Source organism: Loxodonta africana, chromosome 13 (genome assembly GCF_030014295.1).
Source record: "Loxodonta africana isolate mLoxAfr1 chromosome 13, mLoxAfr1.hap2, whole genome shotgun sequence".
NCBI lineage: Eukaryota > Metazoa > Chordata > Mammalia > Proboscidea > Elephantidae > Loxodonta > Loxodonta africana.
This window is the reverse complement of record NC_087354.1, coordinates 88324399-88396487: the sequence shown is the minus strand read 5'-3', so window position 1 is coordinate 88396487 and position 72089 is coordinate 88324399. Positions and strand designations below refer to the sequence as shown.

Below are 72089 nucleotides of genomic sequence, written 5' to 3'. Positions count from 1 at the left end.
GCCCGGTCCTGCACCATCCTCACAATTGTTGCTATGCTTAAGTGTATTATTGCAGCCACTGTGTCAATCCAGCTCACTGAAGACCTTCCTCTTTTTTACTGACCCTCTACTTTACCGATGGCACTGGGGTGGTTGGGTACTTTACCAAACATGATGTCCTTCTCCAGGGACTGATCCCTCTTGATAACGTGTTCAAAGTACATGAGACTAAGCCTCACTATCCTCGATTCTAAGGAGCACTCTGGCTGTACATTTTCTAAAACATATTTGTTCATTCTTCTGGCAGTCCATGGTATATTTAATATTCTTCACCAACAGCATAATTCAAAGGCTTCTATTCTTCGGTCTTCCTTATTCATTGTCCAACTTTCACATGCATATGAAGCAATACCATGGATTGGGTCAGGTGCACTTCAGACCTCAAAGGGATATCTATGCTTTTTAACACCTTAAAGAGGTCTTTTGCAGCAGATTTACCCATGCAATACGTCTTGATTTCTTGACTGTGGCTTCCATGGGTGTTGATTGTGGATTCAAGTAAAATGAAATCCTTGACAATTTCGATCTTTTCTCTGTTTATCATAAAGTTGCTTATTGGTACAGTTGTGAGGATTTTTTTTTTTTTTTATGTTGAGCTGTAACCATACTGATGGCTGCAGTCTTTGATTTTCATCAGTAAGCACTTCAAGTCTTTTTCATTTTTAGCAGTTAAGATTGTGTCATCTGAATATCACAGTTTGTTAATGAGTCTTCCTCCAATCCTCATGCTGCATTCTTCTTCATCTAGTCCAGTTTCTGGGATTATTTGCTCAGCATAGAGATTGAATAAAGTATGGTGAAAGGATACACCCTGACACACACCTTTCCTGTTACTGCCAACTGTAAATATCACTTATATCATTCATATACAGAACCAAAAATTAATACACAAATATAATGAAAAGGAATACATGTCTATAGTGTTGTAGAGTGTTTTTATGTTGGTATTAAGAAAACAAAACATAATGTATTAACAAAAGAAATTTTCTGACTTTTTGAAAACTGTATGTTTAGTAGTACATCAGTTATCTGTTGTGTAGCACATCACTGTATAATGTAGTAGTTTAAAAAATAAACATTTGCTTAGCTCATGAGTTTTTGAGTCACCTTGGGCCTAGCATGTCTAGAATGGCCTTTGCCATGAATCTGCTGTGGTTAGCTCAGGGTTGGCTGAAAGATTAGATAATCCAGCTGACCAGTTGTGCTCCATTTGGTATCTTGTCTTCCAGGAGGCTAGTCTGGTCTTCTTTACATGGAGGCTGCAAGAGGTGAAAATGTGAGCAGAAGCATGTAAATTCTCTTGAAGCTGAGGCAAGCAAGAGGCACTACTTCACTTCTGCCGCTTTCTATTGGCCAAACCAAAATCACCAGACCAGCTCAGATCCAAGAAGTGAGGAAAGAACCCCTGCCTCTTAAAGAAAGGAGCTGTAAAGTCATTCCACTAAGGGCATGAATATAAGAAAACATGGGTAATTGTGGTCACTTTTCCAAACTACCATAAGTGGTCTTATATATTTGCAGAGAAACTTTTACTACCTTGCTCCAATAACTTGCTACTCTGAGATTTTCCTTCAAGAATCAAGAGCTTTTCGTCTATATCATATTAAAAATGGTTCTATTAGTTGAAGTTTCAAGTTGCAGGCATGTAATTCTATTCCTCTCTCTCTATCTCTGTGACATCCTTAACAACTTGCACCCTAGGGCCTTATCTACTCTGGATGTTACTAACCTGCAATAAAGTGTGTTCATTACCACTATACTCTAATGCAGCAGCTAATTGAATTTCAGTACTATTCAGTTTCAGCCAAGGTCATCTTAAGTCTGCTTCTATTTTGACAGGAATCTATGAGTATGGGGAAACACCAAGCAGTTAATAGCTATATTTTAACGAGTTTGGTTATTTTCATTTTTTCTCTCCTTACATCTTAATAAATGGAAACATATATCAAACATTACAGTTATGAATTATAACGTCTTTCCAAGTAAATGACTTATTGATGCTGAAGTGATTAAACTTTCATTAAAATTTGATATAAAATTCTTCCCTCCATATATATATATATGTTTATTACTCAAACTTCAAAGGGAAATACATCAAAAATAGGACAGCTTGTTTTTTAAAAACACTTTTGCAACTCAGGTACTCATAAATTCTGAGATTTTTACATTTCTCCTCCACTCCATTTCAGGATAGAAAAGGCGTGGTATACAAGGGAATAGTTTGCACACAAAAAAAGCAAATTCACACTTGCTGGAAATATATCTTATTATATGCCTTCAGGATTATTATGTAAACGTAACTAAGATGCTGTTCTGTCATTTCCACATAATGTCTGAATTGTTGTTTTTAGTTGCTGTTGAGTCAATTCTGACTCATGGTGACCCCATGTGTGTAGAGTAAAACAGTTTCATAGGATTTCCAAGGCAGTGACCTTTCTGAAGCAGATGACGTGGCCTATCTCCTGAAGAGCCTCTGGGTGGCCTATCTCCTGAAGAGCCTCTGGGTGGGTTCAAACCACCAACAGTTTGGCTAGTAGTCAAGCAGTTAACCATTTGTACCACCAGGGACTCCCTGTGTCTGAATAGGGAGATATGAACAAATCTTATATTTTTGCGGAAATTTTGCACCGTTCAAATCAACGTAACTCTATTTTCCTCTTTACAACAACCCTGTGCTATAGTTGACTTGTATTGCATAAGGAATCAAGTTTTTAAAGACATAAAAGTAGTGTCACCATTTCTGCAACTGAGAGAGGATTCTTTCAAAGCATCTGTCCTATTTATTCCTTCAGATCCACAGAGATTGTGGTAGTATGATCACAACATAGCTGTCAGCTAACAGAGAGATCACCTTTCACCTTGTCTTCTATTTTGACTCTGCTTCTCTTTGATAAGATATACCTGCCCAGGCCTCTAAAGGCCAGCAAATTCTCAGGCTAATATTGCATTGGCTGAAGATGCACAAAGCTGCCTACCTGTCCTGCTATACTGTACCTGTATCTAGAGCCAGTGCAATGCAGGTGACCACTGACAATGCCTACTGAAGTTGTAACCAAACAAGGGTTCTTGTCTTGTCCTATTAGTATATGGAAATAAGACGGATGCCACACCACCAATTACAAGGGAAAGAGAAAGTGGAAATTTATCGTTTGCCCAAACAAGGGGCAATGTGGGGCCTAGCAGCCTAGGACCACACACTCTCCGCCCTGGGAGCAGGGCCTTTTATGTTCTCCAGTCCCCAGGGGGTAAGAATTAGTGCCTAAAATCTGAAGCCCAGATCCCTTCCATGCCCATATTTGGAGATCCAGGTGCTGAGTCATGTTGCAAAGGAAAGGAGTTCCTGCTTTATAAATGGGCTCCAGCACGACAGTGTGCTGAAGAACATCTTCCTCTCCAGCCATGTTCAGCTCTGGGGTCAAGTTCAGGGCCACTGCACCTCAGGTCCTGCGCATGCACCAAGATTCTGGTTTGTGCATGTGCAGGATTCCAGAGCCAACTTGAAACCATGGTTGCGGGCGGGGGCGGGGGTGGTAGGACTGTGGCAGAGCGGGGGAGGCCACGGTGAAGGCTTCAAAGTCAATCAGGTCAAATGAGGCTGTTCTGACATTGTTTCACTGATAGGACACAATCCCTTCCCCTGTGCCAGAATCTGTTAAATTAGCAAACGTGAAGATGTTTATGTGATTTGCCAAACTTCAGAGAGTTTTCACATCAGTTCTTTAAGAAAACAAACAAAGAGAATCTTACCTCTGGTCATCTCTGCCCCGCCTTGGGCTGGGAACAAGCTAGGTTTGGGGCACTAGCTATACGCAGAATCTGATGACTGGTGATCACAGTTACCTGAAGAAACATAGGTGCACTTTTTTCTTTCCTGGATGATTTACTAGATTTTTCCAGTTATTAAATCTAAATAAGTCAAGACAATTTATATGAGTTTTGGGAATGCATTACTTTTTTGAGGGAATACATTACTCAGATTCTTTGATACGGAACATTCTTTGATTAGTTTGACTGTAGTAACTATTGAGACGAAATTCCGTTAGTAATTTTTTACACTGCTGCTGCATTTACCAAGAGATTCCCTCTGAGCTGCAAAATGAAGAATTAGGCTAAAGGCACACATTGTCATTATTTTGAAAAGAAAAGAAGCAGTAGAGGAGTAGTTGAGTAAAGTGTATTAGAGCAACTTATAATTCTCAACTATGGAGTGTATTTGATAAAGCATAATAACATTGAGTGAATTTTTAGTAGGAACTAAGACTTACAATTAATTTATCATTAATAATTGAAGATCAGTTAAGAGCAAGAAAATGTACCAGGCAGTGGGGACACCATAAAAGGCCACAATGACACAGTACCTGCCCTTTGCACATTTGCATATTGATAGCACAGACAGATAGATACTAATGAAAATATCATGAATGTGCTAAATGTATTGTGCAGGCACAACGAATGTATGTAATAGGGATTAAGAGTAATCCATAAAGTTGGGGACAGTGTAGAGGGAATATATTGTTTAGGTTTATCTATCACTACTTTCTTCATTTGGGAACATATTTTACCCCCTAAACACACACACACAAAAAAACACAGTAGATGGTCAAATAATGCAACTTGAAATGGGCTGTTTCAAACTATTCTGCAATTTTTCAAATACGGTTACAGTGATATTAAAGCAATGCTTTTCTTTCATAGGTCATCTCTATGTATACAAGCCCAGAAAATCAGTGCTGCTGTCCCTTGAAACGTGACTAAAGACAATATACCCTAGAAGAAAATATCATTGACCTGAAGAGAGATGTCAGCACTGAAGGCCAGCAAAATGGGTTTTGGTGATCCTGAACTCATTTTTCCAAATTATGAGCCAATAATTTCATGAGTCAATACTTTCCTTCATCAGAGGTCAAGCCAATTTTCTGCAACTGACAACAAAAAAAAGTCCCATTTAATACAAAATTGATAACTACTAAGTACTGAAAGTGACAGATCCTAAAATGTGACAGTGATTGTGAAAAGTGGAGTACAGCCTATGCATGTTCCTTCAACAACACCATGAGAAGCTGCTGCTGATTTTTCCTTTCATATGATAAAGAGGATGCTTAAAATATATACCTTATGATAACATATCTTGGGATAAATTCATTTGTCTATTGAAGAGGGTTTTTTAGGTGTGACTGATAAAAATATGTCAAGGTATGATTTCATTAGCTAATTATGCAAATTGCTAAGGTAAAATGAAATTGAAGCAAGAATCGGCCCAGAGTAACTGGTCTGAGTAATGATTTGAAAGAAGGAGAGAGAACATTCTTTCTGTGTTGTCAAGCAATTTCCGACAAGGGTGTCTGATAATTGTCCTTTCCCCATTTTCCCGAGTCTGTCCATTTAGAATGCATTTCCTCCATCTCTTACACTTCCACCTATCCCTCCCCTTTATTCACTCAGGGAAGAAGGAGTTACTTCTTCCTTTGATGCACTTGGAAAAGGAAGTGCTGCAAAATAATAATAATAATCTCAATAATCCTCTCTTAAGGCTCTGTTTTTGGATCTACTAACAACTTTTTTCCATCTGACAAATCTGATTTTTAGTATTAAAGGGCATAGAGATGTTTATAGCTGCCTTCCAAGCAGTTGGTGTCCAATTCTTGGGTGATATAATAATAAAAGTAATGGCTAATGCATGCAGAATACTCTAGGCCCCAGACACTTCTAAAAATGTTTACTTACATAAACTTATTATAAAAAAGCCTATTTGGTAAACCATTAGCATTTATATTTTTCAGATGAGCCAACTGAGGTCAAAAAGTTTAAAGAGTTGCAAAAAGAAAGAGCCAATATTTGGTATAAATGGAAAATTCCAGAATGGAAGCTCATGTCAAGACTTAAAAATGGTTCTGTTGGTCAGGATGAAAACAATTTTTCTCCTTGGGAAGAATGTATTTATGGCTCCAATCATGTATAACTGAACTGCCGGGCGCTATTCCCCCAGGGAGTATCTTCACTCCCCCCTAGGCAAATGGCTGACCTTTAACTATCAAAGGACTTCAAAGCTGAAGCTGCTTTTATCTATAATCAACCATTAACCCCCTAACTTTCCTCTGTTCTCTATATATAAAACCCCTTCACTCTGTACACATTTTGGAGAGCTTTCTATTTTTACTTAGTGTTGCCCAGCTCTAGCTGTATTTTTCCACAATAAAACTCCTTTTTCTTTAATTCCTAATAAGGAGCAATTTCTTCTTTGACAATGGTGAGACCAGAATTCACACTCAGGAGGTCTGACTTTATAGGACACACTTATAACCACTAGCTTACGTGACAATCCAACACATAAATACATGTGATAGGGTCTAAAATTGTGAATTCATTACCCCTCTCCCCTCCAAGTTTTTAATCAATAGAGAAGTAAACATAGAAATCTTTGCTAGACACCAAAATACCTATTTTGTTGTTGAGAAATCTCTTCAGGCTATTTCAATTTGATCAAAATATGAATGGTCAGTTTATTTCATTCCCCCTTGAACTGAGCCTACCTACCCAGTCATAGAGAGCAGATGGTCAGCTGAAGTGTCTCCTGTGCACAAGGAGGAAGGGCTTAACAAAAACTTGTTATTATTATTCATTTCTTGAAACTTCCTAGGATAGTTAATGCTTCCTCATTGTTTTGAAAATTGTGAGGATATTGAGGAGTCCTGCTCCTGGCAAAACATACCTGTGAGTTTTTAAACCTGACCATAGGCAGTTACAAAGATTTTACCCGGCAGGTGTCAGGGGAAAACCTTCCTCAGGCACCTCTGCTGAAGCCTCCTTATCAGGGTGAAGGGCAAGGGTGTGTGAAGACAGTTTTCCCCACTCTGCTGCAGTAGTCAGTACTTGTCCACTCCTAGTCCTTCCTACTCACCCTTCCCCCAGCCCAATGTCCATACATCTACAGGAGCCTTTTGTTCAAGGATCCTTTGTTCAAGGGCTTCATACGTGTACTGGTCTGTTGACTTTTAATCAGACTCTGTTCTAGGGAAAAAAGGAATGGGGGGAGGGGGGGATTGGTGCTTTCTCTGAGTTTCTCAGAATAAGTGATTAAAGGCTTTTGTCTTAGTTTCTTAGTGCTGCTGTACCAGAAATACTACAAACAGGAAGCTTTAACAAAGGGAAATTTTATTTTCTCATCGTTCAGAAGGCTAAAAGTGCAAATTCAGGGCACCAGCTCTAGGAGAAGGCTCTCTGTTCATTGGCTCTGGTGGAAAATCTTTGTCTCTTTCAACTTCTGACACTCACTTCCTTGGCATTCTCTACATGTCATCTATCTTTCACCCACTTGTGCTTGCATACATCTGTGCATGGTTCAAAATGAGAAGAAACAGCTACAAGCATCCATTAATAATCAGAATGTGGAATGTATGAAGTATGAATCTAGGAAAATTAGAAATCATCAAAAATTAAGTGGAACACATAAATATCGATATCTTAGGCATTAATGAGCTGACATGGACTGGTATTGGCCACTTTGAATTGAGTAAATCATATGGTCTTGGCCATTTTGAATTGGATAAATCAAATGGTCTACTATGCCGGGAATGACAAATTGAAGAGGAAGGTACCTTCAGAGTCAAAAACAAAATTTCAAGACCTATCCTGAAGTACAATGCTGTCAGTGATAAGATAATATCCATATGCCCACAAGGAAGACAAGTTGATATGACTATTTTTCAAATTTATGCACCAACCACTAAGGCCAAAGGCAATGAAATTGAAGATTTTACCAGCTTCTGCAGTCTAAAATTGATCAAATATGCGATCAAGAGGCATTGATAATTACTGGTGATTGAAATGCTAAAGTTGGCAACAAAGAAGAAGGCTTGGTAGCTGGGAAATACGGCTTTGGCGATTGAAATGACGCCTGAGATCGCATGATAGAATTTTGCAAGACCAACAACTTCTTCATTGCAAATACCTTTTTTCAACAACATAAATGATAACTATAAAGGTGGACTTGGTGAGATGAAATACACAGGAACGCACACATATGTTTGTGTTTTCCTCAAAAAGTGTAAACTGAAATCCTCAAAGAGGGTAAAGAGACATTCACAGACCTCTTAAGAATTTGATCCCAGGCACTTTCATTTCGGATTCTATGCTTTCAACCACTCTCCTAAGAAGCATTTCCATAAGGACAAATGTCTCTGTTTATTTCAAAATAAAGTATGTCTTTAATTTATTTTTCAAAAAAAAATTTTTTTTTTACTTTGATAGATAGGACTTTATCAACGAGTTGAATGAAACTACTAAGAACTAGTTTATTTGTTTTTTATTCTTAAACCAAAGGAAAAGGTGTCAATATCACAACATTAAAAATCAAAATTGTTATGGGTTATGTATACACAATTTTATCAGGTTTAAGTCATTCCATTCCTAGTTTGTTAACAGTTTTTTTTTTAAATAAAAAATGGATGTTTAATTTTATCAAATAATTTTTAATGCAGATAATTTACATGATTTCTCTTTTAATCTGTTAACATGTTAAGCTACACTGATTGAGTTTCTAATATTAAACAAACTTTCACTCCCAGGAAAATCAAACTTGCCCTCAATTTTTCTCTTTTTTATATTACTGATTTACTTTGCTCATTTTTCTCTTGGAATATCTAACCTATTTTCATTAGTGAAATTCATTGTAATTTGCCTTTTTAATATTGTTCTGTTTGGTCTTGCTTTCAAGGTTATACTGGCTTTGCAAAATTAATTGAAAGGGTACTTTTTTTTTTTTATTCTCAAAAACAATGTAAAATCAGAGTTATTTCCTTCTGGATTTTTGGTAGAAATTATCGGTGAAGCCCTGCAAATCTAGGGCATCTTTTAGAGAAGCAATTAATTATTGTTCATTAAATTTCTTCACAAACTATAATGTAGTAAAGTTTTCTCTTCTTCAATAAAGTTTTACTATATTTTTATAGCAATCTTTTTTCTTGGATTGAAGTTGGAAAACTTTTATCATAAGATTTCTTTATTTGATATGCTTTTTTTATTTTTTAATGTCTGCATTAACTACGTGTGTTTTCAAGGGCATGGAGCCCCCTTACAGAAAACAATTTGGCCTCGCTCCTTGTTTCTGACAGCTGACTAGAACAAAAGTGATATCACCTGGGGTCGATGCTGATGAAGTCTCAGGAGGCATGGTGTAAGCTGTTATGGCCAGGTGGTGAGGCCTATAAAGCCCACAGAAGACAGAGGCTCAGTGGAGTTTTCTAGGTGTTGAGAGTGAGCATCTATCTGCTCTTCAAAGTAAGTATGACCCTTGGGAACATGGAAGCTCTGTTCGGAGACCCCTCCAGGACTTACCCTATATGTTTGTATAATGTTTTCTGCTAGATTAAAGACAGTTCTGTAACTGGAGTTTGTGAGTTGTTGCAATGAATTCTTGGACCTAAGAAACAGAAGCGGCTGCTACCCGTTGACCTAGTCCCAGATGAATGGGGACATGAGAGAGAAGGGGTCAGTACCCACTGACCTAGCCCAGGTGGATGGAGATAACAGAGATGGTGCTGTGCTGGCAGCTGGGGTCTGAACTGTCCAGGGGAGGGAAGCTGAGATTTCTACAGGACTCTGCTGACGTGTGGAGTGGGATTCATTATCCACCATTCATTTGGCATCAGGTGTGAGTAATCAGTCTTCCTGTACTGATTGTGCGCACTTAGCACAGCGACCAGGGTTAGCTACACAGAACCTGTAGGCTCAGATGTCACTCTTCTATGTTCCTGAAGTTTATTCTCTGTGTTTTCTTTATTTTTAATTCTTTCTCGTCAGATGTTCATGAATTTGGTAACTTATATTAAAAAAATTACACATCCTTAGATATTATTTGTCTGTTTATTCCATGCATTAATGAGAAAACTTGGTGAAAATTTTTTGTTCTAAATGCAGTTTCTTTTTTTCTATTTGTATATCAGTCAACTTTTATTTATGTATATTGAAGCCAAGTAATAGTTTGAATATAAATTTGTAAGGTTCATAATAGACTTTTTTTATTTATAAAGTGATGAACTTTGTAGTAATGATTTTTACCTTAAAGTCTATTGGGTTAAATTAGCAAAAAATTGTTTTGTTGTGAATCTATCGTCAAAATTTTTCTAAAACTCTAAGTGTTTCTGTGTAAACAGCATACAGTTGAGTTTGTTTTTATATTCAGCCTAGCCAAATTTTTCTTTTATTTGGAAAATTTACCGTAGTTACATTTTAAATATTTACATATATGTTTGAGTTTAAAACTGAAATCTCTTTTTGAGATTACTATTTACCCTAATTGTAGTATTTTTTTCTTTATTTTATTATGTCATGTATTATTTGGTTATTTTATTATATCATGTTGTATTATTTGGTTATTTTTAATCAATTTTTTATTTTCCTTATATTAACTTGGAAGTTATACATGGGTTCCACATTTTATGTATTACTGTAGCAATTTCGTTACACAAATTATTTTACTCACATAAATACCACTTGTTTACTTCTTCAGTCTTTGTAGCATCTATGAAATTTTGGTATCTCTCCCTATCTCCTCCCTCTGTCTCTTTCTGAAAGGTATTTCATAATGATAAAAAGTACACCTGATCAGGAGTTAATAAGGATACTGTATGTGCAGTAGACAAAGCACAATCCTGGTCGCAGCAACTGATAGAAGTAGTCAAAGGAGGAAGGCTCAGCATGACAACTTCACCTATTAGCGTTTACATGCCGCTCCATTCAACAGCTTCAGAACACACATCCTTTTACATGCACATTAATATTTAGGAAGGTAGACAATATAAAAATCTGTCATTGTCGAGTCGATTCCAACTCATAGTAACTCTATAGGACAAAGTAGAACTGCCCCATAGAGTTTCCAAGGAGCAGCTGGTGGATTCAAACTGCCGGCCTTTTGGTTAGCAGCCCTAGCTCTTAACCACTATGTCACCGGGGTTTCCAAGAGACAATATGTAAATCCATAATATAAGTCTCATAAATGAAAAAAAAAATGAAAGCAAGCAGGAGTATTTTTCTGACTAAAATGTAATTAGATTATAATAACAAGAAGATATTTAAAGAAATCCCAAAGAGGTAGAAACTAAATTATACATTTCTAAGTAGCCATGGATAAAACGGAAATCACAAAATATTTGGAACATATTTTGAAAGAAATTATAGTCACAAAAGTAAAAAAAAAATTGTGAGATGAATTGAAAGCATTGTTAGAGGGTAATTTGTAGCTCTAAGTACTTACACTGGAAAAGAAGCAGCTTTAAAACAATGATTTTTGTTTCACATTATGAAGCCATAAATATAAGAACAAATTAAAGTAAGGAGAAAGAATAAAAGCAAATAGATGTGACAGAAATTGATAAAAACTAAAAAGACAAAGAGGACAATTAAAACCAATTATATAAAAAGATATGTTAGCTTAAGAACCCCAAATATAACTAATTAAGAACAAAGGAGAGTACAACAACAACAAAACAATATCAGAAAGGAAAGATATCACCATAGATTCTACAGGTATTCAAAGAATAGTAGCGAAATATCATGAACTAGTTCATACCAATAAATTCAACAGCTTAGATGAAGTGGAAAATTCCTCAGTAAGAAATAGCTTCTAAAACTGACACAAGCATAAATTGAAAGTTAAACATGCAAATATATTAAATAAATTGAATTTGTACTAATATACATTCTACCAAAAAAAAAATAAAATAAAATCCTTAAGACCTAGCTGCTTTCACTGGTGAATTTTATCAGGAATAATATTAATCTTAGCACCATCACAAAATAGAGGGCAAAAGGACACTCCCAAATAATTTCATGAGGCCAGTATAACGCTGACACTAAAGCCAGACAGAAAAATTGCAAGGAAAAAATTACAGAGTAACATTCCTCATGAGCTAAGATGTAAAAGTCCTGAAAATATTGGTGCATAGAACTCAGAAATATATTTCTGATAAAAGACAAATAGAATTTTATCCCAGAATTAGGAGATCAGTTTGCTAAATATATTTAATACACCACATTAACACAATAAATTTTCATACTATGATTTTAATAAATGTAAAAAAAAAGTATTTGACTAAAGTCAACACAGTCTCATCATCAAAATACTTAGAAAGTTAAAGATATAAAGGAATTTCCTTGAACTGTTAAAAAGCATTTACATAAAACTTTAACAATATACTTGATGAAATATTGACAATAAGATTGGGAACAAGACAAGGATGGTATCTCATACCACTTCTCTTCAATACAGTATTTGAACTCCAAGCCTGTGCAATAAAGCAAATAATTAAATTCAGAAATAAGACTGAAAAAAGGACACAAATCTTTGTTTTTGCAGGATATGTGATGATCTATGTAGAAAATACCAAGAAATTTATTTTTAAAGATAGAAAAAATAAACAATTTTTTTCAGCTTAAGAATAACCAAAAACCAAACCAATGTCAATTCCCACTCATAGCAACCCCATGTGTTACAAAGTAGAACTAGCTCCACAGGTAGGATTGTCTCTACTGTAATCTTTACAGAAGCAGGTCATCAGGCCTTTCTTCTTCAGCGTCTCTGGGTGGGTTTGAACTACCAACCTTTTGCTTAGTAGTCAAGCACAAACCGCTTGTGCCACACAGGCACCTAGTTTTCAAGGGACAGTGTTAAAGTTTTTTAAAAATCTGTGTCTCTATATACAGGCAGTTGCAGGGTTAGGAAAATTTGACTTAGAGACAACTCCCACTTGCCCTTTAATGTTATAAAAATTTGCCCTCCCTTTGAAATGATTGAACCAAACCTATCCAATGAACCAGTTCTGACTCATAGCGGCCCTTGCACTAAAGTAAGGCTAAACAAGAACCATATACACCTGTTCCAATTTACCTGCAAGTTCTTAAAGACACAGTTAGGAGCAGATACCATTCCTACCCGGGACTGCCATACTTGGAAAAATAATTGGAAAAATTAAGAAAACAATACCATTTTCAATAGCCTAATGTCATAAAAATATTAAGGATGAAATTAATGAAAGATGTTTATGACTTTTATACTAAAAAGTACAAAATACTCCTGAGAGAAAGCAGACAATATCCAACTTAATAGAGAGATAACACCATGCTTATAAATTGGAAGATTAACATTTGTAAAATTCCAAATAAATCTGATAGATTTTTCTAGAAATTTAAAAGCTGATTCTAATATTTGTATGAAAATATGAAGATTCTAAAAGATCCAAAACAACTTGATGAAGAATAGCACAATTGAAAGACTTACGTTATCTTATTTTAAGGTATACCATTAAGTTAGTTAAGGCAGTGTGATAGTAGCCCAAGGATAGACAGAGTCTAGGAATATTCCTACTCATAAAGAAGGTCAATATATTTTTAGTGAAAGTGCTCAGGAATTTTAGTGGGAAAATAATAAACTTTTCATTTTACTTGAGTTAGAAAAATTGGGAAATAAATAAATGTGTCTCTCACCATGCAATAGATTACTTTAAATTGGATTACAGATTTAAATGTAAAATGTAAAGCTATAAAACTTCTGTGTATAAACATAGAGGAAAGTCATTATCATCTTGAAGTGGCAAGGATATCCAAAGAACATAAATTTAAATTTTTAAATATTATAAACCTCTGTTCTGAAAAAAGACCTCACTGAGAAAATTTAAGGAATGTTCAAAAACTAGGAGAAAATATTCGTAATAAACTAAATTAAAAAAGGGTGAAAAATTTGAACAAATACAAAATAATATATGAATGGCCGTAAGCATAGGAAAAGATATTCAATAACATTATCCATCAGGAAATTGAAAATTAAAACCACAATGTGATAACACATCACACCAAATATGATGGCTACAGTTTAAAAAAACAGGAACACCAACACCAATGCTTGGTGTAGCTGTGGACCCTAGAACTCATATATTGATGAAGTATAAAATGTTACAATTTCTTTGGAAAACAGTTTTGGCATTTTCTTGTAGAAGACTGGTGTTCAAAATGCGATGCTCAAATGAAGAAAACTAAAGACATAAGGGAAATATTAGTCCAAAGGACTAATGGGCCACAACTACCACGGCCTCTACCAGGCTGAGACCAGCACAACCAGATGGTGCCCGGCTACCATCACTGACTCTTCTGACAGGGATCTCAAAAGAGGGTCCCGGACAGAGCTGGAGAAAAATGTAGAACAAAATTCTAACTCACAAAAAAAAAGACCAGACTTACTGGTCTGGCAGAGACTAGAGAAACCCCAAGAGTATCACCACCTGGACACCCTTTTAACTCAGTACTGAAGTCACCCCTGAGGTTCACCTTTCAGCCAAAGATGAGAAAGGCACATAAAACGATATTAAATGGGCACACCAGCCCAGGGACAAGGACGAGAAGGCAGGAGGGGATAGGAAAGCTGGTAATGGGGAATCCAAGGTTGTGGAGGGGAGCGTGTTGAAATGTTGTAGGGTTGGCAACGAATGTCACAAAACAATATGTGCATCAATTGTTTCATGAGAAACTAATTTGCTCTGTAAACCTTCATCTAAAGTAAACTAAAAAAGAAAAAAGATAAGAAAATTGAGATAAAGGGGGGAAAAAATGCAACGCTCAGACCTGCAGCTTCAGCATCAGCTGGGGACTTTAAAAAATTGCAAATCGTTTTGATAAAGTTTGAGACCAACGTTAAAAAATTAAGTGTACAGTAATCATGTGACTCTGAAATTTTACTCCTAAGTATTGACCTAAGGAAAACAAAAGCATATGCAAACAAAAGATTTATCTGTGAATGCTCAGAGCAGCCATATCTAAAATAGCCACACACAGGAAAAAATCAAATTAAACAAAGTAGTGAAATATACAGTAATCTGCAATCACAAAAACATACTGGTGAAAGTAGCCAGATGCACTGGTATAATATACAGTGCTACTTACGTAAAGTTGTAGAAAAGACTAATCTATAATCATGGTAATCAGATTAGTGATAATTTGGGGTATGGTAGATTGACTCCAGGGCATGAGAAAACTTTTTGGAGTGATGAAAATATTATGTAACTTAATTTGCCAAAACTTATTGATCTGTACACTTAAAATGATTCCTTAATGAATTTTATTTAAAATATGCAGTATGATTTCAATTGTGCACCTACAAATTTTGAAGCTAAAATTATCATCACCAATACAATTAAAAATAATATCTGAACCAGAGCCACTGTAAAATATATTTATATTATATTGTTTATAACCTATATATTAATGTACATGACTTAAACTAATTTAAATTTTATTGCTTGAAAATACTTTAAAGCTTCACATGCAGCAATTTTCTTTGATACATAAATTATTTCCATAGATTATATGACTAGCCATAAGTCCACAAATTTACATAATATATGCTGAAATTCAGTGAATGTTTATCAGTTACCTTTGCTATAATAATAAGCCACACAGCAGTATAAAGCATATTTCTTCATAATACAAAACTGCCTTTATACATATTTTTATTGACTTCTAAGGGAAATGTATGTCAGTGTTACATACCTTCATAATTCTCAATTGTTAGGCTTTAAATACATAGAAATCCTTTCGTTTGTTTTCTAATTGTCTCTCAAGTATATCATGAACGTAACATTATGATTTTAAGTAAATAAAAAAATCTAATTTCATGCCTTCTTACATTAAATCAGTATGATTTTCTTGAACACTATGTATTACATGTTCATATAACCAATATATACTCTATTTAAAATACTTTATCCAATCTGTAGTCATTCTACATTGGTCAAAAATATATGCCTTTATAATCAACCAATCTCAATAACCCCAACTTTTATATACTCAACTAACTGAATTCAATATGCATTATGTATCAACTTTGAAAGCAGTATAACATAGCACATATTCAATGTTTTATTTATCATATGATACAACAGGATGCAAGTCTATTCTTTTTTGTTTACCTGTGTAGAATTTAGTTGAAAGATATTTAAAATATTAGCTCCTTCAGTTGTTGATTAATGTAACTGTCAAATTTTTTCCGTTATTGTTAGATGCCGTTGAGTAAGTTCCAAATGACAGCAACCCTATGTACAACAGAACGAAACACTGCCTGATTCTGTGTGATCTTCACAATTGTTACGCTTAAGCCCATTGTTGCAGCCGCTGTGCTAATCTACCACGTTGAGGATCTTCCTCTTTTTCACTGACCCTCTACTTTACCAAGTATGATGTCCTTCTCCAGGGACTGGTCACTCCTGCTAACATGCCCAAAGTATGTTAGACGAAGCCTCACCATTCTTCCTTCTAATGAGCATTCTGCTATACTTCTTCCAAGATAGATTTTTCATTCTTCTGGCAGTCTGTGGTATATTCAATAGCCATTGCCAACATCATAATTCAAAGGTATCATTTCTTTTTCAGCTTTCCTTATGCATTGTCCAGCTTTCACATGTATATGAGGGGATTGAAAACACCATGGCTTGGGTCAAGTAGCACCTTAGTCCTTAAAGTGACGCCTTTGCTTTTTAACACTTTAAAGAGGTCTTTTGCAGCAGATTTGCCTAACTCAATACATCCTTCTGTTTCTTGACTGCTGCTTCCATGACTGTTGTTTTAGTTAGGGTATGTTTTATCTTCCCATTTTATACTATATAAGAACCTTTTCATAATTCTACTAAAGTATTATGTAACTGCAAAGAATATACAATTCCTAGAGCAAAATTAAATATGTCAGTGGAAAGTAAATGGAATAACAGAAAATTCAATTTATGAATTTTATGTTTGTCAAATTTTCAAAGAAAACATCTTTCATATCCCTTGTGTATATTTAGGTCAAATAATTAAAGCACAAGAATGTGCTAAAGGTTTCCTAATATTTATACTTTGCTGAGAGAGAAAAAAAAGGTATATAATGCTGCCATGATGAGAAAAATGAGCAGAGGAGACAATTATCTAAGAACATAAACAATCTTCTATTTGCCATAGTCACATCGAGACCGTGCCATAACATCTAACTTGGAATTCTTACAAATAATAATCTACAAGTAATATGAATAATAAGGAAATTTCTTAAATAAACATTAATCATCTCTCTAGTCCTAGTCTTCATGAGTTTTAGAAGTTCGCTACTTGAGTGAATTCACATTTTATAAGACATTATTGGAACAAATGAGTCAGATGGACCAGGATTGTTATAATTTAGTTTTAAAAAAAATCACTCTAGTCAAAGTGTATATGTGTGTGTTTTTGCTTGTGTATCCACCAAAGTAAGTCATAAATATGACGCACTGAATAAAGGAAGGATGAATAATACTTTCTTTCATTAGTTACAAAAGGGAAACTTCAGATGTCTATTCTAAGTTTCTTTGAAATGCTTGTAGATTATTTGCATTTCTCTGCATAAGGCTTGTAAATAATAAACATTTTATACTTTGTTAACCCTCAGTTGAAATAGCTATTTAAAAGATAAGTATAGAAATTACAAATCACATTTGAAAATAGTTTGCACTTGTTGAAAAACATAAATCTGTATACCAATTTCTCATAATGATGGCTAGAAGTTGGAGAAGGACACTGTGCTGCTAAATGTGCACAAATATGCTAATCGATAAAGTGGTATTGTCAAAAATATAACCTATGGCTAATATCATGAAGCTACTTAATTCTTACTTATCTACTCTCACAAAGATGGGGTGAGTAGTCAATCTTCTGAAATAGGTTTATGTTGATCTGAAATTATAAAGTGACCAAAGAATTATGTAGGTCAGGGAGGCTGGCTGTAAGAAAGCCATTGGGAGTATAATGTAGTACAGATTGCAGTAAAACAAGTAAGTATTCTTTGAATTTGAAGTGGTCTTCCAGTACAAGACCCCACCATTTCTGCCTTATACTACTCCTGCTGTTCTAAACAAAAAAATGTTAATTAAAAAATATATATTAACAAAGTATCTGTGTCCCAAGCAAAATAAATATGCCTGTGGATAAAAGGTATAGAGTGGTATGTAGGGAGTAAAACTGTGAGCCTACCTATCTCTAGGGGCAGGAAAAGGAGAGAAAGATTTTGAATCCAGTATATTAATTGAACCCAAAACTCCCCACATGTGTTGGGTGACTGGAGTTGAGTTCAATGCATGAATCTATTGTGATACTTCTCTATAATAAATCAAAGCACTCTCCCTCAAAAAAAAAAAAAAAAAAAAAAACCTGGTCCACTGGTTAGGTATGTAATATGCTGCATGAAACCATAGAACAATCTCAGTGATGCCTGTTCTGAGACTAGCGGTACCAGAAAGGGATGAAAAACCAGACTTGCTGGAGTAGGCAGCAAGTCCAGAGGGAAAGAGAAAAAAAGTTCTTCTACCAATAAACTTGAAAAACAAAGTTCCCAAATACATGGGGGGAAATAATGAAGGAGCTATCAAAAATTATTCAACATTCAGAAGATAAATTCAAATATGATAAAAAGATACAGAGCCTTGTTATATAAAAATCAACTAGAAATAGTAGAATTTTCTGCAAAAATATACAGCCCATTTCTGGAACTTAAAAGTTAATGGAAGAATGGTAGATAGAAGCAAATCACAGAATAGTATAATTTTGGTTTTCAGTATAAGTAATGATCATGTATATCAACAGACCAACTGTGGGGGTGAAGCCAACATGGCACTATAGACAGAAGCACCACACCATCCCTTCACCAAAGACCTGAAAAAACTAAGTAAAACAGAAACAAACATCAATTCTGAAATCTTAAGTGTCAAATGAAGAGATAGAGAACTCAATAAAGCACTGAATGGAATAAGAAACTGACAGAGAACAGAGGGCAAGGAGATATGAGCTGAGGTTCCCTATCAGCTAAGGGAGCACAGATTCACCATCTTGGGCTCCTGTTGAGGATCGGTGGACAGAAAGTACAGGAAAGCAGCTTCATGGAGCTCCAAGCAGGAGACAGAGCCCTGGTTATCAGTAATATATGTTTTCCCATCTCCCACCCTTCTTGCCCCTGTTCAGCCTCTGCCACTTCCCAGTGGGCTGAGTGACCACAGCTCGGGAGATGCCTGCTCCTGTGTGGATTTGCCCTACCCACACTGGCTGGATCCTTCTGTGCCATATCATCGTTGTTGGTGTTAGTTTTTTGACTTCTTCTCATTTCTTCCCTCCCATTCACCTCCTCCCCCTCCTTTCTGTGGAACACCAGGCTCCACGCGCCGTCTTTACTTCTTCTTAACAGACTGTGAAGCACTGCTTAGCTGAGGAACTGCTTCCCCAGGCCTTGCTGCCATGCTGGTGGGATCCCTGGGCCTTTTTTTTTTTTTCCTGTTTGTTTTGTTTTCTTTTTCTATCTGAGGCTTGGGAGCCCTGTCCAGCTGGGCTGTACTGTGTGCAAGGCATAGAAGCCACTTCCTCAGTCTGCACAACCACACTGGTGGGAACCCAGGGGGCTTTTCTTTCTTTCTTTTTATTATTATTTTTCTTTTTTTTTCCATTTCCTCTTTCTTCATTTTTCAGTTTCTTGTCTCTCTCTACTTACCTTCTTTTCCTGTCTCCTAAATGCCTGGCACTATACACCATCTCTGCCCCTTATAGGCAGGCTGTACTGCCTGTCTTGGGAGCCACTTTGTCAGTCTGTGGAGCCACACCAGTGGGATTCTTGGGGCCTTTCTTATTTATTTATTTATTTTCTCTGCTCTTTTTTCCACTTTGTTTTTCTTCATTTATCAGTTTCTAATCTCTCTCTGCTTTCCTTCTTTTCCTGTCTCCTGAATACCTGGTGCTGTCTGCCATCTCTGCCCCTTCCAGACGGCCTGTACCCCAAGCTCTGGAAGTCATTTCCCTGGCTGCTGTTGGTATCCCTGGGAGAATTTTCATTTATTTATTTATTATTTTTCTCTTTTTCCTTTTTGCCTTTCTTCATTTCTAGATTTCTCATCCCTACACTCCAACAGCAAGCTCCCTCAGCACTTTTTATTGTTTGTTTCTTTTTTGGTTCCTCTGTCCTCTCTCTCTTCTATCCCGTACCCATCTTACCTCCATACATCACAACCTCCCCTCTCCCTGAGGTCTACATGCACTGTTCACTGAAGATCACTCCCTGGAGCGGCACAGGCAAAGCATACTGGAACCTTCCCTTCACTGACCGTGGCCCACCCTCTCAGTGCCAGTATGTGCCACAAACAACCCATCCTGGCACCTCCCCTTCAGCTGGACCTGCCCTGCTGCAACATAGCTGAGCAATTGGCCTTGCCTTTTGAACAAGGAGTTGAAAGTATCGTACCCACAAAAGAACAAACACCAAAGATTGCACAGCCCGCCAGCTCAGACAACCAAATTAAACAAAAAAGCAGGACAAAACAAACAAATCTACAATCAATAAATGAAGAAAATAACTGACTGTCCTGAAGACAGCAGACAATATCAAAACATATAAAAAAAAAAAAAAAAAAAAAAGGACAGGATGGTTCCAATAGGCATGTAAAATAAAACAACACATGGCTTTCCAGTAGAAGAAATGGCACTAGAACTACCCAATAGGGAATTCAAATGTCTAATATTCAGAGGTATCCAAGAGTTGAAGAAAAAAGCAGACAAAAATGAGGAAAAAAATAGAAAAATTCATGGAAAATACAGACAAAAAATGGAAGAAATCAGGAAAATAATACAGGAACAAAATGTCAAAATAAATTCACTACTACAAATCATACAAAAAAATACAGTCAGAAATCCAAAAGATAAACAAGATTTTCAGAAACAGTGTTATAGAAGAGCTGAGAAGCAGGTTTGAAACAATGGAAGACAGGATGAGTGAAACTGAAGACAAATACTTGGCTACAACTTTAAGGAAAAATCAGAAAAAGGAATGAAGAAAAATGAAGAAACCCTGAAAATGATGAGGGATACAATCAAAAGCAAAAATGTGTGAGTTTTCAGAGTTCACGTATGCTCAAATATGATGGTGAAATTAGGACATTTCCAGATAAACAGAAATTAAGGGAATATGTAAAAGCCAAACCAAACTTACAAGAATTACTAAAGAGTCCTTCGGTTTGAGTACAAACAACATCAGACCACGGTCTGAATCAAGGACACAAGATCACACCAGCCAGATACCAACCTCGGAAATGAACTCTAAGGATTATTCAGAGCTAAAAGATTTACAACAGGGAACCAGAGAGGTTCATCTGTAAATGACAGCAGCATCAGAACAAAATAGAAGATGGAATAAACAGTGTACGTACACAACTTTTTACTGGAGAAGAAGGCAAGGCAATACCAAGTAATAATAGACTAATTCAAACCTAGGAAACCTAGGAAGATAAGGGTAAATTTCAAGGTAAGCACAAAGAAAGTTAACAAACTTACTAATCAAAATAAAGAAGAAAATACAAAGTCTCAGTAAAAAAACAAAATCTACAACAGCAAGAGAAATGAACAAACAAAAAAAAAACATGAAAAAAAGAGATTCAGCACAGGAGAGTAAGAATAACAAAGAAAATGTCAGCATCATGACAGGAAGAAAGGAAGAGAGAAAGAAAGACAGACAGATGGAAAGACAGAAAGAGCACTACAAAATGATAACAATAAACTCACATCTATCAGTAATTACACTGAATGCAAATGGCCTAAATGGACCCATAAAGAGAGAGTGACTGAATGGGTTAAAAAAACAAAATCCACCAACATGCCATCTACAAGAGACTCACCTTAGAAACAAAGATGTAAATTTATTAAAAATCAAAGGATAAAAAAATATATATATCAAGCAAGCAGCTACCAAAAAAGAGAAGGAGTAGTAATACTAATCTCAGGTAAAAGAAATCTTAAAACAAAATCCAGCATAAAAGGGCACTATATAATGATTAAAGGGATGATCGTTCCTGAAGACATAATCATAATAAATATCTATGCACCCAATGACAGGACACCATAAAACATAAAACAAACTAAAACAGCACTGAAAAGAGAAATTGAGAGTTCCACAATAACAGTAGGAGACTTCAACACACAGCTCTCAGTAAAGGACCAAAAAAACCCAAACCAAACCCGCTGCCGTCAAGTCAATTCTGACTCGTAGCAACCCTATAGGGCAGACTAGAACTGCCCCGTAGAGTTTCCAAGGAGTGCCTGGTGGATTCAAACTGGTGACCTTTTAGTTAGCAGCTGTAGCACTTAACCACCACACCACCAGGGTTTCCCAGTAAAGGACAAAACATCTTAAAAAAAAAAAAACTCAACAAAGATACAGAAGATCTAAAGGACAAAATCAGCCAGCTTGATCTCCTAGGCATATATAGAACACTGCCCAATAGCTACAAAGTACACTTTTTTTTCCAGTGCACAGGGAACGTTCTCCAGAATAGGCCACTTCTTAGACCACAGAACATACCTCAACAAAATCTAAAACACTGAGATGATAATTCAAGTACTTTCTCTGACCACAGCACCATCAAAGTAGAAATTAACAACAAAAAGAGTAAGGAAAAAAAAAAATCAATTACATGGAAACTGAATAACACCCTCCTTAAAAACCACTGAGTTATAGAAGAAATCAGAGCTGGAATCAAAAATTCCTAGAATCAATAAGAATGAAAACACATTGTATGAAAACTTTTGGGACTCAGCAAAGGCAGTCCTCAGAGGTCAATTTATAGCACTAGCTGCGCACATCAAAAAAGAAGAAAAGGGCAAAATCAAGACATTAGCTACAGAACTCAAACAATTAGAAAAAGAGCAGCAAAAGCAGCCCCCAGCCAAAGGAAGAAAGGAAAAAATAAAGATCAGAGCAGAAATAAATGAAATAGCAAATAGAAAAACAACAGAAAGAATCAACAAAACCAAAAGCTAGTTCTTCGACAGGATCAACAAAATTGACAAACCACTGGACAAACTGACAAAAGAAACACATGAGAGGACACAAATAACCCAAATAAGAAATGAAATGGGGGACATTACAACAGACCCAACTGAAATAAAAGGGGTCATAACAGAGTATTATGAAGAACTATACTCAAACAAATTTAAAGCCTAGAGGAAATGGAAAATTGCTAGAAACATACTACCTACCCAAACTAACACAAAATGATGTTGAAAATCTGAACAGATCCATAACAAGAGAAGAGATTGAAAAGGTAATTAAAAAAAACTCCCAACAAAAAAAGCCCTGGCCCAGACTTAATGGTCTGACTGAGACTGGAGGGACCCTGGAGGTCATGGTCCCCAGATCTTCTGTTAGCTCAAGACTGGAACCATTCCCAAAGCCAACTTTTCAGATGGGAATTGGACTGGAGTATAAGACAGAAACTGACACTGGTGAGGAGTGAGCTTCTTGGCTCAAGTAGACACATGAGACTATGTGGGCAGCTCCTGTCTGGAGGGGAGATGAGAAGGCAGAGAGGGACTGAAGCTGGTTGAATGGATGCGGGGAATACAGGGTAGAAAGAAGGAGTGTACTGTCTCATTAGGGGGAGAGCAGCTAGGAGTACATAAACCCATAGCAAGGTGTATATAAGTTTTTGTACGAGAAATTGACTTTATTTGTAAAAAGCACTATATAATATATGTGTATATATATATATATATATATGAGAATAATGAGTATGAAGAAACAAAAAAGAAAAAAAAAGCCCTGGCCCAAATGGCTGTACTGGAGAATTCTACCAAACATTCTGAGAAAAGATTACACTAGCACTACTCAAACTATTTCAGAACATAGAAAAGGAACTTGTACTTCCGAATTCATTCTATGAAGCCAGCATAACCCTGATACCAAAACCAGGCAAAGACACTACAAAAAAGGAAAATCACAAACCAATATCTCTCATGAATGTAGATGCAAAAATTCTAGCCAATAGTATTCAGCATCAAATAAAAAAAAAAAAAATACACCACGACCAAGTAGGATTCATACCAGGTATGAAAAGATGGTTCAACATTTAAAAATCAATCAAGATAATCCACCACATAAATAAATTAAAAGAAAAGAATTGCACGGTCATCTCAATAGACACAGAAAAGGCATTAGACAAACTCCAACACTCCTTCCTGATTAAAAAAAACTCTCAATAAAATAGGTGTAGATGGGAAATTCCTCAATGTAATAAATGTAATAAACAACGTTAAGAATGAATTTGGCTCTTGGTTCCCACAGACCTCAGCCCAGCAATACAGTCCCTCAGGGAGTTTGGATATGTCTATGGAATTTCGATGACTTTGCCTTGTACAAGTTGTGCTTTGGGAACCATGGGCTAAAACTTCTACAGCCTCTACCAGGATGAGTCCAGCACAACTAAACGGTGCTCGGCTACCACCACTGACCGCTCTGACAGGGAGCAAAATAGAGGGTCATGGACAGAGCTGGAGAAAAATGTAGAACAAAATTCTAACTCGCAATAAAAGACCAGGCTTATTGACCTGACAGAGACTGGAGAAACCCGGAGAATATGGCCCCCAAACACCATTTTAGCTCAGTAATGAAGTCACTCCTGAGCTTCACCCTTCAGCCAAAGATTAGACAGGTCCATAAAACAAAATGAGACTAAAGGGGAACACCAGCCCAGGTGCAGAGAATAGAAGGCAGGAGAGGAAAAGACACCTGGTAATAGGGAACCAAGGCAGAGAAATGAAATCCATGTTAAGAGATGCTTAGAGGATTCATCATTGTTCTTTATCTTTGCTTAGCATTCCATTGTGTGAATATACTGTAATTTGTTTATCCATTCGTCTGTTGATGGGCACCTAGGTTGTTTCCATCTTTTTGCTATTGTGAACAGTGCTACAATGATAGGTGTGCATATACCTATTCCTGTGACAGCACTTATTTCTCCCGGATATATTCCAAGGAGTGAGACTGCTGGACCCTATGGTACTTTGATTTCGAGCTTTCTAAGGAAGTGCTAAATCGATTTCCAAAGTGGTTGTACCATTTTACATTCCCACCAGCAGTGTATATGTGTTCCAGCCTCTCCACAACCTCTCCAACATTTATGATTTTGTGTTTTGGGGGCTTAATGCTAGCCTTGTTGGGATGAGATGGCATTTCATTGTAGTTTGATTTGCATTTCTGTAATGGCTAATGTTCCACTGCTATTCGTAAAGTTTTCACTGGCTAATGTTTTTCGGAAGTAGACTGCCAGGTCCTTCTTCCTATTCTGTCTTAGTGTGGAAGCTCAGCTGAAACCTGTCCTCCATGGGTGACCCTGCAGGTATCTGAATACCGGTGGCATAGCTTCCAGCATCACGGCAACAGGCAAGGCCCCACAGTATGACAAACTGACAGACGTAGAACTACCAGAAATTCGGGCTGGTTTCAGAAAAGGATGTAGAACCAGGGATATCATTGCTGATGTCAGATGGATCCTGGCTGAAAGCAGAGAATACCAGAAGGAAGTTTACCTGTGTTTTATTGACTATGCAAAGGCATTTGACCGTGTGGATCATAAAAAACTATGGATAACACTGCGAAGAATGGGAATTCCAGAACACTTAATTGTGCTCATGAGGCACCTTTACATGGATCAAGAGGCAGTTGTTCGGACAGAACACGGGGATACTAATTGGTTTAAAGTCAGGAAAGGTGTGTGTCAGGGTTGTATCTTTTCACCATACCTATTCAATCTGTATGCTGAGAAATAATGCATGAAGCTGTACTATATGAAGAAAAATGGGACATCAGGATTGGAGTAAGACTCATTAACAACCTGCATTACGCTGATGACACAACCTTGCTTGCTGAAAGTGAAGAGGACTTGAAGCACTTACTAATGAAAATCAAGGACCACAGTGTTCAGTATGGATAGCACATCGACATAAAGAAGACAAAAATCCTCACACCTGGACCAATGAGCAACATCATGATAAACAGAGAAAAGGTTGAAGTTGTCAAGGATTTCATTTTACTTGGATCCACAACCAACAGCCATGGAAGCAGCAGTCAAGAAATCAAACGACACTTTGCATTGGGTAAATCTGCTGCAAAGGACCTCTTTAAAGTGTTGAAGAGCAAAGATGTCACCCTGAAGACTAAGGTGCACCTGACCTAAGCCATGGTATTTTCAATCACATCATATGCATGTGAAGGCTGGACATTGAATAAGGAAGACCAACTAAGAATTGACACCTTTGAATTGTGGTGTTGGCGAAGAATATTGAATATACCATGGACTGCCAAAAGAACAAACAAATCTGACTTGGAAGAAGTACAGCCTGAATGCTCCTTAGAAGCAAGGATGGCAAGACTGTGTCTTACATACTTTGGGCATGTTCTCAGGAGGGATCAGTGCCTAGAGAAGGACATCATGCTTGGCAGAGTACAGGGCCAACGGAAAAAAGGGAGACCCTCAACGAGGTGGATTGACACAGTGGCTGCAATAATGAGCTCAAGTATAGCAAGGATTGTGAGGATGGTGCAGGACCAGGCAGTGTTTCGTTCTGTTGTTCATAGGGTCTGTGTTAGTTTAGGTAGGTAGTTTCTAGAAATTTTCAATTTCCTCTAGGTTTTCAAATTTGTTAGAGTACCATTTTTCATAGTATTGTGTTATGGTTCTTTTAATTTCCATTGGGTCTCTTGTAATAGCACCCATCTCATTTCTTATTCATGCCTTTTGCTTCCACTCCTGTTTTTCTTTTGTCAGTTTGGCCAATGGTTTATCAATTTTGTTGATCTTTTCAAGGAGCCGGCTTTTGATCTTAACTTTCTCAGTTGTTTTTCTGTTTTGTATTTCATTTAATTCTGCTCCAATTCTTATTATTTGCTTTCTTCAGGTGCCTGAGGCCTTCTTTTGCTGCCCTTTTTCTATTTGGTCAAGTTGTCAGGTTAATGTTTTGATTTTGGCCCTTTCTTCTGCTTCTTTTTTTTTTACTTTTTTATTGTACTTTAGATGAAGGTTTATATAACAAATTAATTTCTCCTTAAACAGTCAGTACACACATTGTTCTATGACATTTGTAAACAACCCCATAAAATGTCAGTGCTCTACCTTCTCAACCTTGAGTTCCCTATTACCAGTTTTCTTATTCCCTCCTGCCTCCTAGTCCATGCCCCTGGGCTGGTGTTCCCCTTTAGTCTCATTCTGTTCTATTGGCCTGTCCAATCTTTGACTGAAGGGTCAACCTCAGGAGTGACTTCATTACTGAGGTGAAAGGGTATCTGGGGACCACACTCTCAGGGTTTCTCCATTCCCTGTCAGGCCAGCAATTCTGGTCTTTCTTTCTGAGTTAGAATCTTGTTCTACATTTTTATCCAGCTCTGTCCAGGACCCACTGTTGTAATCCTTGTCAAAGCAGTCATTGGTGTTAGCCAGGCACCATCCAGTGGTACTAGACTCAGTCTGGTTAGGGCCATGGTGGTTGTGGCCCATTAATCCTTTGGACTAATCTTTTCCTTGTATCTTAGTTTTCTTCATTTTTCTTCCTCCTGAAGGGGTGAGACCAGTGGAGTATCCAAAATGGCAGCTCACAGGCTTTTAAGAGCCCAGATGCTGCTCACCAAAGTAGAGTATAGAATGTTTTCTTAATAAACTGTGTTATGCCAGTTGAGCTAGATGTTCCCTGAGACCGTGGTGCCCATAGCCCTCAGCCCAGTAATGCAGTCCCTTAAGGAATTTGGATGTGTCTGTGGAGCTTCCATGACCTTGTGCTGACTTCCCCAGTATTGTTCACTATCTTACCCTTCACCAAAGTTACCACTTATCTATTGTCTAGTGTTTTTCTATTCCCACCTCTCCCCTCCCTTGTAACCATCAAAGATTGTTTTTTTGTGTATGTAAACCTTCTCATGAGGTTTTACAGTAATGGTCTCATACAATATTTGTCCTTTTGTCATTGACTTATTTCACTCAGCATAATGCCCCCCAGGTTCATCTATGTTTTATGAGATGCTTCACAGATTCATCGTTGTTCTTTATCATTGCAAAATACTCCATTGTGTGTATGTACCACAGTTTGATTGTCCATTCATCTCTTGATGGGTATCTAGGTTGTTTCCATCTATTTGCTATTGTGAACAATGCTGCAACGACCATGGGTATACATATGTCTATTCGTGTGATGACTTTTATTTCTCTAGGATATTTTCCTAGGAGTGGGATTGCTGGATCATTTGGTATTCTAGCTCTACCTTTCTAAGGAAATGCCATATCATTTTCCAAAATGGTTGTATCATTTTGCATTCCCACCAGCAGTGAATAAGAGTTCGAATCTCCCTGCAGCCTCTCCAACATTTGTTATTTCCTGATTTTTGATTCATGTCAGTAATGCCAGGGTGAGATGATACCTCGTTGTGGTTTTGATTTGCAACTTTAATGGCTAGTGATCTCCGGTATTTCTTCATGTGTCTGTTTGCAGCTCGAATGTCTTGTTTGGTGAAGTGTCTCTTCGTTTCCTTTGCCCATTTTTTAATTGGATTATTTGTCTTTTTGTTGTAAAGGTGTTGAATTTTCTTGTAGATTATAGAGATTAGACCTTTGTTGGATTCGTATTAGCCAAAATTTTTTCCCCAGTCTGTAGGTTCTGTTTTTATTCTTTTGGTGTTTAGTTTTCAGAAGATCCTAGTTATCTAGCTTATCCTCTGGAGCTTGTGTGTTTTTGATTGTGGTTTGTATCTTGTTAACGCTGTGTATTAAGGCCTCTAGTATTGATTCTATTTTTTCTTCTATGAATTTCACACTTTTTGGCTTTATATTTAGGTCTTTGATCCATTATGAGTTATTTTCTGTATATGGTGTGAGGTATGTGTCCTGTTTCATTTTTTGCAGATGGACATCCAGTTTTGCCAGCATCATTTGTTAAAAAGACTGTTTTTTCCACTTTTGATGGACTTTGGGCCCTTGTCGAAGATCAGGTGACCATAGGTTGATACAGTTGCATTTGGGTTCTCAATTTTCTTCCTTTGGTCAATATATCTGTTGTACCAGCATCAGGCTGTTTTGACTACCGTAGCTGTATGGTATGTTCTGAGGTTAAGTAGTGCGAGTCCTCCTGCATTATTCCTCTTCTTCGTTAGTGCTTTACTTATCCAGGACGTCTTCCCTTTTCCTATAAAGTTAGTGATAAGTTTTTCCATAGCTTTAAAGAATGTTGTTGGTATTTGGGTTGGGTTTGCATTGTATTTGTAAATTGCTTTGGGTAGAATTGTCATTTTCACAATGTTGAGTCTACCTATTCGTGAGCATGATATGTTTTTCCATTTATGTAGATCTCTTTTGGCTTCTTTCAGTAGTGTTTTGTAGTTTTCTTTGTAAAGGTTTTTTATATCCCTGGTTAGATTTATTCCCAAGTGTGTTATTTTTTTTAGGGGCTATTATAAATGGTATTGTTTTCCTGATTGACTTTTCATCATTCTCTTTATTGGTGTATAGGAAACCAGCTGATTTTTGTATGTTTGTATTGTATCCTGCTACTCTGGTGAATCTTTCTATTAATTCCAGTAGTTTTCTCATGGAATCTTTTGAGTTTTCTAGGTATAATATCATATTATCCACAAATGGGACAGTTTTACTTCTTCATTACCAATTTCGATGCCATTCATTTCTTTTTCTTGCCTTATTGCTCTAGCTAGAACTTCCAGCACAATGTTGAATAAGATTAGTGATAAAGGGCATCCTTGTCTTTCTTCTGTTCTCAAGGGGAATGTTTTCAGCCTCTCTCCATTAAGAATGATGTTGGCCGTTAGTTTTGCATAGGTTCCCTTTATTATGTTGAGAAACTTCTCTTATATACCTATTTTATTGAGAGATTTTATCAGGAATGTGTGTTGAACTTTGTGGAATGCCTTCATGTGTCAATTGAGATGATCAGGTGATTCACTTATTTCCTTTTATTTGTGGTGGATTACGTTGATTGATCTTCTAATGTTGAACCATCCTTGTGTACCTGGTATGAATTCTACTTGGTTGTGGTATATTATTTTTTTATTAGATGCTGAATCCTATTGGCTAGAATTTTGTTGAGAATTTTTGGATCTATATTCTTGAGAGATATTGGTCTGTAATTTTCTTTTTCTGTGGTGTCTTTGCCTGGTTTTGGTATCAGGGCTATGGTGGCTTTATAGAATTAATTGCTCAGTCTTGCTTCCTTTTCTGTGTTCTGAAATAGTTTGAGTAGTACTGTCATAAGCTCTTCTCTGAATGTTTGATAGAATTCTCCAGTGAAGCCATCTGAGCCAGAGCTTTTTTTTTTTTTTTTTTTGCTAGTTTATTATTATTATTATTACCTTTTCAATCTCTTCTCTTCTGGGTCTGTTGAGATTTTCAACATTATTTTGTGTTGGTTTGGGTAGGTAGTGTGTTTACAGAAATTTGTCCATTTTGTCTAGGGTTTCAAATTTGTTGGAGTATAGTTTTTCATAATAATCTGTTATGATCCTTTTTATTTCAGTTGGGTCTGTTGTAGTGTCCCCCATTTCATTCCTTATTTGGGTTATTTGTGTCCTCTCCTGTTTTTCTTTTGTTAGTTTGTCCAGTGACTTGTCAATTGTATTGATTCTTTCAAATAACTAGCTTTTGTTTTTGTTATTTCTATTGTTTTTCTATTCCCTATTTCATTTATTTCTGCTCTGATCTTTATTATTTCTTCTGGTGGTTGTGGTCTACTTTTGCTGTTCTCTTTCTATTTGTTCAACTTGTGTAGCTAACGTTTTGATTTTGTACCTTTCTTGTTTTTGGATGTGTGCATTTATTGTTATAAGTTGACCTCTGAGCACTGCTTTTGCTGTGACCCAAAGGTTCTAGAAGGATAAGTTTTCATTCTCATTTGATTCTGTGAATTTCTTTATTTTGTCCTTAATATCTTCTATAACCAAGTAGTTTTTGAGCAAGGTGTTGTTTATTTCCACGTGCTTGATTTTTTTCCTTGCCTTTTCTGTTATTGATTTCTACTTTTATGGCTTTATGGTCAGAAAAGATGCATAGTAATTTTTCATTGCTTTGGATTCTGTGAAGGCTTGCTTTATGGCCTAATATGTGGTCTATTCTGGAAAATGTTCCATATACATTAGAAAAGAAAGTATACTTGGCTGTTGTTAAGTGGAGTGTTCTGTAAATGTCTATGAGGTCAGGTTGGTTCATTGTGGCATTTAGATCTCCCGTGTCTTTATTGAGTTTCTCTCTGGATGTTCTGTCCTTCACTGAAAAGGGAGTGTTGAAAACTCCTTCTATTATTGTAAAGTTGTCTATCTCTCTATTCAATGCTGTTAGAGTTTATTCTATGTATTTTGGAGCCCTGTACTTGGGTGAGTAAATATTTAATATGGTTATGTTCTTCTGGTGTAGTGACCCTTTAATCATTATATAGTGTCCTTCCTTATTCTTTGTGGTGGATTTTATTTTAAAGTCTAGTATGTCAGAAATTAATATTGCCGCTCCTACTCTTTTTTATTTTTATTTTTTGCTTGATATATTTTCTTCCATCCTTTTGAGTTTTAGTTTGTTTGTGTCTTTAAGTCTAAGGTTCGTCTCTTGTAGGCAGCATATAGAAGGATTGTGTTTTTTTTTTTTTTTAATCCATTGTGCCCCTCTCTGTCTCTTTATTGGTGCATTTAATCATTTACATTCTGTGTAATTTTTGATAGGCATGAGTTTAGTGGTGTCATTTTGATGTCTTTTTTTGTGTTGCTGCCAGTTCCTTTGTTTCACTTAATTTTCTATGCTGAGCCATTTTTCTTTATGTATTTTCTTTTCATCTTTTTCATTGTTGTTGGTTATGTATTGGCTGAGACTTTATGTTTTCTTGTTTTTTTTATCTTGATGTGTAGGATTGTTAGTTTCCCTTGTTGTTACCTTAATATTTATCCCCATTTTTCTAAGTTTAAACCAATCTTTTATTTCCTTATATCGCCTTTTCTTCCTCCCCATATAAAGATCTATGACTACAATTTTTAGTCCCTCTTTTTTGTTTTAATGTTGTCATCTTTTACATAGTGATGTCTCTGTTTCCCTACTTTCAGTGTTTTAGCTCTGATTTGTTTTTGTGATTTCTCTAGCTGGGTTGACGTCTGGTTGCTCTGTCCTGTGTTCTAATCTTGGGTTGTCTTTTGATGTTATTGATTTCCAAAGCTGATGACTCCCTTTAGTATTTCTCATAATTTTGTGGTGGTTTTTGAAAATTCCCTAAACTTCTGTATATCTGGAAATGTCCTAATTTTGCTATCATATATGAAAGACAGTTTTACTGCATATATAATTCTTGGCTAGCAATTTTTTTTTTTTTTCACCTCAAGGATTTATGTGTCTTCCCATTGCCTTCTTGCCTGCATGGTTCCTGCTGAATAGTCAGAGTTTAGTCTTATTAACTCTCCTTTATAGATGACTTTTCATTTATCCCTATCCACTCTTAAAATTCTCTCTTTATCTTTGGTTTTGGCAAGTTTGATTATAATATATCTTGGTGATTTTCTTCTGGGATCTACCTTGTGTGGCATTCATTGAGCATCTTGGATAGATATCTTCTCATCTTTCATGATATCAGGGAAGTTTTCTGCCAGCAAATCTTCAACAATTCTTTCTGTATTTCCTGTTACCTCACCCTGTTCTGGTACTCTAGCCACTCATAGGTTATTGCTCTTGAGAGAGTTCCACATAATTCTTAAGTTTTCTTTTTTTAAATTCTCTTATCTGATTTTTCTTCAAATATGTTGGTGTCAACTTCTTTATCTTCAGTCTTACTAATTCTAACTTCCATTGCCTCAATTCTACTCCTGTGACTTTCCATGAAGTTATTTAATTCTGAAATTTTATAGTTAATCTGGATTTTCTTTTTGCGTGTTTCTGCATGGGTTCTTGTAACCTGTTAAATTCATTATTATGCTCTTCTCTAATCTTCTTAACTCCCTCTATTGCTTTTTCTGTGTGGCCCTTGGCTTGTTCTGCATTTTTTCTGATCTTCTTCTTGATCTCTTGAAGAGTTCTGTGTATTAATCTTTTATATTCTACCTCTGGGAAACCCTGGTGGCATAGTGGTTAAGTGCTACGGCTGCTTACCAAAGGGTTGAGCAGTTCAAATCCACCAGGCACTCCTTGGAAACTCTATGGGGCAGTTCTACTCTGTCATATAGGGTCGCTATGAGTTGGAATCAACTCGACAGCACTGGGTTTGATTCTACCTCCAGTAGTTCCAGGAAATTCTCTTCATCCAGAAGATTTCTTGAGTCTTTGTTTTGGGAGCTTGTTGAATCCATGGTGAGTGCTTCTTTACATGATTTGATATTGACTGTTTTCTCTGAGCAATCAATAAGTTATTGTATTTATTTTATGTTTACTAACTGTGTCCTAGCTTCTTGTTTTGATATGCCCAAATGCACTGCTCAAGTTATCTAGTTTTATTACTGGCACCTTTGATGCTTTAATGTCTTGTCACTAGGCGTTGAGAGCTTTTAATAGGTATGTGAGACCAGGAGGCAGTTTATTTTTCTTGTGTGGATTCAGCTCTGGTATCCAGGTAGCTGGTGACCAAGTGTTTTTTACCAGCTCTCACCTACAGCCCTATATGGGCAGGGGTGATTAGTATAGGCACAGGTATCTGGCTGCAGTAGGGGGTAATGTGCTAAGCAAGGCAGGGGGCTGACAGCTGCCCCTGAGTGTCTGAGAGGAAAGCATGTCCCCATTCCCTAGAGCGTATAGGTGGGTGGGCTTTGCAGCCGGACTATGGGCACCCAATGCTGTTGGTTGTAAGGACTGGGAGGCACACTTATTTAACTTGGACCACTTTTGTGAGTGGGTAGGTGGCGTGGGTGGAGCCACCAGTCCTCAGGCCTCTGATGTGAGTAGTTGAGGACCCTGCTTAATAGACAGAGCAATGTTAAGTGTCACGGACTTGCCACAGCTGTTGAAATTGGCCCACCAGGTCTCTGCAGGGGTGAAAGGCATTCAAAGTCCATTGACACCTTATGCCTGTACCTAAGCAAAGAGCTGTACCTGCCCAGAGTTCCCAGCTTAGAGGATCCAGCAGATTATTTTTTCCCTGTTTGTTAATTTGTTCCCTCTCCAAGGCTGGGAGAATGGCTCAAGGTGCATGGCAGGTCCTACTGTCAGCCCAGGGGACACGGTAATCTCTGAAGCTGGCTCAGACTCAGTTCAGAGTGGGAAAGGAGCAGGTAAATGGGAAAGGGGTTTTCTCAAAGGGGTGTTTTTGACCCACGTGGTAGGTTAGAAGCATGTACTTATCTTTTGCCGATTGAACACCACTTTTCACTGGTTCTGGAGGCAAGAATGGACCCTCTGCCACTTGGTCTCTGCTGATGTGGAAAATGCATCCCAAGCACCACTGCCTACCTCATCACTTGTCCCAGATAATCTGGCCTGTGGGGTGCCAGTTCCAGCTGGGTCAGGTCTGGCAGCTCCTTGTTGCTTCTGAACCATCTCTCCCTCCCCCATCACTCAATCTGATTCCTCAACTTTGCCTTTGATGTTCAGGGCTCTGAAATTGTCATATATAATCAATTCACTTTTTTTTTCAGGTCTTTGTTGTAAGAGGGACCACAGGAAGTGTCTGACTACTCTGCCATCTTTACCCTACCTCCTGAGTCATATTTTTAAAGCCCCCTTTTATTTCATAAATTCAATCATTTATATATTTAGTCTGTAATATTTACAGAGCATCACCACAAGTATCATACGGTGAAAACTGTAAAAAGCAAGTTAAATAGCCTTCCTTTTAGAGAAGGATTGTCTTTCCATGTTCCTAATGGCTCCTTTCATGTACAGGAAGCTCAAATAATGGACCATTACTGGTGTAATTGTTAGCTGACATTGAGTTGGCTCCAAATCATGGTGACCCCATGTATAATAGAATGAAATTGTTGCCCAGTTCTGTACCATCTTCATGATTGCTGGTATGTTTGAGTCCATTGTGGTGGCCATTGTGTCAATTCATTTTATTGAGCTTTTCCCTTGGCTTTACTGGCCCTCCACTATACCAAACATGATTGGTCCTGCCTCATGATGCATCCAAAGTAAGCAAGCAAGGTCTCACACAATATTCTGTGATCCATATGGTTTTCATTGGCTAATTTTTGAAAATATATCTACAGGCTTTTCTTCCTAATCTGTCTTAGTCTGAAAGCTCCACTGAAACCTGTCCATCAATGGTGACCCTGCTGATATTTGAAATACTGATGGCACATCTTTCAACATCATAGCAACACACAAGCCACCACAGTATGATGCACGGACAGATGTATGGTAAATACCATTGTTAGCATTCAATTATTTTATTCACTAAAAAATTGAGGAGGGTGATAGACCTGAGCAGTATTAACCTGGCTTCTCAGTGGTTGCCAAGGAGTAGTGTGGAAAAAGGTTGCAGACTGTGAAGGGCCCCAAGGAAATTTTGGGGGGCAATGGAAATGTTCTATATCATAACCTGAGTAATGGTGGCACTAAGGTATACATTTGTCAAAATTCACCTAATTATACACTCAAAAGAAGTGAATTTCATTGTCTGTAAACTATGTTTCTATAAAGATTATGAAAATAAATATACATTTTCTTAGCCATCAGATTTACAAAAATTAAAAAATAATATATCAATACCAAGTGTAGCTTGGCAATATAAATTGTATTATTACACTTTGTGAGGGTATAAATTGATAACACTTTGATGGCAACTGCAATACTTAGCAAGATGTGGATAACTTAAAACTCAGTAATTTTATATGTACAAGAATACATGTATAAGCAAATTCAATGAAAAGTTATTTTTCATATCCGTATCCACTGCCATCCAGTCAATTCCAACTCATAAAGAACCTGCAGGCCAGAGTAGAACAGTCCCATAGAGTTTCCAAGGAGCACCTAGTGGATTTGAACTGCCAACATTTTGGTTGGCAGATGTAGCTCATAACCACTACGCCACCAGGGTTTCCTTTTTTTTAAATAAAAAAGTGAAAATAACATAGTTCCCTCTCAGGAAAAAAAGTGGATAAATTCAATTGTATGTATGGAATATATATTAGAGTTGAGATCAATAGACTAACAAATATGAATAACAACAAATTTCAAAAATATGTAACAATGGACTAAAAAATCCTATTTCAAAAAAGAATCTAAAGACCAAACATCAATATATGGTACATATGGGCACATAGTATACAGTAAATGTAGAAAAATATATATGAGATGGCCACAAACAATTTCATGAGGGTGATTACACAGAGGAAGTAAGAGGAACTAAGTGACTCGAGGCTTTAGCAGTGATAGTAATATAACCCATTAGAAATAGTCATGTGAAATACATATAAAAAATATTAACATTCAGGTGGATATATGTGTTTCTGCTACACTATTTCATGTAATTTTCTAAGTGCTTCAAATATTCTAAGATTATATTAACCTTATGTCAAAAATAAATAAATTGATATGTCTATAATATGAGTTTTGCTGTGAGCAGTGAGGAGTTTAGGGGAAGAGTTCAGATCTTAAAGAATAAAATAAATGTATATGGAAGAGTAAAGGAAGTATATTTATAAGTAATTGCACTCCAATATGGAAGGGAGGGAAACTGGGTGCTCAGGAATTTGAGGGTGGATAAGTGAGAGAAATGAAGAGTTCCAAAGTGTTTGAATAGAGAGAAAAGTGAAAAATCTCACATTGTAAACTGGAATGATTCTCCAAAAGACTTCCCTGAAAGGAAATTTTTGCACATGTTTTTGTCTTAAATGTGATAAAAAAATAAAGATAAAGTAAAAATAAAAATATTTCCTCTGCCTACTACCTTGTCCTTCTCTTTTCTAATTAGGAAACAACACTAGTTGCAAAATATCAGGTCAGACATACTGAGAGAAGACTGAAATTCTCAACATAAAAAACTTCCTGTGATATTAGAAAAGTTGAAAATACAAACACTTGATGTTTATGGTGAAACAGGTGATACCTGTACCTCGAGGGAAATTTATGGATTTAGGAGAATAAGGCATGTCTCAGTGAAGATGAAACTTACTTTGGGGAAGGAAGGCAGAACAACAATAGATTGATTCTATGCAGGAGACAGATATTAAATAGATAAATGATACCTCTCGGGTGGAATTATCCAACCTGGTAGAGAGGCTAGAAAAGATTTGTTTGAAAAATTGATGTTTTTTATCAAAGCCAGAATTTGTAGCATGCATAGGTCTTGCTGTGAGGGATGCCCAATAACAAATATGGAGAAAGGTGTTAACAAAATGAATGGGTAAGCCTGAAACCATAGAAAGAAATTGAATAAAGGCCCACAGATTTAGAAAACGTAAGACAAAATCTTAACACTTACAATATTAATAACAAAAAGACATTTTCTTAAAGAAATGGGTAAAAAATGAATGGGAAATAGAAAATAAGTAGTGTATTCTACTGCTGAATTACAATAAAGGGCAGAAATGGGTGTCTCTGCATATTTTGAAGCAGCACAAGTTGTTCGAGGTCTGGTAAATTCCGTAACTGAAGTAGGGCAATGTCTGGAGAACAACACTTGGCAAAGCAATTGACTCCTAAGCATAAGCACAAGGAGTGTTGAGAACAATTTCAGCTCAAAATTAGCTATGGCACATAGGAACACAAAGGGGTAAAATATGTTTTTCTTGAAGGGAGAGTGTCTTAGACTGGATTCTCTAGAGGAGCAAAAACAGTGACGCGTATGTGCATACATATATATATGGGGGAGGAGAGAGAGATTTATTTCAAGGAAGTCATTCATGCAGTTGTAGAGGCATGCAAATTCCAAATCCATGGGTGGGGCATTAGGCTGGGGACATCTTCTGACTCATGAGGTTGCAAGGGCTGACGAACCCATGGCAGGCTGCTGACTATGGCTCTGCGGGAACTGGCAAGTGTCAAAATCTGCCAGTCAGGGGGCAGGATGCTTGCTTACATTCCAAGAATGGGAGATCAGGGGATGAAGAATGGGTTGCAGGACTGAGAGAGAGAGAACTTTACCAGATCATTCATATACATTGTATGCAGAGCACACCCCCAAGGAAGCTTCTTTTTCAACTAATTGGCTGCTCAAATCAGATCACAAAATGGAGGATGATTATATATTTGCCAAACCACTGAGAATCATGACCTAGCCAAGTTGACACATAACCTTAACCATCATAATTCACCCCTTATCAACTTGGCACCTGTACACATCTCCTTCAACCATAGATAATCTGTAAATAAAGATGATTACCAAGTTATACTTACACCTAACATGATGCAAGTAACATGCATACAACCAAAAATGCACTAGCCTTGTTTACGTAATGCAAAAAGGCAGGGAAGAAAACAAAGATATTTGCACTCTCTCTCCACACACACACATGTATGTGTGTGTATATATATGTATATATATATACCCACTCATCACTTCCCAATATGGTTAGGTTTCAAAGACCAGGTCGTTACGTAAAAATCAGTGTTACAAAAAATGGAGGATGACTACATCAGATTACAAAATGGTGGATGACTACATCATTACATAACTGCCAAATTATATCATTATATACTATTAGACCACTGGGAATCATGGCTCAGCCAAGAAGATGACACAACTTTAACCATCACATCCAGCATAACATTCACCTTGCACCCCAGAGTTTGCTACTACCAGACTTATGTTGTCAAAGTGCAAAATAGTTGGATAGTAGATTTTTTTAGTATTGTTGTAAATGTTAAATGTTGGATAATGAAATAGTCATGAAGTGAGTACAGGTGTGTGTGTGGAAATATATATACATATATATATATTATATATATATATTATATATATATATATATACACACACACCCCAGTGCCGTCGAGTCAATTCCAACTCATTACGACCCTATAGGACAGAATAGAACTGCCCCATAGGGTTTCCAAGGAGTGCCTGGCGGATTTGAACTGCTAACCCTTTGGTTTGCAGCCATAGCACTTAACCACTACGCCACCAAGGATACCGTATATGTATATACATATATATATATGGAGCCCTAGTGGGGCAGTTCTACTCTGTCCTATAGGGCTGTTATGGGTTGGAATCAACCTGACAGCAAAGGGTTTAGTGGCACAGTGGTTAAAAATTCAACTGCTAACAAAAAGGTTGGCAGTTTGAATCCACCAGCTGCTCCTTGGAAAACCCTATGGGGGAGTACTACTCTGTCATTTAGGGTCATTATGAGTCGGAATCGACTCGGTGGCAACGGTTTTTAAATATATACACACACACACACACTAAATGTCTTGAAAGGCATATGCACTAAGCTGTGCCTCAGGCAAGGCCTCAGGCAATGCTGCAGATGCTGCCCTAGGCTGTATCTCAGACAGACTCTTCAGGCACAGCTGGGTTAATTTTATCAGATGAGGGTGGAAGGGATAATAGTTTTACTGGAGAGGGTGGCTTAACAGACAAAGACAGTAATCTCTTCACATGTGAAGAGGAGTGACTGGAACTCCTGGTTGGAAGGAGTGATTCAATGGAATTTAGGGGCTCAATTCCCTAGCTTTCTGATTATCTCCCCACGTGTCCCCAATCCAAATTTCAGGATCCCATTTCTTCCCAATAAATGCCCTCATTTTAACTTCAGACACCATTCAAGTTTGGGATCTCAACTGACATTGTGAATTTGGCCACTCTTACAAGAATGACACTTAGTTTGGAATTCTACAACATCAACTCTGTCACTGCAAGAAATAAGGCTTTCTTTCAGGGCACAAGTGGCAACTTTCAGGTCTTGTATATGACGGTTGAGCTGTGATTCTGGAGTTTTGAGCTTATCCCTTTCTTTTGCCACTTTGTCTAGTGAAAGTAGGACCAGCCAGCCAGCTTCCTTATTATATTTCTCATTCTGACAAAATTGTAGAAAAGTATCAAATATGTAATCACCCAGAACCTTGTCTCTCACAAATGTTTGATCCTGTAGTGGTGACATTTTGTGTATTTCTATTGTCACCTCACTCCATGGATTAGCAGTGTCCTCTTCTCAACAGTGGCAGAGTCATCAGTGCATTTAAGACTAGCCAATTGAGAGCCAATTCAGAAAGCTCATCATTGCGATTTTTTTTCCTCTAGAACCAATCTCTGTTAGTTCGTCGGTACTGTGGTGGCTTGTGTGTTATTGTGATCTTGGAAGTTTGCCACTGGTATTACCAGTCAAATACTAGCAGGGTCACCCATGGTGGGCAGGTTTCAGAGGAGCTTCCAGATTAACACTGACTAGGCAGAAGGACCCGGCAGTCTACTTCTGAAAATTGATCAGTAGAAACCTCATGAAAAGCAGCAGACCATTGTGTGATATAATGTCTGAAGATGAGCCCCTCAAATTGGAAGGCATTCAAAAGATAACTCAGGAAGAGCTGCCTCCTCAAAGTAGAGTCAACCTTAATGTCATGGATGGTGTAAAATTTTTGGACCTTCATTTGCTGATGTGGTACAATTCAAAATGAGAAGAAGGAGCTGCAAATATTTATTAAAAATCAAAATATGGAATACAAGAAGTATGAATCTAGGAAAATTGGAAATTATCAAAATTGAAATGGAATGCAAGAATATCGATGTCCTAGGTATTAGTGAGCTGAAATGGACTAGTATTAGACATTTTAGATCAGACAATCATATGGTCCACTATGCCAAGAGTGACAAAGAAGAACTATGTTGCAGTCATCATCAAAAAGAACACCTCAAGATCTATCCTCAATCACAATGATGTCAGTGATAGGACAATATCCATATGCTGATAAGGAAGCCCAGTTACTACAGCTATCATTAAAATTTACACACCAACCACTAATAACAAAGATAAGGAAACCAAAGATTTTTACAAACTTCTGCAGTCTGAAATTGATCAAACATTCAATCAAGATGCACTGATAATTACTAGTGATAGAAATGCAAAAGTTGGAAACAAAGAAGAGTGGTAGTTGGAAAACATAGTTGGTGATAAAAATGACCAGAAATAGCAAGATAGAATTTTGCAAGACCAACGACTTATTCATTGCAAATACCTTTTTTCACCATTGTAAAAGGTGACTACACATGTGGATCTCCTCAGAAGGAATAAAAAAAAAAAAAAATGAATACACAGGAATTAAATTGACTGCATTGTGGGAAGAGACAATGGAAAAGCTCAATACATCAGTCAGAACATGGCCAGGAACCAAGTGCAGAACAGATGACTATCAATTGTTCATATGTAAGTTCAAATTGAAACTGAAAAAAATTGAAACCAGTCAAGGAGAGCCAAAATATGATTTTGAGGGTATCTCACCTCAATCTGGAGACCATCTCAAGAATAGATTTGATGCATTAAATACTAATGACTGAAGATCAGATGAGCGGTGGGAATACATCAAGGACATCATACATGAAGAAAGCAAAAGGTCAGTGAAAAGAAAGAAAAGGCAAAAATGGATTTCAGAAGAGACTCTGAAATTTGCTCTTGAATATAGAGATGCTAAAGTGAGTGGAAGATATGATGAAGCAAAAGAGATGAACAGACTTCAAACTGCAGCTCGAGAAGACAAAGTAAGTTATAGTAATGAAATCCACAAAGACCTAGAGTTAGAAAACCGAAAGGGAAGGGCGTGTTTGGCATTTCTCAAGCTGAAAGAACTGAAGGAAAAAATTCAAAACTCAAGTTGCAATTTAAAAAGACTCTGTGGGCAAAATAGGAGCCCTGGTGGCACACTGGTTAAGAGCTAGACTGTTAACCAAAAGGTCAGCAGTTTGAACCCACCAGCTGCTCCTTGGAAACTCTCTTGGGCAGCGTACTCTGTCCTACAGGGTTGCTATGAGTTGGAATTGATTCGATGACAATGGTTTTGGTTGTTTTAGTTCATGGGCAAAATATAGAACAAAGTAGGAAACAACAAAAGAAGATGTAAGGAATTCACAGAGTCACTGCACCAAAAAAAAAAAAAAAATGTTCATTGTTCAATCATTTCAGGAGGTAGCATACGCTCAAGAACTGATGGTATTGAAGGAAGACGTCCAAGCTGCACTGAAGCATTGAGAAAAACAAAGAATTGATTGAATACCAATTGGGATGTTTCAAAAAACGGATACAGTGCTGGAAGTGCTCACTCACCTATGTCAAGAAATTTGGAGATAACTACCTGGCCAACCAACTGGAAGAGATCCTAATTGTGTGCATTCCAAAGAAAGGTGACCAACAGAATGTGGAAATTATTGAACATTATCACTAATGTCACACGCAAGTAAAATTTTGCGGATCATTCAAAAACAGTTGCAGCAGTACATCGACAGGGAACTGCCAGAAATTCAAGTGGAATTCAGAAGTGGAGGTGGAATGAGGGCTATCATTGCTTATGTCAGATGGACCTTTGCTGAAAGCAGACTACCAGAAAGCTCTTTACCTGTGTTTTATTGACAATGCAAAGGCATTCGACTGTGCGGATTATAACAAATTACAGATAACATTGCAAAGAATGGGAATTCCAGAAACTTAATTGTGCTCACATGAAACCTGTACATAGATCAGGAGGCAGTCACTAGAACAGGACAAGGGAATGCTGAGTGGTTTAAACTCAGGAAAGGTGTGAGTCAAGGTGGTATCCTTTCACCTTACTTATTTAATCTCTATGCTGAGCAAATAATCGCAGAAGGTGGACTATATGAAAAAAGAGGCATCGGGATTGGAGGAAGACTCATTAACAACCTGCGATATGCAGATGACACAACCTTGCTTGCTGAAAGTGAAGAGGACTTAAAGCACTTATTAAGATCAAAGACTACAGCCTTCAGCATGGATTTCACCTCAACAAAAAGAAAACAAATATCCTCACAACTGGACAAATAAGCAACATCATGACAAATGGAGAAAAGACTGACATTGTCAAGGATTTCATTTTACTTGGATCCACAATCAGCCCGTGGAAGCAGCAGTCAAGAAATCAAAGGACCCTTTCTCCCTGGCTGTTAGTGCTGAGTGTATGCTCCGTGCTTGGAACACACATTTATTTTTAAGAAATTTTTTTAAAAGAATCTGAAAAAAAAAAAACCTTTTAAAAAAATTTACCAAAAATCTGCATCTCCCCCGCCGGAGGCTTTTTTCTCCTCCTCTTATATAAAATAACCAGGTGAAGCAGCTGACTGACCTGCCCGCCCGGGGCCCTGCAGCAGCTACAAGAAGAACCCACAGACCGAGGACTTCTTGCTGCCCTGACGACCCTGCCACCTTTGTTCCGAGCCAGCAGCCAGCAGCCAGCAGCCAGCAGCCAGCAGCCAGCAGCCAGCAGCCAGCAGCCAGCAGCCAGCAGCCAGCAGCCAGTCGCAGCGGATCCACCCTGTTCCGCCGCCACTGAGGAGGTCCTTTTGATTCTCCCACCTCCCCAGCATTCCTCTCCTCTCACAGAAGAGTCGCAGCCTGTGGCCCTGCAGGCAGCCCTGCGGAGATGACCCCCACTGTCCCCAGCTGCTCCGGGGCCCTGCTTTATGTGTGGGACCTTCACCCTGAGGTGAAATAGGCGGTGGTTTAGGAGAAGTTCAGCCCCGCTGGGGCCATCCTCTCCCTCCAGGTCTGCAAGGACGTGACCAGACGCCGCTCTCTGGGCTACACTGTGTGAGCTTCCAGCAGCTGGTGGATGGGAGGGGCTGTGGTTACCATCAATTGTGTTGTTATAAAGGGCAAGCCAGTATGCATCATGTGGTCTCAGCGTGATCCATCACTTCAAAAAATTGGAGTGGACAACATATTCATAAAAATTTGGACAGATCCATTGATAATAAAACCCTGTATGATACATTTTCTGCTGCTGGCAGCATCCTCTCATGTAACCTGGTGTGTGATGAAAATGATTCCAAGGGGTATGGTTTTGTACATTTTGAGACCCAAGAAGCAGCTGAACAAGCTATTGAAAAAATGAATGAGTTGCTTCTAAACGATGGTAAAGTATTTACTGGACAATTTACAGCCCCTAAAGAAGTGAAGCAGAACTCAGAGCTCGAGCAAAAGAGTTCACCAATGCTTTCATCAAGAATTTTAGAGAAGACATGGATGGTGAGCACCTTAAGGATCTCTTTGGCAAGTTCGGACCTGCCCTAACTGTGTGAAAGCAAGGACTGATGAAAGTGGAAAACCCAAAGGTTTTGGATATGTGAGCTTTGACAGGCAGAAACCTGTGCATGAGATGAGTGGAAAGTAACTCAGTAGGAAACAAATTTATGTTGGTCGAGCTCAGAGAAAAAGTGGAATGGCAGACGGAACTTTAGTGCAGATTTGAATAGAGGAAGCAAGAAGATCACCAGATACCAGGGTGTTAACTTACATGTGAAAAACCTTGATGATAGTATTGATGATGAACGTCCCCGCAAAGAGCTTTCTCCTTTGGCACAATCACTAGTGCGGAGGTTATGATGGAGCGGTGGTTGCCGCAAAGGGTGTGGTTTTGTATGTTTCTCTTAACCAGAAGAAGCCTCTAAAGCATTTACAGAAATGAACAGTAAAACTGTGGCCGCCAAACCACTGTATGTAGCTTTAGGTCAGCTCAAAGAAGAGCACCAGGCTCACCTCTCGACAAGTATATGCAGAGAATGGCAAGTGTACGAGGTATGCTCAACCCCGTAGTCAACCCCTACCAGCAAGCACCTCCTTCAGGTTACTTCATGGCAGCTATTCCACAGCCTCAGAACCATGCAGCATACTATCCTCTTAGCCAAATTGCTCAATTAACACCAAGCCTTTGATGGACTGCCTAGGATGCCAGACCTAATCCATTCCAGAATGTGCCTGGAACTAGCTGCACAGCTGGTCCTAGACCACCATTTACTACTGTGAGACCAGATTCTTCACAGGTTCCACAAGTCATGTCAACACAACGTGTTGTAGCACATCAACACAGGCCATGGGTCCCTGCCCTGCAGCTGCTGCAGCTACTCCTGCTGTCTGCACCATTCCCCAGTATAAACATGCTGCAGGAGTTCACAATGCTCAAGAACATCTTAACACACAGCCACAAGTCATCACGCAGAGCCTGCAGTACACATACAAAGTCAGGAACATTTGACTGCTTCCATGCTGGCATCTGTCCCTCCTTAAGAGCCAAAAGCAAACATTGGGTGAACGGGTGCCTCCTTTTATTCAAGCCATGCACCCTACACTTGCTGGTGAAATCACTGGCATCTTGTTGGAGACTGATAATTCAGAACTTCTTCATATGCTTGAGTCTCCAGCATCGCTTCGTTCTAAGGCTGATGAAGCTGTAGCTGTATTACAAGCCCACCAAGCTAAAGAGGCTGCCCAGAAATCAGTTAACTGTGCCACTGGTGTTCTGACTGTTTAAAATGATCAGGGACCACGAAAAGAAACTCATGCTTCACTGAGAAAAATACCTAAGCATCAAAAAACTTAAATATTGTGAGGAAAAAGATTAACATTGCCAAATATAAAATAAATTAAAAAAGAAAGGAAACTTTGAACCTTATGTACCAAGCAAATGACAAGTCTAGCACACAATACTAGTCTTAGATTACTTATTCATTTAAAAACAACAAAAAACAAAACAAAAAAAACCCAAAATCGTAAAATATAAAAACAAAGTAATGTTTTATAGACCCTGGGAAAAATAATTTTCAACCAAGCACAAAAATTTAAAGCATTCCTTTCTTCAATTTTGTAATTCTTTACTGTGGAATAGCTCAGACTGTCACTTCTCTTTTAGATGATAGAATTGATAACTGAGCAAGGAAACACAATTTGGATTATAAAATTCTTGCTTTAAGAAAAAATCCTTAAGCCATGAAAAAATAAAATAAGACCAAGTATTGCATTTGTCAAAGCTGTTGCAAAACACCACTTTAAAGTGTTGAAAAGCAAGGATGTCACTTTGAAGACTAAGGTGAGCCTGCCCCAATCCATGGTATTTTCTTCCCCCTCATATGTATGCTAAAGTGACAATGAATAAGAAAAACCAAAGGAGAATTGACGCCTTTGATGTTGGTAAAGATGCCTTATGGTGTTGGTAAAGAATATCGAATATACCGTGGACTGCCAGAAGAATGAACAAGTGTATCTTGGAAGAAGTACAACCATAGTGCTCTGTGAAAGGGAAGGTGGAAAGACTTTCACTCACATACTTTGGACATATTATTAGGAAGGACCAGTCCCTGGAGAAGTACATCATGCTTGGTAAGGAAGAGGGTCAGGGAGAAAGATGAAGACCCTCGATGAGAAGGATTGACACAGTGGCTGCAACAATGGGCTCAAACATAGCAATGATTATGAGGACAGCACATAGGGTTGCACATAGGGTCACCATGAATTGGAACTGGCTAAATGGCACCTAGCAACAGCAACAACAGAACCAATCTTGATACCAAATATCGTAGGCTGGGTTTGCCTGAAGAACAAAACCAGTGAAGCTCCCATATATACATAGGAGCCCTGGTGGCACAGTAGTTAAGAGCTATGGCTGCTAACCAAAAGATTAGCAGCTCGAATCCACCAGCCACTCCTTGGAAACCCTATGGCGGCTGTTCTGCTCTGTCCTACAGGGCTGCTATGAGTCGGGATCCATTCAAAGGCAATGGGTTAGTATATGTAGATAAAAAAAAGAGAGAGCAAGAATTCAAGAAAGAGGTTCACGTGGTTTTGGAGGCTGGCAAGTCCCAAATCCATGAGTCAGGTGTCAGGCTGCAGGCTACTCCTGACTCATGTGTTTGCAGGGTTAGTGAACCCAAAACCGGCAGGTAAGATGGAAGGCTGCTGATTCACCGGTTTACAGGAGCTGGCACATCCCAAATTCTTCAGAGGAGGTGACAGGCTGCTGGTTTACAGCCAAGAACTGGAGGTCAGAGGATGACAAGTTGGATGCAGGATTGAGAGAGAGAGAGCTTTGCCAGACAATCCACATATATTGGATGCAGACCACACTCCCAAGGAAACTCCCCTTTCAACTGATTGACTGCTCACATCAGATCCCAAAATGAAGGATTATTACATAATATCTGCCAAACCACTGAGAATCATGGCCTAGTCTTGATGCATAACCTCATACATCACAGAGGGTCATATATAAAAAAAAAAAAAAAGCAAAGCAAGAATCTCTGTAGTACAGGATTAAAAATTGTCTAATGACACCTGTGAATAGAGTAATCCTGAGATAATAGAAAATCAATCAGAAAAGAAAGTATGAACTGTATTTTGAAATTTTCCTGCTAAAAGGTAGGGTGCATTGTTCACAGTGAAGCAGAGACTATGATCCTGTATAGTGTTCAACTTCTATTCAGCACTGACTAGCTGGGCACACAAGAGAAATATTCATTGTTATTGTTGCTGTTATTGTTATGTGCCATTGATTTGGCTCTGAGTCATGGAAATTGTTTGTATAACAGAATGGAATGTTTCCCAGTTCTGTTCCGTCTTAGCGATAGTATGTTTGAGTCCATTCTTGTGGCTATTGTGTCAATCCAGCTCAGTAAGGGTATCCCTCATTTTCACTGACTCTCTGCTTTAAAAACCGTGATGTCCTTATCTAGTGATTGGTCTTTCCTGACAACGTGACCAAAGTAAGAGAGGCAAAGTTTCACCGTCCTTGCTTTTAGGGAGCATGCTGGTTGTATTTCTCCTAAGATTGATTTGTTGATTTTTCTGGATGTCCACGGTATATTCAATATTTTTTGCCAAGATCACGGTTCAAATTCCGTTGATAATCCAGATTAACTGCCCAATAGCCATTTACTAATATTCCTGCTTTCATCTTCTTCCTCCTTCCCTCCTTCCCTTCCTTCCTTCCTTTGTGTCTTCCTCTGTCTTTCCTCTTTGATTTCTAAACAAAGCTTTATTCATCTCTTGATGAACATGAGTTTCTGGGGGAGAATCATTGCTCTAAGTCAACCATGACACTGCAATTTCTAGGTCTTGATGAGGTATACCTGCGAACCACAACTGGCCCGTGAGACATCAACAAGAGCTCTTGGACAAAATTTCTTCAGTCTCAGGGTTTCATGGCATGCTCATAAATCCTAACAGTTTGTGCCACCTCCTTAATGAGATATTTATAATTCCCCAAAGAAAACCAACTGCTACCTATTATGGGAAAGAATGTTTACATCTATCTGGTGCCTACTGTGCGACAGTTTCCTATCCATCTCACATGTGTTTTTCTCATTTAATCTACATGTTCTCAGGACCAAATCTACATATATGCTTGAGGAAATTTTCCTTCTTGCAGAGTCTGCTAGACAGAGGGAGAAAATCAGACACCTGGAATTTAAGGTAGAATAAAAATGGATGTAAAGATATTTAAAGTAATTTTTTTTTAGGAGGATCTCTTACATAGCATAGTCGTGAGTTGGAATCAACTCTACAGCATTTTTTTTTTTTTTAATGTGCATTCAGGGGAGAAGTGAGGTGTAATTTGAAATCTTTATATATTTTTTTAAGACTTAAACTAAGTATCTGGGGCAATCAGTCCCTTTGTTGCAGAGGAAAACTAAAAGCAACTAAAGAGCTACTTTCAGGTTTGCCCATATAAAGCAAAGTCGTCCCTCTGTAGTCCTAAAATTTTTTGGAAAAGCATGAAGGAGCTGCACAAATCAAAACTGTATTGAAGTCCCTGCTACTTGCTTTCAGGAGAAACAAGTTTACTGTTAATAGGAACAGGCTTTGTGAAGAGTGACAGGACAAAGGATTGCTTGATGAGCATTGCTTACCCACCTGGACCTTGGATTGGTTTTGAGCCTCCATTACCATTTTGGTGAATGCAATAAAAATCCAAGGAGTTTTCTGGAATCCCCAATGAAACAACAGATATTTGGAATCACATCTATCAGCAGATTAGAAAAGATTCAGTTCCTTTTTTTTAATAGTGAAAAATATTGCACCTCTACATAGAAAAGGAGATTAAATACACTCTCTTTGTTTTAGATTTTTTTTTCTTTTTTCCATTTGCTGTATTAGTTCTTTTTGATTTCTGGTTTATACTTGGACATAGGGTATAGATTATATACCAATCTATTTTGTAACACCATCCCTCAGAGCCAAAGAGAGAAAGAGCACAATTGCCAATTGTGCAAAAGAATAAGATCAGAAGAGAAGTCCAGGTCAGAGAGAAGGTTGAATTGGCAAGCTGAGTTTCTCTCTTCTGCTTCCTGTATCATAACATGTTGGGAGATGCCTATGTGAAATATAGAGGCTAAAATCAGTGTACATAAAGGGAATTGCCATATAAAACTGTATTTGTTAAAATGTAAAACTTTGATAAAAGTTTGAGATGCTGTTTGTTTACTTCCTATGTTTTGTTTTTGTTTATTTGCTACCTGCAATAATAAAACCCCCTTACTTATTACTGGAGAGTTGTGCCTGCCAACGCACTCTTCCAGTTTTCTTCAGGAACCTCAAAAGTCCACAAACAGTGAAGAAGGAATATTGATATTGGCAATAATGGTTAGCAGGGTGAAAAACAGAAACGTTTATTGTTGTTGCTTGCTTTGTATTATAGATTAATTGAGGCACTACTAAAAGAGTACAATCCAAGGAACCCTGGTGGCATACTGGTTAAGAGCTTAGCTGCTAAACAAAAGGTCAGAAGTTCAAATCCACCATTTGCACTCCTTGGAAACACTATGGGTGCAGTTCTACTCTGTCTTATACAATCCAAGACCTGAGAGAAAAGTTAATAAGAGAAATTTTAAGACATATCCTGTGGTTTGAGTGGCAACCTGTCAGAAACAGGTAGGAGGCTGTCTTATTTATCTGTGCTGCTACAACCGAAATACCACAAGTGGATGGCTTTAACACAATTTATTCTCTCTGACAGTTTAGGAGGCTAGAAGTTCGAATTCAGGGCACCAGCTCCAGGGGAAGGATTTCTCTCTGTGTTAGCTCTGGGGGAAGGTCCTTGTCATCAATCTTTCCCAATTGAGGAGCTTCTCAGTGCAGGGAACCAGGGTTGAAAGGATGCACTATTCTCCTGGTTCTTGTTTCTTGATGGTATGAGGTCCCCATGTCTCTCTGATTTAAAACACAACCTAATCTTGTAGATTGAGTCATGCCTTATTAACATAACTGCCTTTAATCCTGCCTCATTAACATCACAGAGGTAGGATTTACAACACATTGGATAATCAGGTGTTAGGATTTACAACACATAGGATGTCAGATCACAAAATGGTGAACAACCAGGTAATACTGGAAATCATGGCCTAGCCAAGTTGACTTACTTTTTTTTTATTTCGGGGAACCAAAAAAAAAAAAAACCAAACCCATTGCCGTCACGTAGATTCCGACTCATAGCGACCCTATAGAACAGAGTAGAACTGCCCCATAGAGTTTCCAAGGAGTGCCTGATGGACTCAAACTGCTGACCTTTTGGGTAGCAGCCGTAGCACCTAACCATTACTCCACCAGGGTTTCCTATTTGGGGGAGGGGGGAAACAATTCAATCCACAACAGAGACTGTTTTCCCTGGATAGGAAGAGAACAGTATTCTAACATCCAACAACGTTTATTCCAGCAAGCAACACTTTCGTTTTAGACCAGAGGTTCTCCAGCTTTCCCAATTCTCTGTCTTTAGTGTTTTAAGAGTATCATCATGGTGCCCCTAGGTCAATAGAAATACAGAACAATTTTATGAAATAACTGACCCAAACATAGAATATGCATTTGAAAAAAACAATATACATAAATTGAAAGAAAAAATAATAATTTTTTGTTTCATTTTTAAATAACCACCATCTCTTACTAGTTGGATATGTGTACTTTTGGGGCACTGCATAGTGTCTTCAACCTTGGAATAAGATTAGCAACTGCCCCCCTCCCACCCTGTTCTGTTGTGATTTTCATACAGTCCTTTTTGTTTTGTTTTGTTTTATCACAGTATCTGCTGAAAACTCAGAATCACAAAGATACGACGCCATGGAAAGAAATGTAAGATGACCTAATGTTTAACTGTGAAGTATCGGGCTAGTAGTTCAGATGACATCTGAGGTTGAGTATTGCTGTTGAATGTTTCCGTGTTTCCCTTGGAAATCTCAAATGCCCCATAGATACCAGGTGACTCACTAATGGACTCTGCGATGCCTCTGCACACAGCTATGGAACTGCACGCTGTCATTGCTAACTTCACAGCGAGTGTTATCCGCAGCAGCAGCAGCAAGGTGTGTCTCTAAGAAACTTTGCAATTAGGTTAGATTAGCGGCTGATAGTTTGCATGCTAAAGAAAGAAAAAGGAGATTAAGTCCCAGCTCTGCCATTACTAGCTCTGATGGTTTGAGCTATTTATCTCTCTCAATTTTCCTCTTTTTTCCCACGGAGTAGAAATAAAAATATATAGTGGCTGTCCCGTAAAGCTGTTATGAATATTAAATGGAATAAAGCATGTAAGATTTCTCTTAAGGATGTGGCAGATTATTCTTGTAAGACATATAACTTAGTAGTTTTATTATTGCAAAATCTCTTTACAGAAATGGTACATCGGCTGTCACTTTCGCCAGCACCTTGGCAACAATGGATCTTATATATAAAGTTGAAATAATAATTTTTTTTTTAATTCTCAGCTAATTCACTGTAATGAATTTGGTGGTTCAGCACATGGTTATTAGATTTAACCTTATAGGACTAAATCACGTTAGCAATTAACATTTTTTTTTAATTGCCTAATTTTTTTTTAATTTGAGTCTCTTTGTGTACACATCACTCACCCCACTGAATAAGCTGAATAGTCTTTAGAGTAATTTTCATATCTTATTTAATTTTATATTTCCAAAACATCCAGAGCTTGTCTTATACACACACACGCGCACACGCACACGTATATACATGCATACATATTTGGTTAGTTGGCTAAGCTTCCTATTACTTAATCTATAGTATGATTACTTTATCATGTTTTATTCTTTTTTAAATAAGCACATATAATGCTTGCTATGTGCTTGGTACTGTACTAAGTGCTTCACAAATATTAGCTCATTTATGCCTTATAACAACCTTATAAAATTACAATTTTTAAAGCAAGCTAAAGTAGAACCAATCCTTTCAAAGGCAAAGATCCACATCATGAAAACAACACTGACTTTAATGCTTTAAAAACACTAAACAAGCATATGAAGAAACTGAGAGAGAAAGATTAATTTTGTGCCCCAAGTCTCAAAACTAGTCAGTGGCTGGGGAATTCAAGTGGTGGGGAAGTCAAGTAGAACTAGAGGGGAAAAAAAAAAAGAGAGAGGCAGAGATAAAAGAAGATTTGAGGTAGTGGGTTGTTTTTGGGTTTTATAAGCATGTACCTAATTCCAAATATTAGAAGAAAAAAAATCAAGTTTACACAGAATAACAAAAAATGATAACCTCCCTTTTTAATTACTCATTTTACATTTGATCACTTCTCTTTAGCGACTACTTAATAACACATAGAGAGGCACTTGCTAAACTTTAGCATGGGATTGTCCCTTCTTGTTTAATTTACCCCTCATTCTTATTTGCTTTTACAGTTGAGAAATTCCATAGAGATAATTAACATTTAATAATATTTACTAACTGCTATACCTAAGGCATAATAATATTTTCATATATAGATATACACCAACCACCACCCATCACTGTCAAGTCGATTCCAACTCACAGCAACCCTATAGGACAGAGTAGAGCTGCCCCATAGGGGTTCCAAGGAGCAGCTGCTGGATGCAAACTGCCAACCTTTGTGTTAGCAACCAAATGCTTAACCACTGCGGGACCAGGGCCCTATACCATGAGTTTCTGGAGATTAATTTAATAATGTGTAAATGCTTTGAGTAACATTGTCCTGAATTAAAACAAATTCTTTAGGACACCAAAGCCCATACCTTGCCCACTACAAGATTTGGAGGTTAAACTTAAATCACTGTTAAAGAAAAAAATTTTTCTTTTTTTTAGTTGCTGTTGAGTTGATTCTGACCCATGGCAACCCCATGTGTGCAGAGCAGAAATTATCTTAACATGTGACTATGCATTGTATTTTAAGACTCTGCAAAAAAAAAGACTCTCCAGGGAAAGAGCATGAGGAAATTTCTTCAATTTGTTTCATTTTTTAACACCATTTAAACACTCAGAAAATATTACTTCATGGTCCATCTAAACCTCCTCAACTTAACCTTAGCTCCTTGCCTCTTATTTTGTTATCAAAATTCATGAAGAATAGATCTCTGAATTTTACTTCATCATGTGTAGTGCAACAAGTATTTCCTATTGGCAAGATAAAGTGTTTTTTATTTCTTTATTTTCTCTCATAAGTCTTATATTCTAACCTCCACTTAATTTTTTTTTAATATTAGAAACCTAAATTAAAAATGTAGAAGCTTAAACTAGAAAAGCCATTAGCAAATATCTATGTATAATGGTAAGATCACTTTAAAACCCCCCAAAAACCAAACCCAGTGCTGTTGAGTCGATTCCTACTCATAGCGACCCTATAGGACAGAGTAGAACTGCCCCATAGAGGTTCCAAGGAGCGCCTGGTGGATTCGAACTGCTGACCCATTGGTTAGCAGCTGTAGCACTTAACCACTACCCTACCAGGGTTTCCAGGTCACTTTAACATTCCCGTAAAAGAGTTATAATCCCTACCCCTCTTTCTCCTTTTTTCTCATTCTGACACTTACTCTTTCTTGATGGTAGATGGATCCTCTTTACAAATGTTCAAATAGTACATTACAATGATAACTTGTATTTTCGGTTTGAATTATAATTTTAAATTACTGATAAGATTAGTTATAGCATTGACAAGAACAATAAGACCTTTATTTGGCACTTGTTAAATGTCATATAAAAGTCCCTAGGTGGTGACAATGGTTTGCCATGGACTGCTAACCTAAAGGGTGGGCAGTTCAAACACCCCACAGCTGCTCCATGGAGGAAAGGCTTGGCAGTCTTATCCCTTAAAGATTGCAGTCATGGAGTCACCATGAATTGGAATCAACTTGACAGCAAAGGGTTTGGTTGTTTGTTAATCACTACATATAAATTGTATCTATCACCAAAGACTCTGAAAAATAACTTATTAGCCTATTAACTAAGAGGAAGTTAAGTTCAGAGAGCACAATAAAATTGCCCGTGACCACACAGTTAGTAACACAGTTTGGAATTGAACACCTAGTATTTGTGAATTTAATTTCCTTGAAAACAAAAAACCTGTTGCCATTGAGTTGATTCTAGCTCATACTGACCCTGAAGTAGTTGCATAATCATAAAAGCACAGGGAATACTTGCTTCCAATATTAGTGGATAACCCAATTAAATATGATCAAGGCTATCTCTAAGGACAAACAAAAGTCTGTAAAAAATAGTTTTATGAAGTCTTCTTAAAAGTACCAAACATGTTGCCATTGAGCCAATTCCAACTCATAGTGACCCTATAGGACAGAGTAGAACTGCCCCATAAGGTTTCCAAGGAGCGACTGGTGGAATTGAACTGCTGACATTTTGGTTAGCAGCTGAGCTCTTAACCACTTTGCCACCAGGGCTCACTAAAGTAAAAAAAAAAAAAAAAAGGACTATTAGAAATGTTTTTTATGGGCACTGAGTTAGTTTTTGAGTAAGGTCCGGTATAGAGTAGAAATGACGAGATACACAAGGAAACAAGAATCTACAACTGAGAAGGAGAAGAATCCACAGACAATAGTCCCACATGAACTATTTGGAAATATCAAAAATAGACTAAAAAGATAAATTATTCTTACTATGTTAAAGGAAATGGAAGCCACAGTGGAACACTATAATAATAACTGAAAAAAATAAGACAAACAGAAAAGGCATAAAATGTTTGAAAAAAACAAAGCAATAAATGTTTTATAATTAAAAAAAAATACAATAACCAAATTAAGGAGCTCCATGGATGTGTTTCACAGTAGAATAGATGGACACGGAAGGAAAGTCAAAGCAGCCAGGCTCTTAACCACTCACTGCCACCACCAGGGCTCCACCTGTAAGGCAGGGCACACAAAACTACCCAAAATGAAACACTGGTGGGAAAGGGGAGGGTGGGGAATAGAGTGACCAACAGCCCTGGTGGTGCAGTGGATAAGAGCTACAGCTGCTCACCAAAAGGTCGGCGGTTTGAATCCACTGGCTCCTCCTTGGAAACCCTATAGGGAAGTTCTACTCTGTCCTATAGAATCGCCATGAGTAGGAATCGACTGAATGGCAATGGGTTTGTTTTGGTTATAGCACAAATTTCAACAAATATCAAAACAGTGAAATGGTACCAAAAAATTGCTGTACATACTATAACTAACAGAAAAATCCATATACTTGAATATTATGAAATAACCTTAGAGACACTATGTGGCTCAAAGAAAAATCCTAATAGAATTAGGAATATATTTTTAATAAAAAATAAAATACTACAAAGAAGTTAAAAACAGTGTACAGACCACAACTCAGTTTTGAAGATAGCAATACTTTATTACCAAACGAGATTAGAAAATAAATTCATCCAATCATTCTACATTGAAGATTAGCAACCTTTCCTGTAAAGGGCCAGGAAGTAAACATTTTAATCTCTCTGGGCCCTGTAGTCACTCTTGCAACTAAGTTAAAACTACGGATGCTAACCAAGAAGTTGGCAGGTCCAATCTACAGCTGCTCCTTGGAAACCCTGTGGAGCAGTTCTACTCCGTCCTATAGTGTTGCTATGGGTTGGAGTTAACTTGACAGCAATGGATTATTTTTTGGGTTGTGATGTGAAAGCAGCTACAGAAAATACATGAACAGATGGGTATAGATGTGTGTCAGTAAATTTTAATTACAAAAGTAGGCAATTGTAACAGTCTGAATTATACCTACATGCTATAGATTGGTTACCCCTGAATTTGGAGAAGAGTACAGCCACCGACTACATGAAAGCAGAAATTGCAGAAGGAGCGTATTTATTAGAAATTTTAGTTTTCACATGCTGAGTAAGATGTCTACTTAACATCTTAATAGAGATGTTGAGAATGCCCATGGGTTAAACATTATGTAATTCAAGAGAGAGAGCTGGCTAGATGTATAAATTGGGAATCATTAGTATAAAAATAATAAATTAATAGTTGAACAGCTGGTCTGCACTCCATTCAGCCTCTTCACCAGGGAAAACAAAGAAGGCAAATGACTTGGTCCAATCTCCTTGTAAATATACTAATGGTTGTCTTTCTGACAAACTCCTTATCTTTGGAATGATTTTAAAATATGCACCTAATCTAAAATTGCTTATAGTAAGCCTGTAATCTACAAATTTATGTGAGTGGTCTAAGGAATGCTAAATATATATACACATATATATATTTTTTAATTTCTTCACCAAAATGATATATAAATGACGTGAACTGCACACATCACTTATAGATCACTTATGTTATTTTGGACTCAGAGCTGGCCCAGTGCAGAATGAAAGGGCAAATGGAGCTCTGTGTATGATCCTGGACCTCCTTTGCTTCAAATGTGCCTCAGGATTTATTAATAAACCTTGATACTGGGTAATACTTCTGATTCATAGGACTCTCATTTGACAGCATGATCCTTTGAATTATCTCTAATGAAAGAGGATGAGATTTTTATAAGAATGAAGTTAGACAGAGAAGAGGATCAAGAACTGATTAAAAAAAAAAAAAAGTTGCCCTTGAGTTGATTCCCACTCACAGGGTTCCTATAGGTCAGAGTAGAACTGCTCCATAGGGTTTCCAAGGAGCACCTGGTGGATTCGAACTGCCGACCTTTTGGTTAGCAGCCGAACTCTTAACTACTACCTCACCAGGGTTTCCAAGAATTAATATCCCTGTGGGTATTCCAGTACTAAGAATCTAGGAGACTGGCAAGGGCAAGAAAAGAGGACTGATAGAGAATAGTCAATGGGGTAAGAGAAAAACCAAGAGTATAAGCTAAGCTAGAAGCCAGGTGAAGAAAGACTATCAAGGAGGGAGTATTGGCTGTGTCAAATGCCACTGAAAAGTTTTCAAATTAAGCATTGCAACAAGAAGTTCATTGGTGACCTGGACAAGAACAGTTTGTTTTTGTTTTTTTGGTTTTTTTTTTGACAAGGGCTAGGAGAAGTTCTCAATTAGAGAAAGAATGGGGAATTTTATTGGAAGACTCTGAGTATAGAAAATAATTTCACAGTTTTTTTTTCCTTTTATTGAACTTTAGATGAAGGTTTACAAAACAAACTAGTTTCTCATCAGTTAGCACATACATTGTTGTATGACTATGGTTAACAATCCCATGATATGTCAACACTCTCCCTTCTCAACCCTGGGTTCTCTATTACCAGCTTGCCTGTTCCCTCCTACCTTCCAGTCCCTGCCCCACGGCTGGTGCGCCCCTTCAGTCTTGTTTTTTTCCATGGGCATACTCAATCTTTGGCTGAAGGGTGAACCTCAGGAGTGGCCTCATTACTGAGCTGAAAGAGTGTCTGGGCACCATACTCTCAGGGTTTCTCCAGTCTCTGTCAGGCCAGGAAGCCTGGTCTTTCTTTTTGAGTTAGAATGTTTTTTTCTACATTTTTCTCCAGCTCTGTCTGGGACTCTCTATTGTGATCCCATCAGAGCAGTCACTGTTGGTAGCCGGGCACCATCTTGTTGTACTGGACTCAGTCTGGTGGAGGCCTTAGTAGGTGTGGTCCATTAGCCTTTAATTTTCTTCATTCTTTCAGTGGAATATCATAGATGGCCAGTGGAATCTCAGATGCTACTCACCAAAGTAGAATATAGAACATACTCTTTAAACTATGTTATGCCAATTGAGCTATATGTTCCCTGAAACCATGGTCCCCACAGCCCTCAGTCCATCAATTCAGTCCCTCAGGGAGTTTGGATGTGTCTGTGCAGCTACCATGACCTTGCCTTGTAGAGATTGTGCTGGCATCCCCAGTATTGTGTACTGTCTTACCCTTCACCAAAGTTATTTTTTATCTATTGTCTATTAAGTGTTTTTCCATCCCCACCCCTCTCCTCCCTTGTAACCATCAAATATTGTTTCTTTTGTATGTAAACCTTTTCATGAGTTTTTACAGTAGAGGTCTTTCTCCTCCCTTGTAACCATCAAATATTGTTTCTTTTGTATGTAAACCTTTTCATGAGTTTTTATGGTAGAGGTCTTATACAATATTTGTCCTTTTGTGATTGACTTATTTCACTCAGCATAATGTCTTCCAGATGCATCCATGTTATGAGATGCTTCACAGTTCATCCTTGTTCTTTAGTGTTGCATAATACTCCATTGTGTTTGCATACCACAGTTGTTAGCCATTCATCCATCAATGGGCATCTAGGTTGTTTCCATCTTTTTGCTATTGTGCTTACTCTCCTGTGCTGAGTTCCTTTTGTTTGTGGATTTCTTTTCTTTTTTTTTTGTAGATTTTGTTTTTATTGAGACTTTATGTTTTGCTTCTTTATTTTGATGAGTAGGTGTGTTAACTTTCTCTGTGGTTACCTTGAAATTTACCCTTATCTTCATAGGTTTGAACCAGTCAATTATTACTTGGTATGGCCTTGCACCCCTGTCCATTAGAAAGTTTTATACCTATACAGTTTATTACCTCCTTTATTGTTCTGATATTGTTGTCATTTACTGATTAACCTCTCTGATTCCCTGTTACAATTGTTTCAGTTTTGGATAGTCCTTGAGAGTTCATTTCCTAGATTGGTATCTGGCTGGTATAATCTGGCATCCCAGACTCAGGCTGTGGTCTGATGTTGTTTGTGCTCAGACTGAAGAACTCCTGTTAATAATTCTTTTAAGTTTGGTTTAGTTTTTACGTATTCCCTTAATTTCTGTTTATCTGGAAATGTCCTTATTTTAGCATCATATTTGAATGAAAGTTTTGCAGGATATATTATTCTTAGTTCGCAAGTTTTTTTTCAAGGTTTTATATATGTCATCCCATTGCCTTCTTGCCTGCATGGCTTCTGCTGAATAATCAGAGCTTAGTCTTATTGTTTCTCCTCTGTATATAACTTTTTGTTTTACTTGAGCTGCTTGCAGAATATTTTCTTTGTCTGGTTTTAGTGAGTGTGATTATGATATGCCTTAGTGTTTTTCTTTTGGGGACTATCCTATATGCGGTTCCTTGAGCTTCTTGGATGGTCAGCTATTCATCATTCATGATATTAGGGAAGTTTTCTTTCAGCAATTCTTCAATGATCCTCTGTCTTTTCTCTTTTCTCACCCTGTTCTGGAACTCTGATTACTTGCAAATTTTTGCTTTTGATTGTATCCCACATAATTCTTAGGGTTTTTTCATTTTTCTTAGTTCTTTTTTCTGATTTTTCCTCAGAGTTGTATCCAGTGTTTGTCTTCAATTTTGCTGATTCTGTCTTCCATCATTTCAAACCTGCTCCTCAGCCCTTCTATGACACTATCCATTTCTGAAATCTTGTTTATCTTTTGGATTTCTAATTGTTGTTTTTGTATGATTTCTAGTTGTGAGTTTATTTTGGCATTTTGTTCCTGTATTACTTTCCTGAATTTTTTTGTCTGTATTTTCCACGAATTGTCTGCCTTTTCTAAAAATTTGTCTATTTTTTCCTCATTTTCTTTTTGTCTGCTTTTTGCTTCAACTCTTGCATTACTCTGAATATTAGAGATTTGAATTCCCTGTCAGGTAGTTCTAGTGCCTTTTCTTCTACTGGAAAGTCATCTGGTGTTTTAATTTGAACACCTACTGGAACCATCCTGTCCTTTTTTTTTTTTTTAATATGTTTTAATATTATCTGCTATCTTCAGGACATTCAGTAGTTATTTTCTTTGTTTTTTGAACGTAGATTTGTTTGTTTCATCCTGCTTTTCTGTTTTATTTGGTTATGTCTGAGCAGCGAGCTGTGCATTCTTTGTTGTTTGCTCATCTGTAGTGATGATACTTTTCACCTCCTTGTCCAATGGCCAGAGCCAGTCACTCAGCTATGGTGCAGCAGGGCAGCTGAAAGGGAGGGCCTGGAATGGTTTGTTTGTGGTATGTATTAGGGCCGACAGGGTGGGCCAGGAATCAGTGCTGGGCAGGTTCCAATAGTCTGTGCCTGTGCTGCTCAGGGTTGTGATGTTCAGTGCACGGTGCAGGTAGGCAGGAAAGAGGGGGGAGGTTGTGATGTGTGGAGCTAATAGGGTTATGGGAAAGAGGAGAGCAGAGAGAAACAGGAGCCAAAAACACACAAGCAAACAAAGAAAGAAAAATAAATAAAAAGAGTCCTAAGGAAGCTTACCATTGGAGTGGAGAGATGAGAAACAAAGAAATGGAAGAAAGCCAAAAGAAAGAAAAAGGAAAAGGAAAAAGAAAGAAAAATAACTAGATAAAAATTTGGAAAAGAAAAGCCCCCAGGAGTCCCGGAGTCCCACCTATGGGGTTGCTAAGACTGGGGAAGTGGCTTCCAGGCTGTGCAGTATAACCTGGCTAGAGGGGGTATAGATGTCACACAGCACCAGGTATTCAGGAGACGGCAAAAGAAGACAAATGTAGAAAGATGAGAACTGAGAAATGAAAAAAAAAAGAAAGGGAAAAAGAGAGAAAGAAAAAAAAGAAAGCAAGAATAAAAAAAAAAAGAAATGCCCCCCCGCCCCGGGATCCCACCTACGCAGCTGCGCAGTTTGGGAGAATGGCTCCTAAGCCGTGCAGTGCAGCCCAGCTAGAAGGGACTCCCAAGCTGTCGAAAGAAAAAGAAAACAAACAAAACAGAAGAAAGCAAAACAACGGGGGAAAAAAGCCCCAGGGATCCCACCAGTGTGGTGTAGCAGGCTGTGGAGATGGTTTCCCAGTCAAGTGTTGCTTCACAGCCTTTCAAGAAGAAGCAAATACGGCACACAGAGCTAGGTGTTCCAGAGAAAGGAGGGGGAGGTAGTAGGAGGCACAGAAGAAACCAAAAGGGACAGAAAGAACAGATACCAGCTCAGGGGCCCGGCCAGTGTGGGCAGAGCGAATCCAAGCAGTCCGAGGCCAAAGTAGTTGCCTCCCGGCCAAGAGACTGTGGCTGGTGGGAAGCAGAGGAGGCCGAAGGGGAGGGAGAGAAGGAGGAGGGAGGTTAGGGAAGTCTGTATTGCTCTTTATCGGGTGCTCTGTCTCCTGCTGGAAATTTCATGAAGTTGTTTTCCTGTACTGCCTGTCTGCCAACGTCCAGCATGGGTGGGGCGAAATCCAAGCATCAAGGATCTACACTTCCGGCCAGCCTAGCAATCACAGCCAGCGAGGGAGCTCAGAGAAGGTAGAGCAGCAGGAGAGAATGGGAGGTGGGAAAGCGCGTGTTTCTGGTTTCCGGGTGCTCTGTACACTGCTGGGAGTTCTGAGAAGCTGCTTTCCCATGCTCCCTGTCTGGCAACCCCAAACAAGGGTCCAAGATGATAGATCCATGTTACATTAGCTGATGGGGCCCTCCGCACGTATCTCTTCTCGCTCTCTGCCCTCTGTCAGTTTCTTATTCCATTCGGTGCTTAGCTGAGTTTTTTATCTCTTCATTTGACACTTCAGGTTCCAGGAATGACTTTTGTCTCTGTTTTACTGAGTTTCTCGGGTCTTTGCTGTAGAGGGACAGCATGGTGCTTCTGTCTATGGTGCCATGTTTGCCGGAAGTCTCCCAGTTTTTTTTTTTTTTTAACAGCTTTTTATTGTGTTTTAGGTGAAAGTTTACACAGCAAATTGGGTTACCCTTTAACAATTTTTATACAAATTGTTCCATGTCATTGGTTACAATTTTTACAATGTGTCAGCATTCTTATTATTTCCGTTCTGTTTGTTCTGTTTCCATTGATCAAACTGCTCTCACCCTTCTGGCCTTCTCATCTTTGCTTTTGAGACACTATTTACCATTTGGTCTCATACAGTTAATTGTTTAAGGCATCGCTTTACTCACTGGTGATGTTGTTTATTTTATAAGCCAATCCATTATTTGGCTGAAAGGTGTCCTGCAGAAATAGCTTCAATTCCAAGTTCAAAGTTTATCTTAGGGCGATAGTATCTGGTGTTCCTCTAGTCTCTATCAGTCCAGCAGGTCTGGCCTTTTTTAAGAACTTAAGTTTTGTTCTGCATTTCTCTCCCTTTCTATCTGGGACCTTCTATTGCGTCCCTGGTCTGAATGATCAATAATGGTGACAGGGCACCATCTAGTTCTGGTCTCAGGTTAGAAGAAGTTGTGGTTCATGTGGGCTGTTAGTCCTGTGGACTAGTTTCTTCTTTAAGTCTTTGATTACCTTCATTCTCTTTTGCTTCATTTGAGTAAAGAACAATAGTTGTATTTTAGACAGCTGCTCGTAAGCTTTTAAGACTGCAGATGCTACTCACCAAACTCAGATATAGGACGTTATCTCTGTGAAATATGTTATGCCAATTGATAAAGCTGTCCCTCGAGACTATGGTCCCAAACATTTTGACCCAGTGAGCCAATCCCACAAGCTGTTTGTATATGTCCAGGAAGCCTCCATAACTTTGTCCCCATGTGATTTGTTATATATGTAGATGTATATGCAGCACACATAAATGTGTACATATATATGCCTTCAAATCACCTTACATGCACATGCACTACTGCATATGCCTTCCAAACACATCGATGCATCCATATCTTCCTATGCAACCACACACATATTTTTTGGTTGTTCTTACTGTTGTTGCAAAGTTGTATAAGTAATAGCATTTATCAAAATTGTCCCTTTTTCTCATGTACTTTTTAAAGTCTTCATTTACCTTGGTCAAGTTGTGTTGCCTTCACCCATATTTGGAATTGGCTTTCACATCACCAAAAGTAACAAGTGTCTACTATCTAGAAAGTGATTTACCCTTCTCCCTCCCATCCCTGGTAACCATCAAAGAACTTCTCTTTCTCTGTTTATATCTTTTCTTGACTTATTATAACAGTGGGGCCATACGATATTTTTTTCTTTTTATGATTGACTTATTTCACGCAGCTTAATGTCCTCCAGATTCATCCATTTATAAGATGTTTCACAGATTCATTATTCTTTATAGTTGCCTAGTATTCCACTTCTAGGAAGAAATATATCCAGAGTGCTTCTTGGAAGCAGGGATGGCAAGACTTCATCTCACATACTTTGGACAGATTATTAGGAGGGACCAGTTATCAGAAGTGGCCAGTCTCTGGAGAATGACATCATACTTGGTAAAGCAGAGGGTCAGTGAAAAAGAGTAAGACAGTTGACAAGATGGGCGGACACAGTGGCTGCTGCAATGGGCTCAAACATAACAGCAATTGTGAGGATGATATAGGATTGGGCAGTGTTTCGTTTTATTGTACATAGGTTGCTATGAGTCGCAACTGACTAGATGGCACCTAACAACATATATTCCATTGTATGCATGTACCAGAATTTGTTTACCTGTTTATCCATTGATGAGCACTTAGATTGTTTCCCTCTTGCTATTGTGAATAATGCTGTAATAAACATTGGTATGCATATGTCTATTTGTGTCACTGATCTTATATATCTAGTATATATGCCTAGGAGTGAAATTGCTGAATCATAGGGTATTTCTAGATCAACAAGGTATTTCTATTTCTAGCTTTTGAAAATCCCCATCCCATTTTACATAGTTGTTGTCATTGTTGTTAGTTGCCATCAAGTCTCTTCCAACTCATAGTGACCCTATGTACAACAGAACAAAACACTGCCCCATCCTGCACAATCCTCACAATCGTTATGCTTGAGCCCATTGTTGCAGCCCCTGTGTCAGTCCATCTCAGTTAAGCTGTGGGTCTTCCTCTTTTTCAGTGACCCTCTGCTTTACCAGGCATGATATTCTTCTCTGGGGATTGATCTCTCCTGATGACATGTCTAAAGTATGTAAGATGTAGTTTCCCCATCCTTGCTTCTAAGGAGCACTCTGGTTGTACTTCTTCCAAGAGATATTTGTTTGCTCTTTTGGCAGCCCATGGTATATTCAATATTCTTTGCCAACACCACAATTCAAAGATGACAGCTCTTCAGTCTTCCTTATTTATTGTCCAGCTTTCACATGCATATGAAGCAATTGAAAACACCACAGCTTGGGTCAGGAACACCTTAGTCTTCAAGGTGACATCTTTGCTTTTCAATACTTTAAAGAGGTCTTTTGCAGCAGATCTGCCCAACACAATGTGTCTTTTGATTTCTTGACTGCCCCTTCCATGGGTGTTGATTGTGGATCCAAATAAAATGAAATGCTTGACAACTCCAATCTTTCTCCATTTGTCATGATTATGCATAGTGGTTGTACCATTTTACAATCCCACCAGCAATGTGTAAGAGTTCCAATCTCCCCACAGCTTTGCTGGCGTTTGTTGTTGTTGTTTTAATCATTGACATTTTTGCAGTGGTGAGATGATATCTCATTATAGTTTTGATTTGCACCTCTCTTATTGTTAATGATCACAAGCATCTTTTCACATATTTGTTGGCCACCTGAATGTCTTCTTTGGTGCAGTGTCTGTTCATATACTTTTCCCCTTTTTAAAAATTTTTTGATTTCCAAGGATGGTTGATGGATTTGAACCACTGACTTTGTGGTTACCAGCCGTAGCTCTTATCAATGATACCACCAGGGCTCCACTAATATGGAAAAGGTCAATAGTTGGGAAATCCTGGTTGAATTAGGATGTAAAAGGATTAACATGAAAAGTGAAGACCTGGGTATGAGGGAGTGCTATATGTGACATTGAGATTATTTAAGTACTGTGTGTAAAGTAATGTGTAAAACAAATATAGTCAGAGACTGGTAACATTTTTAAAAATGTGTATTTATACACACACACACACACATTAACAGGCTATATCTAATTTCTTGCTTAACAAGAAATTTGGGCACTGGTGGCACAGTGGTTAAGAGCTGTGGCTGTTAACCAAAAGATCAGCAGTTTGAATACACCAGTCACTCCTTGGAAACTCTATGGGACAGCTCTACTCTGTTGTATACCGTCGCTATGAGTCGGAATCAACTCGATGGCAATAGGTTGTTTTTTTTGTTGTTGTTGTTGTTTGTTTTGGTTAAGCAAGCATTTAGATGCTGATTTTTATACATTTATCCCCATCCTTAATTTATTCCACCTTTCAGTGGAAAAGAGAAGGAATATTGAAACAATTGCAGTTTTTCAATTCTCTTATGTATACTGAGGCAAGAAATCTTAACACAGGTGTTTGTCTGGCTTACTCGTCTGAGTACTGAAAAATCTAAGTGCCATTAAATATCTCCATATGCTAGCCACTTTTCTTTCACTTTTACAAGACAAGTAAACATAAACAAAACAATAAGGTAGGTTTTATTATCAATCAGCACTCTTGCTTCTCAGGTGATGACACTGCTATTCATAGTGATTAAATGATGTTCCCAAGGACAAACAGTATAGACTTGTAAGTCAAGCTCAAATTTGATTCTTGTCTTTCAACCAGAGCATTCTAAGTCTCTTGGCTAGGTGGCTCAGGTAAGCAGAGTGTTCAGTTGCTAAGTATGTATTCCATAAACAGAGAATCGTGTTGTCTCACTTGATAACCAGGTTTTTGATTTTCATTTTCCTGTGTATGTGCACATGTGTAAGACAAGAGAGAGAGGAAATAGATAGATATATACAGAGAGAGAAAGATAGAGGAGAGAAAACTGTGGAAAGAAATTAGAAACTGAGGTATTTATTTCCAAGTAATTTGAAGTATTTTTTCTAAATAATTCAAAATTTTCATAAAATAATAAATCACAGAACAAGATTACATAGGTACAAAATGGAATTTAGAAACCATCAAGCTTATTCCATTTTACAGATGAGTACACTAAGCCCCAAATAGTTTATATTGTCAATAACTCTTTCTCAACGAGGCCAGGGGAAAATGCAGAATATTGCATTTGCTTAATCACTTTTTAGACATTTTGCAGGATTCATTTGCGTACAAACACTGTGATAATTGAATAAGTCATATTTATTTATTAGAGGGAGTCCAGGAGGAATTATAATATGTAACATTTTGTCAACCTAATTTCCAGACTGACAAAAAACAAAAAAGAGCATCTCCTTCAATTATTTAAATTAATGAGGTTTTCCTCTATGTTTACAACTAATCTTCAAAGGAATTTATGAATCACCTTGCTCTAAAAAGTGTTTTGGGTTTTTATGTACTTTACATAAAATTACACCTTGAAATCATTCAAAGATGAGGAACTAAATTATTTCCTATATTTCACAGCAGGTGACTAATAATGTTCACTGATCCAGAATGCTGATTCTAGGAACGTGAACGCACTTGAGATTCACTAAGTCAGAGAAACACTTACCATCACCTTAAGCACTGGTCTATATGTAGAGCCTCAGACCATGTCTTCCTCCTCCTTCTCCTCCTCCTCCCCCTTCTCGTCCACCTCAGCTTGTTCTTCATCCCCAGTAATGAGCACAGGCAATTTACACTTGGTGTTATTCTTTTTGCCCAAATCACCAATAAAAAAGCATTGTTTTTTTCTTTCCTTTTTTTGGGGGGGTATGACTTCAAATTGAGAAAGCAAACTAAACCATAAGAAATGAATGATACACTTGCCAGCGAGGATACTTCCATCAACAAGTAACGGAATACGTGAATGAAAGTAACTGGGACAATAGTGGTTGTTTTCATCACAGAGCAAGCAATCTCACGTAGATGGTTGGTTATTTCTGCAGCTGAATGAGAGCTCTTTCTGCATGAGGGTCTCTGAGCTTCTCTTGGCTTTCACTTCAAGGCCTGACCTGCCTTCTGCTGCCCTCAGCACCACTTTCTCCAATGATAACATCTAAGGCAGAGCGAGAAGGGGCAGCACATCTCCCTGAATATAGTTTCCTTCTAACAGAAATGTCTGGATACTCTCACTGCAAGTTTCCCCTCAGCACCGTGGGTCCGGACTGAGACACATGCTTGAGTCTAGCTGTGAAGGAGGCTGCCTGAGCACTGGCGGCCACAATACATTCACCAAATTTCATGGGGGGGGGGGTCTCATGGGATAGTCAAAAAAATATGCACATCAGAGGATAATAATTCATATTGTCTAAGCTTAAATCTATATAAATGTAGATGTGACCTATTACGGAGGTAAATGCCAAGCATTTACCTTGTAAATAGTTTTTCTAAGTAAATCACTAGACGGCAACTAAGATGCTCACAATCCTTTCTATATTGATGGTGTTGATAACAACAGGGAGCAGAAGTAAAATAACGCTTCCTTCTAATCCACTTGTGCCTTTAAAACAATTTTTATATAATGGTTAATAGATGATAGTTATTAAATACTTATAAGTAATTTATCAGTTAATTAATCTTCATTATTATAATCCCCATTTTACAGATGATCAAACTTTCCCACACAGGATAATTGTCCAAAATCATTGAGTTAACAAAGATGGAAACCATGCTTTCTACCTCTCTGCCAACAATAAGAAGAAACAAGCCAAAGGCACAAATACATGTCACTTCTGATCTGGTTACTACATTGTTATTAAATGCCATGGAGTCAGTTCCCACTAATAGCGATCCTATAGGACAGAGTCCAGCTGCCCCATACAGTTTCCAAGGAGCACCTGATAGATTGAACTGCTGATCTTTAGGTTAGCAGCCATAGCTCTTAACCACTATGCCACCAGGGCTCCTCACTACACTGTGGTATTTGTATATGTGTGTATATGTAGAGGTATATTGGCAATGACATATATTTACAACAGCTATAATGACAGTATAGAAGTAACAGACGTATTGTTTGGGGTCTTGTAGGAGATGAAAGATTTAACAACTTTGTGGACAGCATTTCTTTATCTAACAGATGCCAATATTGTGCTCATTATGTTCCAGTTACTTTATTAAGTGCTTTATAAAGTCAACTCATTTAATCCTTATAACAAAACAATGAATGAGTATTGCCATTATCCCCATTTCATAGATGAAAAAGCTGCAGCATAGACATTGCCTAAGTGACTTGGCCAATTAGGGAATAGGATTGGCATTCCTACTCAGATATTAGCTACAATGTCTTCATCATTAACCATTCTATTATACTTCCTCTTCTATGCTAAACATGATTTTTCAAAGCAATATTTTCCAGTTACTGATTGGTAATCAGCTTGTACATTACTTCTTTCCCTGATATTGGACTCTTATTGAATGCCAGCTTCTTAAATGTGGTGCTTCGTGTAAAATTCCAAGTGGTTCTTTACATTTACACTTTAGTCCATTGTTACATTCCCAGAGATCTAAATGTTTTTAAACTTATGAAAGCTAGTTTTAGTAAAACAAAGTGTAGTGTGTATCTGGCTTTTGTTTTGTTTTGTTTTGGAGAAGCAAGTTGGACTTTAATTACCATCCATGTGTTGTCTGGTTTATTTGTCAATTTACTGGAACATTTTGAAGGATTATTAAAAGTGCAGCATTCCAGATATTTAAGGCACCCTGCTGCTAAACAAAAGCTTGAAGGTTCAAGTCCATACAAATGGCCCTTGGAAGAAAGGCCTGGAGATCTACTTCTAAATAATTAGCTATTAAAAACTCTTTGGGGGGCCAAGATGGCTGACTAGGTAGATGCTACCTCGGATCCCTCTTGCAACAAAGACTTGGAAAAACAAGTGAATCGATCACATACATGACAATCTACGAACCCTGACCATCAAACACAGATCTAAAGAGTTGACCTGAGTGACAGGTGAGCGAAAAGCTGCACTCTGAACCAGTGACCGCTTCTGAAACCCACAACCCGTTCCACAGCCTTGAGCCCTCGTGGTTCCCTGGTGCCGAGCGGCGGGCCTGATAGCGACTTGCTGAGGCAGGGCAGGCATGGGACACAGCCCTAACCCCTGGCCCCCTGGGGTAACCTCCATAGAGACTCAGCCAGCTCAAGCAGGCTGCACACTGACACAGCTAAGGAAAGAACGAACGAGCAACCACGGGGAAGCAGCGACTGTTTTCGGAGCCAGGAGCCAGTGTCCCATTCAGAAAACCTTGGCGCCGGGCTTTGGACTGGGTGCAGGGGAGCTGAGCATGGCATCCTGAGACAGTTCAAACACAGGAAGCAGCTCTAGCCCCCAGAAGTGACCTCGGGAGAAGCCCAGCCAGTGCATGCAGGCAGCGCAGCGACGTGGCTAATAGGAGGAGAAGTCATCGGGAGGCAGTGACTGGTTTTGGAGCCGGGAGAGCAGCACCCCAGCCGGGGAACTGTGGCGCTGGTCTTTGGACTGGGAGCAGAGGAACTGAGACAGCACAAGCACAGGATGCGGGCCTGACCCTCGGGGGCAATCTGGACCCAGTCAATGCACACAGGCTACATGACCCTTGGGAATCTCAGATAAAATAGTCCTCACCAAGCAAGATAAGTAACTCTCTATATTCCTGGGTGCTACTCTCTCCTATCTATCTGATCCCTGCCCTCCCCTTCCCAGGCGGCTTCATTAACGTTGGAATTTCCTGAGCCAGAGAGTGAAGTGCTCTGCATTTTTTTGTTTGTTTTGTCTTTTCCTAACCCATTCTCCTGGCATGAGAGAAGCAGCTACAAAAAACCCTGGGACCAAGAATCCTTGCCTGACTTCCCAAAATTGGACTGAAAATACAGAACCAGCTCCAGCCAAGCATATGAGATCCACAGTCTTGGGCTTTCATCCCTACAGGGAACAAGGTGGCTATTATAATGCAAACACAATTCTGATAGTGATCTGACTGTAACTGTTTCAGCGGATTACTGGAAAGACAAGTTTCCCAGGTCTGATATCTCTGCCTAGTCAACAGAGTGCTCCCTGACCCACAACAGGGAACTGAGGGCTGAAGCTCCACCCAAACCACCTAACCTCCTGCCATAAGGGTCTGAGGATAGTGACAGCTAGCAATCTGTAGAAGTATATGCATTGGGTGCCTAAGGTACAGCTGCAGAGCCCACCCACCAAAGTGCTTTAGGAATAGAGACACACCTACCTCACTGGCACTTGGGAGAAGCCTGTCAGCATCCTGCCCCCCCTGGAGTGTGACTCCCTGCTGCTACTAGAATCTGGTGCACACAACTATCACCACTACTCCTCTAAGTGAATAGGTGACAGTCTACCCCACATACTTGGTGACCCAAAATTATATTCTACTCAAGAATAGTGAGTGGACTTATATTTCTGGTAACAGCTCAAACCAGCTGGTAATAGGACATAAGTGATTCAAAGGCTACAACAATCAAGACAGTGCAATCTAGTAGCCCATCTACATATATTGAAAGAAAACAAAATAAGATAAGACTCAGTCAGCAAATATAGAATAAATCACTACAATATCTTAGTGATGGCTCTGAGACAGCAGTTGATATCAAACCATATAAAGAAGCAGACCATGATTGCTTCTACAACTCCCCAAATTAAAGAATCAAAATCTTTCCCAAATGAAGATGCAATCCTGGAATTGCCAGATACAGAATATAAAAACCTAATTTACAGAATGCTTCAAGACATCAGGGATGACCTCAGAAATGAAATAAGGAAATCTACAGAAAAAGCCAAGGAACGCACTGATAAAGCAGCTGAAGAACTCAAAAAGATTATTCAAGAACATAGTGGAAAAATTAATAAGCTAGAAGAATCCATAGAAAGATAGCATTCAAAAATCCAAAAGATTAACAGTAAAATTACAGAATTAAACAACTCAATAGGAAGTCAGAGGAGCAGAATCGAGCAATTGGAATGCAGAGTGGGGGAGTTGGAGGATAAAGCAATTGGCACCAATATAGTTGAAGAAAAATCAGATAAAAGAATTTAAAAAAATGAAGAAACCCTAAGAATCATGTGGAACTCTATCAAGAAGAATAACTTGCGTGTGATTAGAGTTCCAGAACAAGGACGGATAACAGAAAGTACAGAAAGAATAGTTGAAGATCTGTTGGCAGAAAACTTCCCTGACATCACAAAAGATGAAAGGATATCTATCCAAGATGGTCATCGAACCCCATTTAAGATTGATCCAAAAAGAAAATTACCAAGACATATTATCATCAAACTTGCCAAAACCAAAGATAAACAGAAAAATTTAAAAGCAGCCAGGGATAAAAGAAAGGTCTCCTACAAAAGCGAATCAATAAGTTCAGACTACTCAGCAGAAACCATGCAGTCAAGAAGGCAATGGATGACATATATAGAGCACTGAAGGAGAAAAACTCAGCCAAGGATCATTCACCCAGCAAAACTCTTTCTCAAATATGAAGACAAAATTAAAACATTTACAGATAAACACAAGCTTAGAGAATTTGCAAAAACCAAACCAAATAAATAAATAAATAAACAAAGCTACAAGAAATACAAAGGAAATTGTTTGGTCAGAAAATCAATAACATCAGATAACAACACAACACAAGGTCACAGAACAGAGCATCCTGATATCAACTCAAATAAGGAAATCACAAAAAAAAAGATTAATTTTAAAAAGAAAAAAATGCTCACAACAGGGAATCATTGAAGTCATTATGTAAAAGATCACAATAATCAAAAAAAGGGACTAAATACAAGAAGCATAGAAATGCCATATGGAGAGGAAAACAAGGTGATATAGGACGATACAAGTTAGGTTTTTACTTAGAAAAATAGGGGTAAATATTAAGGTAACCATAAAGAGGTCTAACAATTCCGTAACTCAAAATAAAAACCAAGAAAAACATAAAGACTCAGCAAACATAAATACGACTACTATGAAAATGAGGAACACAGAATTTACAAAGAAAAATTCCTCAGCACGAAAAAGTGAGTGGAAAAACGAAATTGTCAACATCACACACAAAAAGGCAACAGAATGACAGCACTAAACACATACTTATCTATAATTACGCTGAATGTAAATGGACTAAATGCACCAATAAAGAGACAGAGGGTCTCAGACTGGATAAAGAAACACGATCTGTCTATATGCTGCCTCCAAGAGACACACCTTAGACTTAGAGACACAAACAAACTAAAATTCAAAGGATGGAAAAAAACATATCAAGCAAAAAATAAGCAAAAAAGGGCAGGAGTAGCAATATTAATTTCTGACAAAATAGACTTCAAAGTTAAATCCACCACAAAGGATAAAGAAGGACACTACATAATGATTAAAGGGACAATTGACCAGGAAGATATAACCATATTAAATATTTATGCACCCAATGACAGGGCTGCAAGATACATAAAACAAACTTTAATACAACTGAAAAGTGAGATAGACACCTCAAAAATTATAGTAGGAGACTCCAACACACCACTTTTGGAGAAG

General features: G+C 38.0%; 1 pseudogene; it reads left to right on the top strand.

Annotated features, from left to right (window-relative positions):
- Positions 1-43365: 43365 nt before the first annotated feature.
- Positions 43366-45283, top strand: LOC100669602 (polyadenylate-binding protein 1-like; annotated as a pseudogene).
- The last annotated feature ends 26806 nt before the right edge of the window (positions 45284-72089 follow it).